General features: G+C 46.1%; 1 protein-coding gene across 1 annotated transcript; it reads left to right on the top strand.

Annotated features, from left to right (window-relative positions):
- The first annotated feature begins 33,856 nt into the window (after positions 1-33,856).
- OVOL2 (ovo like zinc finger 2) lies at positions 33,857-58,339 on the top strand. The gene is made up of 4 exons (XM_052650815.1): positions 33,857-33,956; positions 34,640-34,860; positions 45,070-45,259; positions 58,026-58,339. The coding sequence occupies exons 1-4, from the start codon at positions 33,857-33,859 to the stop codon at positions 58,337-58,339; spliced, it is 825 nt and encodes a 274-aa protein (XP_052506775.1).
- Positions 58,340-58,766: the final 427 nt, after the last annotated feature.

Below are 58,766 nucleotides of genomic sequence, written 5' to 3'. Positions count from 1 at the left end.
CTTGTAGCCAGGTAACCCTTGGGACATCCCGTCTACACCGGTTTCCGCGTTCAGGTGCCCGCGTTACTCAGTTCAGTTCAGTCGCTCAGTCGTGTCCGATTCTTTGCGACCCCATGGACTGCAGCACGCCAGAGTTCCCTGTCCATCACCAACTCCCGGAGTTTACTCAAACTGATGTCCACTGAGTCGGTGATGCCATCCAACCATCTCATCCTCTGTCGTCCCCCTCTCCTCCTGTCTTCAATCTTTCCCAGCATTAGGGTCTTTTCAAATGAGTCAGTTCTTCGCATCAGGTGGCCAGAGTATTGGAGTTTCAGCTTTAGCATCAGTCCTTCCCTAGTGGCTCAGACGGGAAAGCGTCTGTCTGCAATGCAGGAGACCCGGCCTCGATCCCTGTGTTGGGAAGATCCCCTGGAGAAGGAAATGGCAGCCCACTCCAGTATTCTTGCCTGGAAAATCCCATGGACCGCGGAGCCTGGTAGGCTACCGTCCATGGGGTCACAAAGAGTCGGACACGACTGAGCGATTTCACTTTTACTCTTCCAGTGAATATTCAGGGTCTGGTTTTTCTTGACGTCGTCGGGAAACCTTCTGGCTGCAGAGCAAGCTTTCCAGGCAGCGGTTCCTCTTCTGCTGGTACGAAAGACGCTGTCACCTTGTCTCCAGGTAGCCCTTGAGACATCCCCTCTGCACTGGTTTCCGGGTTCAGTTGCCCGCGTTACTAGGGTCAGAAATGATGGAGCGAAGTGGAGAACAGAGAAGCCCAGAAGATACTATGCCCAGCTCACGCAGATGATGTGCTTTCCAAGCAAGAGAGGTATTATGATCAAGAAATGGTTGGATGGCATCACCGACCCAGTGGACATGAGTTTGAGCAGACTTCAGGAGATAGTGAAGGACAGGGAAGTCTGGCATGCTACCGTCTATGGAATTGCAAAGAGTCCGACGCAACTTAGCGACTGAACAACAATATTTTTTCCCACTGGAATTCCCAAAGGACAGATTTCCTCCTGTGCAAACAGCTGTGGACACTGTTGATTTGGGCTGAGTCTCACCCTGAGGTTTCTTCCACCTGGATCACTGTAGTGCTTTGCTATTCCAGGGTCTGTTGTGCAGTGTCAGTTGCTTGAAGTGAATGCTGCTCTCCAGAAGTGTAATGAGATCAAAGTAACTTTTAAAGTGAAAATAACGTTTTCAAATATTTTGTCTGCAGCATTTTTCTCTGCAGAAGAGGAAGTACCACTGAGTTGGAGAATAGTGTCCCTGTGTTGACCTTGAGATAGAAGCAATTTAATTCAGGGCATATTGGCTTTTTCTCTCAAGAAAAAAAAAAAAAAAAGGTGGAGAAGGAAATGGCAACCGACTCCAGTATTCTTGCCTGGAGAATCCCATGGACAGAGGAGCCTGGCGGGCTGCAGTCCATGGGGTCACATGACTGAGCATGTGTGCATGAGGGTGGATGGTGATGGGTTGGTAGCAATAAACTGGTAGGACTGAAAAAACAAAAACAAAAAAAAGTAGACTAGTTTTTACTTGTGGTAGACTCCAGATATTTTCTCCCTCTTAGTGAGCCTTCAGTAAAGCTACATGTCTTTAGAATGTATGTCAGAGTGAGATCATGGAAACGCCAAGAGAGTTCCAGAAAAATATCTATTTCTGCTTTATTGACTATGCCAAAGCCTTTGACTGTGTGGATCACAATAAACTGTGGAAAATTCTTAAAGAGATGGGAATACCAGACCACCTGACCTGCCTCTTGAGAAATCTATATGCAGGTCAGGAAGCAACAGTTAGAACTGGACATGGAACAACAGACTGGTTCCAAATAGGAAAAGGAGTACGTCAAGGCTGTATATTGTCACCCTGCTTATTTAACTTATATGCAGAGTACGTCATGAGAAACGCTAGGCTGGAAGAAGCACAAGCTGGAATCAAGATTGCCAGGAGAAATATCAATAACCTCAGATATGCAGATGACACCACCCTTATGGCAGAAAGTGAAGAAGAACTAAAGAGCCTCTTGATGGAAGTGAAAGAGGAGAGTGAAAAAGTGGGCTTAAAGCTCAACATTCAGAAAATGAAGATGATGGCATCCGGTCCCATCACTTCATGGCAAATAGATGGGGAAATAGTGGAAACAGTGTCAGACTTTATTTTTTTGGGCTCCAAAATCACTGCAGATGGTGATTGCAGCCATGAAACTAAAAGCCACTTACTCCTTGGAAGGAAAGTTATGACCAACCTAGATAGCATATTCAAAAGCAGAGATATTACTTTGCCAAGGAAGGTCCGTCTAGTCAAGGCTATGGTTTTTCCAGTAGTCATGTATGGATGTGAGAGTTGGACTGTGAAGAAAGCTGAGTGCCGAAGAATTGATGCTTTTGAACTGTGGTGTTGGAGAAGACTCTTGAGAGTCCCTTGGACTTCAAGGAGATCCAACCAGTCCATTCTGAAGGAGATCAGTCCCAGGTGTTCTTTGGAAGGAATGCTGCTAAAGCTGAAACTCCAGTACTTTGGCCACCTCATGCGAAGAGTTGACTCATTGGAAAAGACCCTGATGCTGGGAGAGACTGGGGGCAGGAGAAGGGGACAACAGAGGATGAGAAGGCTGGATGGCATCACTGACTCGATGGACGTGAATTTGAGTGAACTCCGGGAGTTGGTGATGGACAGGGAGGCCTGGCGTGCTGCGATTCATGGGGTCGCAAAGAGTTGGACACGACTGAGCGACTGAACTGAACAGAGTGAGATGGTCTTTCATTCTACCATGACTGATTTTTCAACTTGTCTTTTTGAAATGGATTGTTATTCTGCTTTTCAAAAGTCCCTCATGGGGATTCACTGGCCTTTCAGGAGTTAGGACTCTGTGCTTTCACTTCCATGTCCCAATTCCTTAACATCCCTCAAGCCTTAAGGTGTGGCCTCCCCCTCACAAAATATACCTTATGAGTTAACAGTGTCAAATTCAGAAATGGATTATCTGTTTGTTTATATATTTATTTATCTGCAACTAAGACCCAACATAGCCAAATAAATAAATAAAAATACTAAAAAATCATCCCCATTTAAAAAAAGAGGGGATATATTTTAAGGTATGCTAATTATGAAAGGAAAGTTATGACCAACCTAGACAGCATATTAAAAAACAGAAACATTACTTTGTCAACAAAAGTCCGTCTAGTCCAGGCTATGGTTTTTCCAGTTGTCATGTATGGATGTGAGAGTTGGACTGTAAAGAAAGCTGAGTGCTGAAGAATTGATGCTTTTGAACTGTGGTGTTGGAGAAGACTCTTGAGAGTCCCTTGGACTGCAAGGAGAGCCAACCAGTCCGTCTTAAAGGAGATTAGTCCTGGGTGTTCATTGGAAGGACTGATGTTGAAGCTGAAACTCCAATACTTTGGCCACCTGATGCGAAGAACTGACTCATTTGAAAAGACCCTGATGCTGGGAAAGAATGAGGGCAGGAGGAGAAGGGGACGACAGAGGATGAGATGGTTGGATGGCATCACCGACTCAATGGACATCAGTTTGAGTAAACTCTGGGAGTTGGTGATGGACAAGGAGGCCTGGCGTGCTGCAGTTCATGGGGTCGCAAAGAGTCGGACACGACTGAGCTACTGAACTGAACTGAATTATGATTTCAATAAAGTTATTAAAAGAAGGCAAAAAATAAAGCTGTTTGTATATATCAACTCATTTCATTTGCACAATAGGTGCTATTATTATGCCCATTTTACAAAGGAGGAAGGTAACTTGCCCAGAGTCCACCACCTGAAAGTTACAGAGCAACATAATTGGTTTTTAGTTTTGTTTTCAAAAGACATAAAAGATTAAACTCACCTGGTTTAAAAGTGAACTCACTTGATTTAACAGAGAACTTTTAACTTGAGGTAGTCAACAAGGAAAATGTGTATATGTAGACTCTTGCAATTCTGTATTTCAGGTACTTACAGAATGGGAGGAGTGGAAAGAAAGGGAGGCAGTTAAGGCTAGACACGCAGGTGAGAGAAGAGAGAGAAAGAAGCAGAAGAGAACAGGAAAGCAATGGACTGCCCATAGGTTCTGAGGTCAGAGCATTGGCCTCTCAGGATGCTCATTTGGCCTCTGACAGCTACACCCCGTTCACATGGGCCTCGAGTTCAGTTTTCGAGTATCCCATTCCTCCCTTTGTGGGAGCCTTGCTGCCCTCTGGCAGGATGTTGTTCTCAGAAAGTGGCCTCGGTGAGTGAAGCTCTACGACAAAGGGCTTCTGGCTTCACTGGGGACAGTCCCTGACCTCCGGGGGCCTCAGTTTCCCCCTCTGTACTGTGGGGACAGTGATATGTCTGCTGCCCCCTGGGCATGCTGGTTGAGATGACGAATTAGCAGCGTGACTGCACCAAGTCAGGCATGTGGCAGTAATGCGTGTCATGCTGTGGCCAGTGAGTCTTCAGGGGTCCCCTAGGAGTGGTGAGATGGGGACCCCCTCGGCCCTGAGGGGAGGGGTAATCCTTGTCTTCACAGCCTTGGGAGAAGTCTGTTCATTTGCAGCTCAGAGGGCCTTTCAGCAACATCCCAGCTGGAGGCAGCGCAAGCGTTCTCTCTGCACTTGCCCCAACCGTGATTCAAAATTCTTGGTGTGGCTGGCTGAGTTCCTTTGGATTCAAAATCCAGTCACGTTGTCAGAGAAAAATGTCAACCTTACCAGTTGTTAAAGGAAGAAAGGAGCTATTAGATCCTTTAAAGACAGGCAATTTCGACTGCCGTAAATTTATGAATCATTGTGAAAAAAATAATGGCTTTAACTGACAATGCCACGAGTTAGTAAAGACGTAGAACAGTTGGAACGCGCTGTGCTCTGAGTGGGAGTGTCTCCTGGAACCACTTCAGCTGAATCTACTGGAGCTGAACTGGTTTAAATCCTGTGACCCAGAACCTTCAACCCCAAATGGAGGCCCCACAGAACTGCATACGTGTGTGCACCCAAAACATGTGCAAGTGTATCTGTGTATATCCCACTCGCAGAAATCTGCAGGTGCTTACCTTACTGGGGGTGGGGGCAGAGTGGGAGAGTATTTCCTGAAAGAACAGAGTGTGAGTGGGTCTTCTGGGATGCTGATGTCATCCTATTTCCCAATCTTTTTTTTTCCCCTTTAATATTTATTTATTTGGCTGTGCCGGTTCCTAGTTGTGGCATGCGAAATCTTGGTTGCAACAAGTGGGATCTAGTTCCCTGGCCAAGGATCAAACCCAGGCCCTCTGCAGTGGGAGCTCAGAATCTTAACCACTGGACCACCAGGGAAGTCCCCTGTTTCCTAATCTTGATGCTGCTACTGGGTATTCGTGAGCATGAATCAAGTGGTAATAGATTTTGTGCTCATATTGATATGCATGGCCTATACATATATACAAAATCCTATATAAGGGACATCCTTGGCAGTTGAGCAATTAAGACTTCATGCTTTTACTACTGAGAGCTCCGGTTCAATCCCTGGTTGGGAAACAAGCTGTGGGGCAAGGCAAAAAAAAAAAAAATCTTACGTAAAATTATGAACTGAAAAAAAAAAATGGCTTCACATTTTATCATTGCCTCTTGCACCAAGAAAGTTTTTTCTCCATGATGACTATCAAGAATTGAGGTCTTATTAAGTGAAGTCAGATAAACACAAATACATGATCTGACTTATATGTAGAATTTTAAAAAAATGTTACAAACGAACTTATTCACAAAACAGAAATAGACTCATATACATAAAAAAAAAACTTGTGGTTTCCAAAAGGAATGGGGGAATAAATTAGGAGCATGGGATTAACATATACATGCTGCTGCTGCTGCTAAATCGCTTCAGTCGTGTCTGACTCTGTGTGACCCCATAGACGGCAGCCCACCAGACTCCCCCGTCCCTGGGATTCTCCAGGCAAGAACACTGGAGTGGGTTGCCACTTCCTTCTCCAATGCATGAAAGTGAAAAGTGAAAGTGAAGTTGCTCAGTCATGTCTGACTCTCAGCAACCCCATGGACTGCAGCCTCCCAGGCTCCTCCGTCCATGGGATTGTCCAGGCAAGAGTACTAGAGTGGGGTGCCATTGCCTTCTCCAATATACACGCTACTATATACTATATAATATAGGTAAAGAACAAGAACCTACAGTATAGCACAGATAACTATACTCAGTATCCTGTAGTGGAAAAGAATTTGAAAAAGCATACACACACACACATACACACATATATATGTATTTGCTATTGTTTAGTAGCTAAGTCATGTAAGACTTGCAGCTCCATGCACTGTAGCCTGCCAGGCTACGAGAATGCTGGAGTAGGTTGCCATTTCCTTCTTCAGGGGATCTGCCCAACCCAGGGATCAAACCCAAGTCTCCTGTGTCTCCTGCATCGGCAAGTGAATTCTTTACCACTGAGCCACCTGGGAAGCCCCTGGTGCGTGATACTTCTTCCTAAGTAAAACCACTGGGAGACCTAAACACTGCCATCAGATTGAACATACCATTTAAGACAAAAATATGAATCTGACCTTCTCAAAAACCTCCCAATGGCTCCCCATTCCTTAGGATAAAGCTCCAAACTGCTTAGAACAGCAAACTACCCTTTGCCCTTCCCTGCAGTCCCTGCAAAGTAAAAGTGAAAGTCGCTCTGTCATCTCCGACTCTTTGCGACCCTATGGACTGTATGTCCACGGAATTCTCCAGGTCAAAATACTGGAGTGGGTAGCCTTTCCCTCCTCCAGAGGATCTCCCCAACCCAGGGATCGAACCCAGGTCTCCCACATTGCAGGTGGTTTCTTTACTGGCTGAGCCACAAAGTCAAAAACAAGTGCAGCTGGAGATCAGCAGCTTGGAGAAGAACCAAGCAATGGAAATGAAGTGGAGGAAGTACAGCCCCCTCCACATGTTTGAACACGGTGGTCATCAGCACTGGTTCCACCTGCACTCATGCAAGGGTGGGATTTGAAAAAATGCCTTCACCACTGAGTGTAATGTGGCTTCTGTCCTGCAGGTTTGAATCGGGGCCAGGTCCTCGAAGCTATTGTGGGTTTCCAAGTCTCTGGTAATATTAATCATCTACTCTTATCTAGTAGGTATCCATAGGCAAGCATAGGTTCAAGGTGGAATAAATGGTGGGCAGGAGTGCGCAGGTGAGGGCGGAGGCATAGTGAACTTGAAGGTCATGTGAGGCAGGGCTGAGGAAGAAAGAGGAGGCAGAGAGGCCACTGTTTGTTTAGGAAGAAGGTGAAGGGCATCGCTGAAGTGGCGCCAGCGATCATCTTTTATGCACATGTTCCAATCTCAGCACCAAATGGTTTGGAAACATCACACCATGTGGCACCCCAGATGGCACCATTGCTGCTGCTGCTAAGTCGATTCAGTTGTGTCCGATTCTGTGAGACCCCAGCCCACCAGGCTCCGCCATCCCTGGGATTCTCCAGGCAAGAACACTGGAATGGGTTGCCATTTCCTTCTCCAATGCATGAAAGTGAAAAGTGAAAGTGAAGTCGCTCAGTCATGTCTGACTCTCAGCAACCCCATGGACTGCAGCCTTCCAGGCTCCTCCATCCATGGGATTTTCTAGGCAAGAGTATTGGAGTGGGGTGCCATTGCTTTCTCCGATGGCACCATTGCTACTGCTGCTGCTAAGTCACTTCAGTCGTGTCCAAGACCCCATAGATGGCAGCCCACTAGGTTCCTCTGTCCCTGAGATTCTCCAGGCAAGAATACTGGAGTGGGTTGCCATTTCCTTCTCCAATGCATGAAAGTGAAAAGTGAAAGTGAAGTTGCTCAGTCAAGCCCGACTCTTAGCGACCCCATGGACTGCAGCCTACCAGGCTCCTCTTTCCATTGGATTTAGGACTGTTTAAAAAGCAAATGTAGGGCCCTGCCTCAAGTATGGCCCTGTGTGGGCCCTAGCAGATAGTTAAGCAATAGGATCCCATCTTCCTTGAGCTTAGCTTCTCATTTCAGCCATCCATAGTCCAAACTGTCCTTGAAGGAAGGTGGCCTGTTGGAGAAAATTGACTTTCTCTCAGTAGGTCCAAGACAGTCTTCCCTCTAGTGCTAGAATTGATCAATGGAAATGGATCAATGGGAATTCAACAGAGGAACTATATAATTCTACATTGGAGGTGTGTCTCTTCTCTCCCACTCAGGAAATTATTCAATCATTTATTTATATCAATTTGGACTCGTAATACGTGTACAATTTTTTACTTTTCCTTTTTTTTTTTAGTCACACTGTGAGGCTTCCGGGAAGTTTTTTGACTAAGGATTGAACCCAGGCCCTTAGGAATAAGAGCACGGAATCCTAACCACTGGACCACCAGCAAAGTGCAGAAGATGACCTCTTCTTGAATGGATGTTTGCTTGGTTGCTGCTAACCTTTGCTTGTTTTCTGGAGCTCCTACAATGTTGACTCAGACAGCTTCTAGTTGTTTTCTCAGTATTTCTATGGTGAGCAAGATTCTTGAAATAAAAAAGTAAAATTCCTAAAGCAAGGCTTCAAAGTTCACAATTTTACTGATACCACTTCCTTCTTCCTTTTGTTGTCTCTTTACACTTTCCTTAATCTCTTGTAGCTCTAATTTATGTTCTTATTTTATAAAGCAGATTTGTTCATTGAGTTTTAGGAGTCATGAGAGAGGCAAAAAGCAAAGGAGAAAAGGAAAGATATAAGCATCTGAATGCAGAGTTCCAAAGAATAGCAAGAAGAAATAAGAAAGCCTTCTTCAGTGATCAATGCAAAGAAATAGAGGAAAACAACAGAACGGGAAAGACTAGAGATCTCTTCAAGAAAATTAGAGATACCAAGGGAACATTTCATGCAAAGATGGGCTCGATAAAGGACAGAAATGGTCTGGACCTAACAGACGCAGAAGATATTAAGAAGAGGTGGCAAGAATACACGGAAGAACTGTACAAAAAAGATCTTCATGACCCAGATAATCATGATGATATGATCACTAATCTAGAGCCAGACATCTTGGAATGTGAAGTCAAGCGGGCCTTAGAAAGCATCACTACAAACAAAGCTAGTGGAGGTGATGGAATTCCAGTTGAGCTCTTTCAAATCCTGAAAGATGATGCTGTGAAAGTGCTGTGCTCAATATGCCAGCAAGTTTAGAAAACTTAGCAGTGGCCACAGGACTGGAAAAGGTCAGTTTTCATTCCAATCCCAAAGAAAGGCAATGCCAAAGAATGCTCAAACTACCGCACAATTGCACTCATCTCACATGCTAGTAAAGTAATGCTCAAAATTCTCCAAGCCAGGCTTCAGCAATACGTGAACTGTGAACTCCCTGATGTTCAAGCTGGTTTTAGAAAAGGCAGAGGAACCAGAGATCAAATTGCCAACATCTGCTGGATCATGGAAAAAGCAAGAGAGTTCCAGAAAAACATCTATTTCTGCTTTATTGACTATGCCAAAGCCTTTGACTGTGTGGATCACAATAAACTGTGGAAAATTCTGAAAGAGGTGGGAATACCAGACCACCTAACCTGCCTCTTGAGAAATCTGTATGCAGGTCAGGAAGCAACAGTTAGAACTGGAGATGGAACAACAGACTGGTTCCAAATAGGAAAAGGAGTATGTCAAGGCTGTATATTGTCACCCTGCTTGTTTAACTTATATGCAGAGTACATCATGAGAAATGCTGGACTGGAAGAAACACAAGCTGGAATCAAGATTGCTGGGAGAAATATCAATAACCTCAGATATGCAGATGACACCACCCTTATGGCAGAAAGTGAAGAGGAGCTAAAAAGCCTCTTAATGAAAGTGAAAGAGGAGAGTGAAAAAGTTGGCTTAAAGCTCAACATTCAGAAAACGAAGATCATGGCATCCGGTCCCATCACTTCATGGCAAATAGATGGGGAAACAGTGGAAAGTGTCAGACTTTATTTTTGGGGGCTCCAAAATCACTGCAGATGGTGATTGCAGCCATGAAATTAAAAGACGCTTACTCCTTGGAAGAAAAGTTATGACCAACATGGATAGTACATTCAAAAGCAGAGACATTACTTTGCCAACTAAGGTCTGTCTAGTCAAGGCTATGGTTTTTCCAGTAGTCATGTATGAATGTGAGAGTTGGACTGTGAAGAAGGCTGAGCGCCGAAGAATTGATGCTTTTGAACTGTGGTGTTGGAGAAGACTCTTGAGAGTCCCTTGGACTGCAAGGAGAGCCAACCAGTCCATTCTGAAGGAGATCAGCCCTGGGATTTCTTTGGAAGGAATGATGCTAAAGCTGAAGCTCCAGTACTTTGGACACCTCATGCGAAGAGTTGACTCATTGGAAAAGACTCTGATGCTGGGAGGGATTGGGGGCAGGAGGAGAAGGGGACGACCCAGGATGAGATGGCTGAGTCTAAGGGAACTCCGGGAGATGGTGATGGACAGGGAGGCCTGGTTCATGGGGTCGCAAAGAGTCAGACACGACTGAGCGACTGAACTGAACTGAACTGACCATATGTATGGTCAGATTCTCATGTGCTCTTGGGTAACATTTTTCCAGGGAGGGGTCTTCATCTATCTTTTCTTTTTTCTGTTATTTTCCTCAGCTTTTTTTCTTGCGAATAAATTTATAAATTTAATATTTCATCTTTTATTATCATTGTTTTAATTTTTATTATTCCTCTTTGAATGAAGTGAGTTCTTTGTGGTACTATTTGTCACAGAAATGTATGGATGAATCATCAGGACATAATATAGGACTTCCAGGAATTGGAATTCCTTGTCAGGAATTCCACTTACGACATAAAGTTCATAGTTAGTGAATTATTTTAGTCTTTATCTCACCTCAACCAACCAGGATTGACATTGCTCATCCCCTCATTGTCTCCAGCCTCATTGATGGATTGATTCCATAAATAAGAATTCTCTGGTGATTTCTCATTCAGCCTTGTCTCCATTCTTCATTTGTTCATACATTCAACAAATGCTTATTTGTTGCCTAACATGTACCAGATACTGTTTTAGGTACTTGCGATATATATATATCTGTTTATATATATAAACAGACAAAAGACTTGCCTTTAAGTATCCTCATGAAGAAAACAGATTAAGTGAATAGATATAAATATATCACTGGTCTTGTGTGTTAGAAAGTAATAAGAACAGCAGAGCAGAATAGGAGGGTTAGGAGTGCCAGTAGTGAGAGGAAGTCAGATTACAATAAAAATATGATGATCAGAGTGAGCCTCACTGACCATGCAACAAATGAGCAGGGATGGGAGGGAGCTGAGGGCAGAGACATGTGGATTTCCCAGGCAAGAATACTGAAGTGGTTGCCATTTCCTTCTCCAGGGGATCTTCCCGACCCAGGGATCGAACCCATGTCTCCTGCCTTGCAGGTGACTTCTTTACTGTTGAGCCACCAGAGTAGCTTTTCCAGTATTCTGATGCAAAAAAAAAAAAAAAAAAGCTTATTTTTTAAAGCCCCTTGCTTTTATCCACCACCCTATCCCCAACACGGTATTTGAGACGAGTTTGATCTACCAAGCCTCTTCCTGCTTGCGCTTGTCTGTCTACTTTCCATCTTTAAAAACAGTGCTGATGTCTCTTTTTTGCTTGTGGTCACTTCTGTCGTCTGTGCCCTAATAGGGTTTGTATGGCTTTTTAAATCTGTATGTGGTTATTTTAGTGAACTCTGGGATGAGTGGAGATAAATACATGTGTTCAGGCCACACGTTAAATCCATGGTTTCCCCTCTCTACTTGAGTAGAACTCAAGGTGATTTAATCTTTTTCTGAATTCTTGCAACATCCTGCGATTTAATTTTGTGGCAAGAAATAGATATGAACTTCAGATAGTTTATACATGAATCTATGAAGTATTGTGATGTTTTCAGATAATTGAAGGAAGAGATGAATGACCAAGACATGGGAAGGAAATAAGCTGGAAAATCTTCACTGAGTGTTCAAAGGTCTCTCTTTTGTCCAGCAGTGCCATCCAGGAGATAGGACATGAGCCACAGGTGTCATCTTATATCTTCTTGTACCATATCAAAAACAAGAAAAGAAAAACAGAAATGAAAAAATAAACAGATGAAATGAACTTTTATATATTTTATTTGACCCAATATATCTGAACTGTCCTTCTAACATGTAATCAATATAAAAATTTATCAATGAGATATTTCACATTTTGTTTTGGTACCTAGTCTTCAAACTGTAATTTACAACTTACATATGGTAAGCAGTAAACACTCTTTCCCCATTTGTCCAGATCTTCCCTCCTGCCTTAGGATAACTTCTGTCTTCATTTTGCATGAATCTTCCCAGAGTTTAAATATATGGAAGCAAATACAAATATTTTCCCTCATTTTTACCAAAAAAGGCAGTAAAACGTACCCACTAAAATAGGTTTTAATCACCTCACATCTAATGATGTCATTTTTCCTATCCTGATATCTTTGTAGAAATTTTTCAAAATTCTTATATAGTCAGATGTAGTTTATCTAATTCTTGTATTATTATTATTTAATCTGCCACACCCGAAGATCTCTTCATTCCTGTCATATTTTGAACTCCTGGAGGCAAAAGCTGTATCTTGTTTGTTTCTGACAGCACTTTACCTATTACTGCACTTCCCACATGATCAGTAAAAGTGAGCTAAAGTGCGAAAGAAGATGAACAGATCTTTGTGGAATAAATGAGTTAATATTAGGAAAATGTATGCAACTGTGATCCTTTTCCAGTAGCAGCCAATTTCATAACCAGGTACTTTTAAGATCATTAAAAACTTATATAGTTGTCTCAGTTTCTTTCTCTTTCGAATGGTTTTTGCTTGTTTGCATTTTAAGGATAAGTTGATAGCATTTGGGAACTTGGAGAAAGAGAAGTACAACAATCGCATCAGAATGTCATTCAAACCTAGCATACGTAAATAACCCCCTCAAAAAAATGAGTTAAGGTTTAGTATTTTTCTTACAAGGGACAGACTAACATTCTTATTTGGGAACTCTCTGTGAGGAACATGAAGACCTCAGGCAAAGAGTGCACAAATCAAACCAACATGGGGACAGAAGAAAGAACGAGATGTGCCCAGGAAGTCTATCAGCAGCTAAATGGCACACAGAGCTCCACGGTCATTCCAGCATGCATTCTGATCTGTGCTCTTCACTGTCCACGGCAAAATCGCTCTTCAGGAGTGGTCTGCAATGTGGAAGGTCTAATCCCCTTCTATGCCAGGACAGGATTATATGTCCTTTGAAAAACCTTTTTGCTCTTGAAGAAAATGATCACTTTTCTTCTCATGCAGCTGTATTTTCACCAAGCAGGACAAAACGTAATCCTGAATTTGGTGGATTCCAAACACATGCTCCCCTTTGTTAGCAACAGTATTTTGTCTAGGGAGGGACCACGTCTTTGCTTGGTGTCCCTGGAGCCTAGCACAGTGTCCTGTGTTTGTCAGGCTCAGACAAGAAGCCTGCTCCCAAGAAAGTAACAGTGGAGAGTGAATCTTAGCTCCTTGTACACCACCACCTAGTACACAAATCAGATTAAAATAACTTTAAAATCTTAAGCATTTTAAAACACTGAGGTATTACACAAGTAAAAGTGCAAATCTTTTTTTTTTGGTTGTTGCTGTGAACTATTTTTAAAGAACTGAATTTGTTATAATATTGCTTCTGCTGTATATTTTAGCTTTTTGGCCATGAGGCACGTGGATCTTTGCTCCCAAAATTTTATCAATAGTTAATAAAGATTAATTAATTTGGTAATTAATTTGGTTATTAATTGAGCAAAAATTTATTAATGCGACCCCATGGACTCTTCAGTCCATGGAATTCTCCAGGCCAGAATACTGGAGTGGGTAGCCTTTCCCTTCTCCAAGGAATCTTCCCAACCCAGGGATTGAACCCAGGTCTCCTGCATTGTAGGCAGATTCTTTACCAGCTGAGCCACAGGGAAGCCGTTATTAACCAATAATTAAGTTAATTTCATTAAACTTTTCACAACATCCATCTAGCTATTTCTCTCCATAGGAAGTGATTATAAAGAAATTTACCCGTGCTTGACATTCAGTAAGTCCTCAGTTAAATTAGTGTTTATGGAGGGCCTGATCCAGGCTCTGAACTGGATGGGGGGGTTGTTTTACAAATATGAGTAATACTTGGGCCTCTCTTCTAAAGACCTGCATGCATGCATACGTTTTTCACTCTAGTGTGATTGTTGGTTTGCTGGTTTATCTTGTCCATTAGATTATAGGCTTTTTAAAAATATTTATTTATTTATTTTTGGCTGTGCTGGGTATTTGTTGCTGCACAGGCTTCCTCCAGTTGCAGTGCACAGGCTTCTGATCTTGGTGACTTCTTTTGCTGTGGAGCACAGGCTCTAGGGGTACGAGCTTCAGTAGTTGCAGCACCTGGGCTTCAGTAGCTGTGACTCACGGGCTTTGTTGCTCTGAAGCAGGTGGAATCTTCCCAGACCGTGGGATCGAACCCATGTCCTCCACATTGGCAGGCAGAGTCTTATCCACTGTACCACCAGGAAAGTCCCATAAGTTTGTTTTCTATATGTGTGAGTCTGTTTCTGTTTTGTTAATAAGTTGATTTGTATCATATTTTAGATTTCACATATAAGTGAAATCATATAGTATTTGTCTTTCTCTGACTTACTTCAGTTAGTATGATAATCTCTAGATCTATCCATCCATCCATGTTGCTGCAAGTGACATTATTTCATTCTTTCTTTTTCCTATTATTATATATTTTACATAATATAAACAAAATCACTAATATAGCTAAATATCTGGTAGTTTAAACTACAATGAACTACAGAACAGGTGGAAAATGGGTTTACTTACTGGCAGCAAATAAAGATTCTTTCTTATGGCTAAGTAGTATACTGTTTGTGTGTGTGTGTGTGTGTGTGTGTGTGTGTGTGTGTACCACATCTTTCTTATCCATTCGTCTGTTGATGGACATTTATGTTGCTTCTGTGTCCTAGCTATTGTAAATAGTGCTGCTGTGAACTTTGGGATACACATATCTTTTCGAATTAGAGTTTTCTCTAGAGAATTAGTTTTCTCTAGATACATACCCCCAGAGAAGGCAATGGCAACCCACTCTGGTACTCTTGCCTGGAAAATCCCATGGATGGAGGAGCTGGTAGGCTGCAGTCCATGGGGTCGCTAAGAGTCAGACACGACTGTGTGACATCACTTTCACTTTTCACTTTCATGCACTGGAGAAGGAAATGGCATCCCACTCCAGTGTTCTTGCCTGGAGAATCCCAGGGATGGGGGACCCTGGTGAGCTGCCGTCTCTGGGGTCTCACAGAGTCGGACACGACTGAAGTGACTTAGCAGCAGCAGCAACAGATACATGCCCAGGAGTGGAATTGCTGGGTGCTGGGTCATGTGATAATTCTATTTTTAGTTTTTAAAGGAACCTCCATACTATTCTCCATAGTGGCTGCATCAATTTACATTTCTACCAACAATATAAGAGGGTTCCCTTTTCTCCACATCCTCTCCAGCATTTAGTGTTTGTAGACCACATCTGAGGTTTTTCTCGTGAAGAGGCTGGGGTTATGTGTGTTTGGGAGGCAAAGCACCATTTTCATCATGTCTCATCAAGAGTGCGTATTAGACACACGACTAATCATGGTTGAGGTCCCTCTTGATTATCTAGCTGAGAGAGTATTTATTGGGTTTTTCCACTAAAATTACTTTTGTTTTCCTTTCTGTACTGTCCTCTTTGAAAAAATCAGTCACTGTGCGACCCACATTTGAAAATGGAGAGTCCACATGTTAGTCTCCAGACTTGGCGATATGTCTCACAGCAAAGAGGAATGAAGGATGAGGAGGGGTAGTGAGAAGAAGGAAGAATTGGGATGATTATTAGGCTTCCTTTGGGGGCTTCTCTGGTGGCTCAGACGGTAAAGAATCCCATTGCCATGCAGGAGACCTGGGTTTGATTCCTGGGTTGGGAAGATCTCCTGGAGAAGGGAACAGCTACCCACTCCAGTATTCTGGCCTGGAGAATTCCTTGGTCGTACAGTCCATGGGGTCGCACAGAGTCAGACACAACTGAGCAGCTTTCACTTTTTACTTTAGGTTTCCTCTGGGGCTGCTGAATGAATGCTACTTACTGATGGGGAAGTCTGGGGGCAGGGACAGGGGAAGGAGAGATTTTGAGGAAAACTTCAGGACTTTTTCAGACTTACTGGGATGGTTTACAGAGACTCAGAATGGAGACACCAAAGAAGCAATTGATCCAGGGGAATCTGAAACTCTAAGGAAGGTGTGGTTTGCACCTATGACTTTGAAGGAATTGAAATTTAACAATAAGAAATGGGTGAGATCTGCTTGGGAAAGAACAAAGGTAGGGAAGATGAAAGGAGCCAGCATCCAGCTCTGAGGACGAGCTGAGAACAACAGTTCAGCTGAAGCAGGAAGAGAGAACAGAAAGTGATGTAGGTACATATTATAGAGCATGTAGTGTGCTTCTCAAACCCCAGTGCTTACCAGAATCACCAGAATCTGGGTAAAGCCCAGATTCCTGGGCACAGAAGTCAAGGACAGTGCCTGGGTTTGCATTTCTAACAAATTTCCAGGTCAGGCTGATGCTACTACCCTGAGGACCACAGTTCGAGACCTGCTGGCAGAATGAACGCTTTTGGCTTGAATAGGCATCAGAAAACTGGGGCGGGGTGAGGGGGAGGGGAGAGGGCCCGGGGGATAAAGGAAGGATTTTCAAAGACTGAAGATGAAGGTATTTGCTTGCAGATGGGAGCGACTGATAGAGTGAGGGAGCTAGACCACACAGAAGGGGCAAAGTCCTTGATGATGAAAAAGGGGCTGGATTTGAAGCCTCATGGGGGCTTTGGCCTCTGGTGGAAGCTGGGCATTAACCCCATGCTAGCAAGTGTGCATAGATTTTGTGGATTAGAGGCAGGAGACTGAGGAAGCTTGTACCAGGGAGCTTCTATATATTCCACAAAGAATGAAGAGTTGGGACTTCCCTGGTGATCCAGTGGTTAAGAATCCAGCTTGCAATGCAGGGGGCACGGTCTGATCTCTGGTCAGATACTAAGATCCTACATGCTGTATCGCAAGTGAGCCTGTGCACCGCAACTACCGAGCCTGAGCCTGAATGAAGATCCCATATGCTGCAACTAAGTCCTGATGCAGCCAAATAAATAATAATAAAGAATGAAGGATTTATCTGGAAGATTCTACACTCTGTATTCTCAGGGAAGAATGAAAGCAGAGTGGAGAAAATGATAGAGGAGTTTTGAGGCAAGGGGGCAATGTATGAACTCGACATCTTGGGGAATGGAAAATCAGTTTTCTAGACGAGCCGAATAGAACTTTTTCCCTGAAATCAGAAAAATGTTCTATAATCTGTGCTGTCCGATATGGTAGCCACTAGCCACATGAGACCAGTTGTCTTTAATGTAAATAAGAGTAGACATTTATTTCTTTAGACTCACTAGGCACATCTCATGCCTCAGTGGAGAAACAGAGTGGGCTCCAGGTTTGTGAAAGCAGCTGGCCCTGGTTGGTCATTTTTCTTCAGTAAGGCTCCCCAGCTCAGGGACAGGCCCAGAGGAAGGCAGGTGGTACAAGCCTTTCAGCATGGGATTTTTTTCAGATGTGTGCAGCAAAGGAAGAAAGAATCAGAGAATTGAGGGTATTGGGGATGGAGGAGTTACCAGGCAGGTCTATAGAATGTCTGGTGCAGAACACTGAACAAGAGCATTGAAGATAAGAGGACCCTCAAATGTGTCCCCACTGTTGAGATGACCCTTCTAGAACAGGCATTGATCTAACTTTATCTGTAAATTGTATCTCAAAGGTAAATTGTTGACAAGAAGCATCTCTTTATAGAACACTCCAGCTAATACAGAAGAAATGATAGGGCTTCCCTGGTGGATCAATGGTAAAGAATCTGCCTTCTAATGCGGGAGACACAGATTCTATCCCTGGTCCAGGAAGACCGCATGTGCTATGGAGCAACTAATCCCATGAGCCAAAAGAAAAAATATGCAAATCACAGCCACAGGAAGATATCTCCTTGCACCTGTCAGAATGATAATCATCGAAAAGTCTACAAATAACAAATGAAGATGAGAATGTGGAAAAAGGGGACCCTTGAGCACTGTTGGTAAGAATGTAAATTGGTGCAGCTGCTATGGAGACAGTATGGAGATTCCTCAAAAAACTAAAAATAGAGCTACCATATAATCCAGCAATTCCACCCCTGGGCATAAGTCCAAAGAAAATGAAAAAAATAAAATTAAAGAAGGGAAGATAGAATTAGAGCATCCACAGTCTATTAATATAAATCCCTAGAGAAATATGGACATAGGTAATACATATCAATGGTGCTAAACCGCACAAACGAGGGACAAGATATTTTACGTCGCCTGTTGGAAGAACTCAACACCAACTGATGCATTCTTGCCAAAAAAACCCATTCTGAGTCTGATCGAGCTTCTAGATCCAGCAACCCCCTTGCAGAACACGTTAGTATGGGGGCCAAGCAGGGGAAGGGGGATGGAATCAGCACTTCAGAATTGTGGGACATCCCACCAGACACACAACTTGGCTTCTTCGACAAATTAATCGCAAGAGGTGGGGGGAAGAGATGGAGAGAAATCTAAAAGAATCTAAAATTCCACATATAGGGACTTACCTAGTGATCTACTGGTTAAGATCCTGTGCTTCCACTGCACAGGGCAAGGGTTCAATCCCTGGTCAGGGCACTAAGATCCCACATGCAACCTGGCATGGTCCGAAAGAAGAATAAATAAATAAAAGGAAATTTTAACTCAGCCATAAAAAATGAAATTCTGCTATTTGCAACAATGTGAGTAAACATGAAGGGTATTATACTAAGTGAAATAAGTCAGACAAAGACAAACACTATACGATCTATAGTGTCACTATAGCACAGGGAATTACAGCCATTCTCTTGGAATAATTTATAATGGAATATACTCTGTAAAATTACTGAATCATCATGTTGTACATCTGACATTAATATGATATTATAAATCAACTATACTTCAATTTCAAAAATTAAATAAATAAAATCACATCATCTAATAAAATATAAAAATTGATAAATCAATAAATAGGACATTTCACATCACTACTAGAAAGAGAAAGCCAGTATCACTTTCTTTAATCAGTGGTGAAAATATAGGTCGCAATATGTGGTGCTAGTGGTAAAGAATCCGCCAACCAATGCAGGAGACGGAGACACAGCTCTGATCCCTGAGTTGGAAAGATCCCCTGGAGGAGGAAATGGCACTCCCCTATTCTTGCCAAGAGAATCCCATAGACAGAGGAGCCTGGTGGGCTTCAGGCTGTGGGGTCGCAAAGAGTTAGAGGCGACTGAGCATCTGAGCACATAGCCCAACAGAATGAGGTTGTTAAAGTTTAACCATTTACCACTGGCGTGCCTGACAGAAGATCAAAGCCTGAGGTTGGCTTGCTACTTAAAGGGAATCTAGCCAGTATTAGCAAGGTGTTGAAGACTGATTAGCACCAAGCTGAGATTTTCTCCAGGACCTAGTCAGAAGGGTCTCAATTAAAAGAGAACCACCTTCTCACCTGGGGCATTCCATGTTAATATTTGCCAGAGAGCAGTAAATACACTCCAAACAGCCACAGAGCCTTGCCTGGTTGACAAACAACAATGGTGAGTTCATTATTGGGCAGTCTCGTGGTAGGAAAATTACTGAGATATTTGTGTTCTGTTCAAACAATAATTTTTCTTCCATTCGTACCAACCAGGTAGATGTTCCTTCACGCTTTCTAGTCTTCAGGGAGGTCTGGGTTGAAAATCAAGGGCTTTTGAGGGCATCTCTCTTGCAGTCTATAAAGAAAACCTAAACTCATGAGTTGGGGGGCAGTGGGGTGTGGATGCAGGGAGAGCCGGGAGGTTGCTCAGGCTGGGGAGGGAGGCGGAGGCCCATGATCCAGAAGCAGTGAGGAGATGGGGAGGTGGAAGAGGTGGCTCCATGGCAAACTCACCATTGGGATGGAAGCGTGGAGTCAGGTTAAAGAAGATACAATCTTGTGACGTGGTCCCCATACCTGAGTGTGTGGATCTGGATTCATACACAACTGTAAGTCTCTTATGGTGATTAGATCAGTAACTCATAATGATAATCAACTCACTCCCAAGCTTTATATATATATATCTTACATTTCCAACAAGCTTTGTTGTAGACATTGACAAGCTGATTCCAAAATTCATATGGAAATGCAAAGGCCCTAGAAGGGTCAAAATAGCTATGAAAAAGAAGAACAAAACTGAATGATTTACAGAACTTGATTCCAAGATTCATGAAGCCACAGTAATAAAGACAGTGTGGCACTAAAATACACAAATAAATCAACAGAATAGAATAGGGTCCAGCGATTGACCCACATGTACACAGACGACTGATTTTCCACAAAGGTAACAAAGGTGATTCAGTAGTCCTTTCAACAAATGGTACCAGAACAATTGTATATTCATATGCAAAAGCTCGAACTTCAATCCACATCTTGTACCATACACAAAAATTAACTCAAAACAGATCATAGACCTAAACTCAAGGCCGTTAAACTACAAAATTTCTAGAAGAAATTTCTGGGAGAAAATGTTCCTAAAATTTTAAGAAAGTCTCAAAATCGAAGAAATTTTTCTTAGATACATATAATACTATAATTCCAAAAGAACAATGGATAAACTGGACTACATCAAAATTAAAAACTGCTCTTCAAAGACATAGCTAAGAGGATGGAAAGACAAGCACCAGACTAGGGAAAAAATATATATATCTGATGACTTTTCATATTCAGGGAATTCTCACTAGTCCATAATAAGCAAACAACACCCACAGATAGTCAAAATATCTGAAAAGACACTTAACCATAATGAAACATAATTTGTCAAGTCTCCCCTGGTGGCTCAGATGGTAAAGAATCTGCCTGCAATGCAGGAGACCTGGATTCCATCCCTGGGTTGGGAAGATCCTCTGGAGAAGGAAATGGCAAGCCACCCCAGTATTCTTGCCTGGAGAATCCCATGGACAGAAGAGCCTGGCAGGCTACCTAGTTCATGGGGTTACAAAGAGTCAAAAGACATGACTGAGTGACTAACACACTGACATACATATATACTCATAAATACATTTTTAACCTGGTGGTGAAAAAAGCTCAGGCAATTAGGCAAATGTACATTAAAGCCACAATAAAATACCACTCCTCCTATTAGAAGGGCTGAAATTGGCAAACACACACAAGACAAGCATGTGGAGCAAGTAGGACCATCACTTGCTAGGTAATGCCACTTCTAGGTATTTACCTGGGAGAAATAAAAACATATATCCATACAAAGCTTTTGCAGAAATGTTCATAGCAGCTTATCTATTTATATTTACATGTTTATTAAAAGATAGAAATTAGTTGCTTCCTATGTTCATACTTAGTTTATAGAACCACACCTTCTGTTTCATAGGAGTAAGTGAAAAAGTCATTGCGGGGACTTCCCTGGTGGTCTAGTGTCTAAGTCTCCTCCCTCCCAACTCAGCGGCCCTGGGTTCAATTCCTGGTTAGGGAACTAGATTCCGCATGCCTCAACTGAAGATCCTATGTGCCACAACTAAGACCCAGCTAAGTCAAATAAACAAATAATTGAAAAAAAAAAAAAACCATTGTGTCCTGCTGGTCTTTGGAGACCCAGTTTGTGGTTCATGGGTAAGGGATACACTGTCTTTTCTATGACTCACCGGAGAGCAGAGAAACAAACAAGCATCATTTTCATTAGGTATTTAGGTGAAACTCTCGGTAGAAAATGACAAAGCACCACTCCCACTGGCTTGAGCAAGAGGGAGAGAGAATTTATTCAGGAGTCCCAGGGGTAGACTTGCTTCAGGCTGGGCTGGATCCAGAACCATCCTGAGCACGCAGGCTGGCTCTCTCCGTCTCTTGGCATCGCCTTCCTCCATGTTGCCGACATTCTCGGGCAGCTGCTGGTTGCCTGCCCTGGGCTTGTGTCATATCCTCCCTCCCCCTCCAGCTGTCCTGGCAACAGCTCCTCCCCAGTGCTGGTTCAGTTTGGATCTCTGCCCCGGAAGCAATCACAGTGGCCAAATCAAAGGGTCTAATTAGCCAGGTTAAGTGCCCACCTGCCCCAGAGGGTAGAGTCAGCCCACCCAGAACTGCATGTTCAGTTACTAGAAGATGGGGAATGGATGCCGGAGGGCAGGTGGAAACACCAGGTGGCCTCCGCAGGTAGAGGTGTCCCTGCCCCAGACACAGGTGCACCCAGGGGCATGGAGAGCTCATTAGTGTAGAAGAGACACTGAGATCTTGTTCTTGGAAGATTTTGAGTGTGTTTACAGACTGAGTAATCCTCAGGCGAAGGGGGGTCCCCCCATAACACATCTCGGGCCAGCTGGGGTCCCTGATGGATACACTGCTCGTTTCTGCTGAGTGCAGGATGGATGCTCTTGGCAGCCGGTGCTTCCCTAAGAGCAGTGGTCCTTAATCTTTTAAACCTTTGGTTTCCTCACTTGTGAAATGAGTACAAAAAGTTTTTCTCTCCTACAGATGGTTGTTTGGTGAAACAACGTGGCTAGTGCAGGTGACCCAGTGTCTAGATTAGAGAAGGCAATTCAATTAACATTGGTCATTGGTATTTAAACAATAGGAAATGCTTCCAATACGCACGTTCACAAATATGGTCCATTTGATTTTCAGTAACTGTGTGAAGTAGGTAAGAGACACGTTATCATCCCACGTTATGGATAAAGACGCTGTGGCTCAGAGAATTTAAATGACTTTGCATGTCCCTGGAGCATGTCAATGGCAGAGCCATGGTACAAAGCCAAGTCCTTGGTCTTCAACGTGGCCTCCCTGTCAACTACCCCCCCAGGTCGCCCCAAATCACAGTATTGACCAGAAATGTGAGGATGGCAAAGAACAGCCTTCTAGAACTGCACAGGCTCCCCTTGCTGGTCATCAATAGTCTAGACCAGCACTGTCAGATAAAATTATAACTCAAATAACAGAGTAGTGTTAAATTTTCTGAAAATTTAAAAAGCAAAAAACAAAACCAAAACCCTTGAACTATATCTTAATATTTCATTTTATTTGACCCAATATATTCAAACTATTGGGCTTCCCAAGTGGCTTTAGTGGTTAAGAACCTGCCTACCAATGCAGGAGATGTAAGAGACATGGGTTCGATCCCTGGGTAGGGATTACCTGGAGGAGGGCATGGCAATCCACTCCAGTATTCTTGCCTGGAAAATCTTATGGACAGAGGAGCCTGGTGGGCTACAGTCCATAGGGTCACACAGAGTGGAACACGACTGAAGCGACTTAGCATGCATGCATTCAAAGTATTATCATTTCAACATATAAAATGATATACAAAAGTAGTAATGAAATATTTTGTAGTCTTTTTTTCATAGTGTCTTCAAAGTCCAGTGTGTTACACTTAAAGCACATCTCAGTTCAGACCAACCACCTTTCAGGTGCTCAGCAGCTACATGTGACCAGCTGGTGGTTCTCATTTGGGATAGTATGGGACTAGAGGCACACTAGGTGTCTATTTAGGGCAACAGAAAGGGGCTGAGAGAAGAAAGAGAGAGACTTCGCATCCACGAGTTTAACCAGAATCTTGCAAATTATTCTATAAAGGAGAGATTTTTAAAAAGGATACCTGTTTTGTGGTTTATTGTTTTTATTTTGAATTACAGTCATCTGAGGGTAATGTCCTTGATTGGAAGACAGCCTAATGAAGTCCTGGAGACAACCCCAGTTGCAGCATAGATGACCCAAGATGGCAACAGACTGCACTCTACCTTGTTTAATCAGGAAAATAATTTGTTAAAGATGTTAGGGAGCTCACGAAATCTCCAGGAGACCCTACAATCTGTCTAGGAAGGGAGCAGCAAGCAAAAGGATGCTCAGACTGCAGTTCCGAGCGTCTCCACTGGGGGCTTTGCCGCGGCCGTCCGGGTGGCCGGGATCCATCCTCGCTGAGCTCAGGACCCGCCTCCAGGACCCTAAAACCCAGGGGTAGATTTCGGGTCACAGGCTTGCACCCAGCCGCACAGGAGTCTGAGAAAGGAATCTCCTGGCTCCCTTGTGACTCTTAAGGGGAGATTACCCAAAAGTGAAGATGTGCACCACATCAGCCATTTGGTTTGTTAAATTTTAAAGAATATTGTCAAATATATTACAGTGACAAGACAGTTTTTAATATGAATACATGATTAAATAACAGCAGCAATTATTCTCGTTTTCCAGGTTGAGTAATACAATATTGCCAGGACTTCGGAACCCCCACCCCTACACCTGTTTGTGTGCTGTGCTTAGTTGCTCAGTGGTGTCCAATTCTTTGCTACCCCGTGGACTGTAGCCCAGCAGGCTCCTCTGTCCATGAGATTCTCCAGGCCAGAATACTAGAGTGGGTTGCCATACCCTCCTCCAGGGGATCTTCCCAAGCCAGGGATCAAATCCAGGTCTCCTGCACTGCAGGCAGTTTCCTTACAGACTGAAACACCTGGGCACCCCCTGTTTATCTCTGCCTAATTTTACACCTGCCTCCTGGAAACATGTATGAAGGTTAAGAAGCAACAGATAGAACCAGATATGTAACAGTGGACTAGTTCCAAATTGGGAAAGGAGTATGTCAAGGCTGTATATTGTCACACTGCTTATTTAGCTTATATGCAGAGTACATCATATGAAATGCCAGGCTGGATGAAACACAAGCTGGAATGAAGATCACTGGGAGAAAGATCAATCAGCTCAGATATACTGATGACACCGTCCTTATGGGAGAAAGTGAAGAGGAACTAAAGACCTCTTGATGAAGATGAAAGAGGCTGGCTTAAAACTCAACATCCGAAAAACTAAGATCATGGCATTCAGTCCCACCACTTCATGGCAAATGGATGGGGGAAAAAATGGAAACTGACAGACTTTATTTTCTTGGGCTCCACAATTACTCAGGACAGTGACTGCAGCCATGCAATTAAAAAATGCTTGTTCCTTGGAGGAAAAGCTATGACAAACCTAGACAGTGTGTTAAAAAGCAGAGATATCACTTTGCTGACAAAGGTCCATCTAGTCAAAGCTATGGTTTTTCCAGTAGTCATGTATGGATGTGAGAGTTGGACCGTAGAGAAGCCTGAGGGCCCAAGAATTGATGCTTTCAAACTGTGGTGTTGGAGAAGATTCTTGAGAGTCCCTTGGACTGCAAGGAGATCAAACCAGTCAGTCCTAAAGGAAATCAATCCTGAATATTCTTTGGAAAGACTGATGCTAAAGCTGAAGCTCCAATACTTTGGCCACCTGATGTAAAGAACACATTGGAAAAGACCCTGATGCTGGGAAAGACTGAGGGCAGGAGGAGAAGCCGGTGACAGAGGATGAGATGGTTGGGTGGCATCATCGACTTAACGGACATGAGTTTGAGCAAACTCCAGGAGATGGTGAAGGACAGGGAAGCCTGGCGTGCTGCAATCCATGGGGTCATAAAAGAGTTGTAAAGAGTCATCAAGAGACATGACTGAGCCGCTGAACAACAACAACAATTTTACACCTGCTCTTCTTTCCAAGGGAACAACATTCTGGTGACTTTGTATTGATCATTTTTTTGCTTTGCCTAGTGTTTGGTTTTTTTTTAATTGTGATATAATTGACATATAACATTCAATCTGTTTTAGGTGTACAATGCAATGATTTGATACATATATGTGTTGCAAAATGATTACCACAATAAATTTAGTTAATATTCATCACAGCACACAATTTTTTTCCTTGTGATGAAAACTTTGAAGATGAACTCTATTGCTGGGCTTCCCTTGTGGCTCAGCTGGTAAAGAATCCACCTGCAATGTGGGAGACCTGGGTTGGGAAGATCCCCTGAAGAAGGGAAAGGCTACCCACTCCAGTATTCTGGCCTGGAGAATTCAGAGTAGGACACTTTAATTTTGAGATAATACAGTTTCACATGCAGTTGTTTTCCTTTATCCAGTTTCCCCCAATGGTAAGTCATAGAGAACAAGTGAAGTATATTATCAGCAGAATATCGGCATTGAGACAACCCACAGGTCTTTTCCAGACCTACACTGTTTTACTTGTACTCACTGGTGTGTGAGTGGTGGTGGTGGTGGTGTGTGTGTGTTCATTTTATTTTATTTTTTCTCTCTTTTTTTTTCATTTTATTTTTTTTAAGTGTTTTTTTTGGGGGGGAGTGGGATGTGGACCATTAATTTTTTGAGTCTTTATTGAATTTGTTACAATATTGCTTCTATGTTTTGGTTTTTTGGCCTGAAGGCATGTGGGATCTTAGCTTGGAATCCACACCCCCGGCATTGGAAAGTGAAATCATAACCACTGGACCACCAGGTAAGCCCCTGTGTGTGTGTTCGTGTGCATGAATGCTAAGTTGCTTCAGTTGTGTCTGTCCCTTTTCGATCCTATGGACTGTAGCCCACCAGGCTTCTGTGTCCGTGGAATTTTCCAGGCAAGAATACTGGAGGGGGTGACCATGCCCTACTCCAGAGGATCTTCCTGACCCAGGGATCGAACCCATATCTCTTATGTCTCTCGAATCGGTAGGGAGGTTCTTTACCACTGGCCCCACGTGGGAAGCCTCTGTGTGAGTGTGTGTGTTTAATTCTATAAAACTGTATCATATATGCATGTTGGACTATTAGCTACTACAGGTATGGAGCAGTTCCATCACACAAGAATCCCTCAGGTTACCTATTTACAAATCCTTAACTCTTTGAGAACCACTGATCTTTTCTCCATTTTTATGATTGTGTCATTTCAAGAATGGGAGACCTGGGTTCAATCCCTGGGTTGGGAAGATCCCCTGGCACAGGGAACGGCTACCCACTCCAGTATTCTGGCCTGGAGAATTTCATGGACAGAGGAGCCTGGCGGGCTACAGTCCATGGGGTCTCAAAGAGTCAGATACGACTGAGCGTTACACTTTATGTAGCCCTAGAAAACTAATACAAAACGTAAAACGAATATGAAGGTAGAAAGTTAATTTTTTTAAAAATATAAATTTATTTATTTTAATTGGAGGTTAATTACTTTACTATATTGTATTGGTTTTGCCATACATCAACATGAATCTGCCGCAGGTATACACGTGTTCCCCATCCTGAACCCTCCTCCCTCCTCCCTCCCCGTACCATCCCTCTGGGTCGTCTCAGTGCACCAGCCCCAAGCATCCAGTATCATGCATCGAACCTGGACTGGCTATTCGTTTCATATATGATATTATACACGTTTCAATGCCATTCTCCCAAATCAAGAAAGTTAATTTTTTAAAAAAGGAAATGACTAATTTTAGTGGGATCAGAGACTGAAGTATGCCCTGAGTCCTCATTTTCCCACATAAGATGTTAAAAGATAATGTACCAAACTCAAGTATACAGAAGTATCACTGTGAACATATTTAGTTTCTGAACTAAACAAGCAAAACTGGAAGAGACGTTGCTGCCTCTAAGAAACTGTCAAGGATTACAACAGTCATAGGCAGGGCCTTTTTCTTTTTTTAAGGGAATTTGGAAAGTATTTTGATTTTTTTAATACTAGTTTTATTTATTTGATCCTTACCCGTGGCATGCAGGCTCTAGTTCTCTGACCAGGGATGGAACCTGGGCTCCCTGCATTGAGAGTGTGGAGTCTTAGCCAATGGACCACCAGGAAAGTCATAGGGTCTGTCCTTCTGGTAAACCTACTATAACAATGGACAATCTACCTTCCTGTATATCTTTACTACAAATAGAAGTAGAATAAAATTTAAAAAAAATTAGCAATAAAAAGAATGTTATATACATTCTGGAATCATACAATAGGTAACCTTCGGTATTCGTTGTTTTAAATCAGCCTAGTCTCCAGAGACTCTTCCAAGTCATTGCTTGTTGACTAATGGTTTTAACACATGTCTGTATTCCTAAACAAGATATGGTTTACTTTGACCTGCTTTTTAAAGTAATTTGAATCTTATAGTACACTTCTTCTGTCACTTGCTTTTTTTCTTTCAACAATATGTTTTGAGACTTACTTTTGTTAATGTGTGTGGCTATGAGCTATTCCTTCTCACTGTACAGATTTATCACCATGTTTTAATCACATCAGTTATTGATGGTTGTTTGGATTGCATTGAGATTCTTATTTTTCTAAGTATAATAAATGCTGCTATGATGAGTATTCTCGTCTGTGACTCTTGGTACAAAAGTGCAAGACTTTTTCTAGATTTAGAACCTGAAGTGGAATATCTGTGTCATTTAGCATGTGTATGTCCAATTTGACTAGGTAAAGAAAAACTCTTTTCCAAAAAATTTTTAAAAAATACTTTTTTGGCTGTGCCAGGTCTTAGCTGCTGCACTGGGATCTTCAATCTTCAGTCTTCACATGTAGCATGCGGGAGTTTCTAGCTGTGGTATGTGGGATCAAGTTCCCTAAACAGGGACTGAACCCAGATGCACTGCATTGGGAGCACAGAGTCTTATTAGCCACTGGACTATCAGGGGAAAAAATAAAGGAAATTGAATAATGAAACTGGGAAGCCCCCAAAGTGCTTCCATGAATATACATACCTACTAGAAATATTTGACCAATTTCATTTGAGTATTGTCAGACTTAAACGTTTTGAAAGTTGGTAGTTTCTTCAGTCGTGTTTGATTATTCGCAATCCCATTGACTGTAGTTTACCAGGCTTCTCTGTCCCTGGACTTCTCCAGGCAAGAACAGTGGATTGGTCAGCCGTTCCCTTCCCCAGGGATCTTCTAGACCCAGAGACTGAGCCCAGATCTCCTGCATTGCAGGCAAATTCTTTACCATCTGAGCCATCTGAAATCATATTTCGTTGTCATTTTAATTTGTATTTTCCTATTTACTAATGAGGCTGAGTATCTTTATATATGTTGATGAACCATTCATGTTTTCTCTTCTGGGAGATGCTTGTCTAAGTCTTTTGCCATCTTTCTATTGTTTGTCTTTTTCACATTCATTCATGAGAGTTCTTTAGATAGTCTGGATTCTAATCATTTGTAAGATAAATGTGTTGCAAAAAGTTCTCTGCTGTTTAGCTTACCATTCTCTTGTGCCTCTTGATACATTTTTTTTTAGCTAGTTATTTTATTTTATTTTATTTTTATTTTTACTTTATTTTACTTTACATACTGTATTGGTTTTGCCATACATTGACATGAATCCGCCACGGGTGTACATGAGTTCCCAATCCTGAAGCCCCCTCCCACCTCCCACCCCATCTTGATACATTTTTAATTTTTCTGCAGTCAGCCTTATCAACTTTATGATCTATTTCAGCCTTATCAACTTTTGTGGTCTGTTTTTATTTCTTAAGAAATTCTTCTCTATGCTCTGATCATGAATACATTCTTCTACATTATCTATGTATATATATATATATATATGCATATTTCAATGTTTAATCCACTGAAAATTGTTCTGTGTGCACATTATTCAGTTTCCTTTACGTTTTCCCCAAATGGATAACCGGTATTCCAGTTTCACCTATTGAATGACATATCTTTCCCCACTGCTGTGCAGTGCCTTCTCTCATAAATCACACATGTGCATCTCTTTCTGGGTTCTCTGTTCTGTACTGGCAGTCAGCTTGTACACTAATGTCTACTTATGCACCAACGTCTGTCCCTCCACCAATGCCCAGCTGTGCACCAATGTCTCACACTATTTTAATTACCACTGATGTCTGATACTGTCTGCATACCTTGTTTTTCCTCAGGAGTGGGATGGTTATTCTTTCATATATACTTTACAATAATTTGAGCAGACCCCACAGGTGGCCCAGTGGTAAAGAATCTGCCTACCAATACAGGAGATGCAAGAGACACAAGTTGGATCCCTGGGTCAAGAAGGTCCCCTGGAGTAGGAAACAGCAACCCACTTTAGTATTCTTGCCTGGGAAATCCCACGGACAGAGGAACTTTGTGGGCTACAGTCCATGGGGTCTCAAATGAGTGGACACAACTGAACACACATGCACAGAAGTGTCTTTTTTTTTAAGTATTTTTAAGAATTGTATTAAATCTACAGATGAATTTGGAGATTTTTTACCTCTTTTTCATGTGGAGTCTAACAATCTGTTAGTATGGTAAATCTTTCCATTGATTAGCATATTCTTTAACACTTTCCAATAAAAGTTTTTGAATTTTATTCACAGGAAATTTGCACAATATTTTTAGAAAATTTATTTTAAGGCTATTTGTATTTTGGTTGCTGTTGTAAGTCACTTTTTAAATTAGGCTTTTAATTTTTCTGACTGTTTACTATGTAGAAATGCAATTGACACAATACATATACACAGATTTTCTATAAACAACTTTGCTAAACTTTCTTATTACTTTTAATAATTTATCTGAAGATTCTCTTGAGTTTTCCACCCAGGCAATCATACTGACTACAAATGATGGTTTGTTATTTCCTTTATAACCCTGTACCTTTATTTCTTCTTTTTTGTCTTATTGAACCTATAAGAAAGCTGGTCTATTGTTGAATAGAGCAAGTAGCTTTCTCTTGTTCTGGGGTGCTGATTCAAAGATGAATTCAGTTTGCAAAAACTTATGAAGCTGTGGACTTATAATTTGTGCATTTTTTTCTAACGCTACATTAAGTTGTTGTTCTCTACTAAGTCACCTCTGATTCTTATTTGACTCCATAGACTGTAACCCGCCAGGCTTCTCTGTCCATGGGATTTCCCAGGCAAGAACACCAGACTGGGTTGCCATTTCCTTCTCCAGGGGATCTTCTCAACCCAGGGATCAAACCCACCTCTCCTGTATTGGCAGGTGCATTTTTTTTTACCATTGAGCCACCAAGGAAGTCCAACTGTATGTTATATGCTTCAATAAAAAGTTAAAAAAAAAATCTAAGGAATATTTTTCCCAGCACCCTAACCTGTCCTCATAACTGTATGCTCTGAGGATGCCACTGAGCAGGTTTGTACCTGTCTATTGCAACTTGACCATACATTACCAGAGAAAAGGAGTCTTAGGAGAGGATAGGGGAGGTGTTTTTTCCCTGGTTTAGAACCAGGGGGAGGGGGTGCAGCAGACCCTGAGGACAGAATGGGGAGGGGAGGTAGAAATGCGGGGAAACAGATTTCCATAAAATGGAAGGAAAAGTTTTCTAACAGCAGTGTTGTCAAAATGGAACATGGGCTGCTATTTTGGAAAAATGAGCTTCACAGCTCTGGAGGTATTCAAGCAAGGCTGACTACACACCTAATGAGGAGGGCCACCTCCTCCCCCTAATACTGGGTGAGCTCTGGACCACTCTTCCAACTCCAAACTTTTGAGATTTTTAAAAGAATTGAGTTCATTTCTTTCTCTTTTTTTCATTTCTTATGCTACTTTGAGGTGATGCTCTATCAATACCTCTCACAAAACTTAGAATACTGACGTTACACAAGAGAGAAGTCAACAGAGGCAAAACTGATTCTTTGAAAATGTTAATAATACTGTTGATAAACCCATCTGGTCTGATCACACACAAAAGAAAGATAACATCAGAATTCCTTTCTTCCAAAGAGATATCCAGTAAATGTAAGATTAGGTGTGCATCCAACATGGTCAGATAAAAGTGTGATTAAACCTGTTATCCTCCCCCCTTAACGCCCTAAGTATTGAGCTACATTTTGAGATTTCTTGCCTTAGATCCTGTCATTCTACAGTGTTTTCAAATAATGAACAGAGTGGATCAGATACTCAGTGATTTGAAATCCACTGAAAGAAAAAAGAAAAAAAAAGCTCTGTTAATGGGTTTTTTGTTTTCTTTTTTTTTTTTGTAAAATAAGGAATTATGAAAAAAAGTGAAGTTTTTAAGGTTTTTATGAGATGGGGCATACTTCAATGATTTCACAGTTTTACTCTATTTTTACTTTCATTCAACCAAGCGTCTTCTTTCTAATCAGGCTCCAGTTCGTTGGTAGATAAAAATACACTCGCAGAGGCTCCCAGAAGCTGCGCCATCGGCCTCGGACGAGAAAGAAGCCTTGTCTCCTCGTGCCGCTATGGAGATGTCTTCCTCTTCCTCCCCCGGGTTCCCTCCGCTCCAAGTTTTTTTCCTTCTGCATTGATCGTTCGCAGAGAAAATCTGGGGTCCAGACAGGGATGAGCCCGGAGAGGGGTAGCCCTTGAGGGCAGCCCCGGAGGCGGGTGGCGTCTGTCCCCGGCAGGCGGGGCTGAGCTGCGCCCCTCTCCGAGCACCCGGAGTGTTGCCGCCGAGCCGAGAAATCCGTTACCAGGCTGCCGTGTCCCCAAGGGCCATTCCAGGGCGGAAGAGGACGAGGAAAACCGCTGTGTTGATTCTCCCGCCCTGTGGGCAGGTCGCACTGCGGGTCAGGTTACAGACAGGTGAGTCCCGCGGTTGGGCGAGTGGCTGGCGCCAGGGCACCCAGGGCCGGCCGCGCCCCCGCAGCCCCCGGAGCTGGAACGTGTCTGATCCCGAGGAAGGGGGTGACCCTGCGGCCGTGGAGGCGGTGCCCTGCACCCCTGGGCACGTTCGAGCAGGGGCGTGGGACCGGCGGCGGGCCCTCTATCCCCCAAAGCGGGTACAGCTGTTCTTAGAACTTGGCATCTTTTTCTTACCATCTCCCCTTCCTTCTCCCCTCCCCGCCATCCCTGGTATCAAGGAATAAAGGTATAAAGGTAGATTAAAACAAAAACAAAAACCCATACAGAACAAAACCCAAACCCCAAACCTAAATTAAACCCTAAGCTATCCAGCCAAGCTCCCAGTAGGGGCGGTAAGGGGAGGTAAACCCATCTTAACTGGCTTCCTGGAAAGTATTTCCCAGCCTCAGAATTTGGGGAGCAAACGGTTGGGGGAGCAATCATGGGAGTGCACGAGGATAAGAAAATTGTTTTGAAGCTGCGTTTGCATAACTAGCACTTGGTTTCTTTTTGCAGAGTGTTTATTTAGGGGTGAGAAGGTTCGCAGGATGGAAGGGGCTTGGGGAGGAAGCAAACGGACTGGTTTTTCTTAGATTGTATTGCCCAAAATAACGTGTTCTAAAGATGCTGAATTTTAAAAAAAAAATATATTTTTTTACTGTGTTTACTGGGGGAAGGGGGAGCTGTTGTAGATGAAGGGGAACCGAAGCCCCCAAGTTCCCTCTTTACCGGATCAGAATCCCGGGCGTCTCCCCGCGGCCTCCACAACCGAGACTTCAACAAACCCAGGAATAATCCACAAGGTCCAAAGGAGCTGAGCCATTTTCTGGCTTGCTTGTCGGAGACGAATCCACGGGTGGGGGGCGGGGGGCGGGCACTAGCGGGAGGCCCCAGCTCGATGCCCCGGGAAGCGCGCGCCGGGTTTCCTTCCAGGAGATCGCCCTGAAGTGCCTGTGGTGCGGCATGGGGCAGGGGGTTCAGAGAGAAGCGTCCTTCCCTTTTTACAAAGGGGAGGGGGGAGAATCAGACGTTAAATTCTTTTGCAAACATTCATGCCTAAGGAAGGGCTGGAACAGGCAGCCCCGGCCGCCGGAACCGGTCGGACAGGTAGCGAGCTTGTTGACACCGTTATGTTGCAGGGCGCATGCTCAATCCCAAGTTTCCTGGTGCCTTTTCTATTCCACCTTATGAAACTTTTTTCCTCGGCGTGGTCTCACCCGCGATTTCAGGCAGAGGTGTCGCTGAGCCCGGAGGCTGGAAGTCTCCCGGCGTGCGGGGGAGAGGCCCGGCCGCGCGGCGGCGGTGGGGGGCGGAAGGAAGGGGCAGGCGGGGCGGGAAGGTGGGCTCCGGCCGCGGGGAGCCGGGGACCAAGCCGCCGCCGCCGCCTTTAGCGGGGAGCAACCGGGACTAGGGGCCCGCAGTCCGGGGAGAGGGCCCCCACGATGCCCAAAGTCTTCCTGGTGAAGAGGAGGAGCCTGGGGGTCTCGGTCCGCAGCTGGGATGAGCTCCCGGACGAGGAGAGGGCAGACACCTACATCCCAGGTGAGCGCTGCGCGGGGGCCGGGCCTGGGCGCCGGGTTCCTGGGGTGGGGGCAGGGGTGGCCGGGTCTCCTCTACTCCACGACCCGGGCTGGACTCCCTCCGTCCCCCATGCCCCTCCTTTGGGGGAGGGGGGAGGAAGTTACTGGGGCGCGAGAGGACCGAGAGTTAGAGGCTGGGAACCCCAGACGCCCCGCACCCCCTCCCCCCTAGTGGACGCCTTTAATTGCCCGGCGGCGGGACCGTTGGCTGCTGCGGGCAGAGGTGGCCCAGGAGGGGGACTGGGGGCCACAAAGGGGCAACCTCAAACCCACGTTCTCGTGAGGTTGCACAGGGATGGGTCAACCTCTCTGGGGCTAGGTGGCTCGAGATCGGGTCCCCCCATCAGCGTCCCAGGGAGTGGAAATTTGGCGCGCGGTGTCCCCAGCCGCGCTTGGCCCTCGAACCTCGTGGGCACGGGAACTGGGAACGAGGAGCGGACGTCCCCTCACGCCACCCAGGACTCCGAGCTTGCTCGGGAGGCCGAGTCGGGGGCTCGCCTGCCCACCCCCGCGGCGTTGCCCACTTGGCGAGGTGCCCAGGTCCGGGGAGGGGCGGCGGCGGCACCGCCCGCAGGTCAAACTGCCGCGGGCGCCCGGGCCTGACGCCGCGTGTCTGTGTGTCGGGGCGCGGCCCTCGCTCCGCAGTGGGCCTGGGCCGTCTGCTCCACGATCCCCCAGAGGACTGCCGCAGCGACGGCGGCAGTAGCACCGGCGGCGGCAGCAGCAGCGCGGGGGAGCCGGGAGGCGCAGAGAGCAGCTCGTCCCCGCGCGGCCCGGAGCGCGAAACCCCAGAGCCCGGCGACGGCGAGGGCCCGGATGGACACCTGGCGGCGAAGCAGCGCCCGGTCGCCAGGTCGAAAATCAAGGTACGGAGTCGACTCTGCCCCCGCCGCCACCTGCACCACGCCCTGGCGTCGGGCTCCCGGGGCCGGCGCCCCTCCCTGCCGCGCCCGGCCGCGCGCCCGGGCACCGGTGCACCCTGCGCGCCCGCTGCGCCGCTCCTGCACCTGCCCTTGGGCCGCGGCCAGGGCGCCTCCGCGTGTCCTCCTGCTTGCGGGCTAGCAGGCCGCTGCGCCCGGAAGACCCGCTCGCGCGGGCACAGCCCTCCCGCGTGGCCTCTGGAGCTGCCCAAAGCGCTCAGGCACAGCCTCCTTCCCCCTTTCTGGGCATAGAGCCCCTGAAGCACAACCAGGTCGTTGGAGTTCTGAGGGTGGGAAAGGAGGGACCCCAGGCCCTCCTCTGGGGCGCAGTTCCCAGCGCTGTTTGAACTCGAAGGGAGTTCCGCCCGGTTCCTTGTGTTCCGGAGACAGTTGTGGGAGCTTGGCACACAGTAGGTCTTTCACAGTAACAACTATTCCCAGTGCCAATTATGAAGTGCCCATTAGACACGAGGTCTGTGCCGGGCACTTTTAAACTGGTGTTTATCAAATCTTCTTGAATCATATTCACGGATAATCGGATTCAACTGCAAATTGCCCCATGGCCCCGCCCGCACTGGCTTGCAATGTTTGTTTCCCTCTGTTCTCGCGATTTACTCCCCACCCTGCCACCCAGCCTCTTGGAATTGTAGGCCACAGTTTATCACGACGCCCATCTGCGCTTTCCTGGGTGGAACTTCCAAGACTGCCTGCTCAAAGGTATCCGCTACCTCCAAGATTAAGTCCCATTCCACTGACTCACAGCCAGTCGGAGCCAGGGAGTGGTGTTTTTAGGAATCATATGACCCCAGCTCCTAGCCAGGTGGGCCTTAATGAGAACTTTTGCGGGCTCCAGTCCCTCGGTGTAGGTGTTAATTCTCGGGCGCTCCTGGGCGGTCCCAACGCGCCCCCTGCCCAGGCCGGGGGATGGGGAGGAAGCCCTAGAACACTGTGGATTGGGAAAACTTCCGTTACTTTTGGTGGGAGGGGTCTTCCCTCCCCCGTGCATATTCCTGGCTCCTGGGGCTTGGCTCCCGGATGGGCTGGGGTGATTTGGTTATGAATTGAGGCTAGATGCTGGAGCTGGGAATCCTTAGGAAAGACGGCTTTAAAGGATGCTGCCGACTGGGTGTGGGCATCCTGCTTGGAAAGGTTCAAAGTCAGCTGGTGGGAGGCTTTTCTGGGCCTGGTGGGGTTAAGTGGGAGGGACAGTTTGCCTGAGGCTGCTACCTCTGCCCTCCAGGAAATTCTACAAAGTGTCCCACTTGCATATTTATCAGCCGGCTGCAAGGACAATTGAAACGTTGTTTTGGGGATGGTCCTTAGCTAGTTTAAACCTCTATCCCCCAACTGCCCACGTTGCCTGGAAAGAAAGTGGCAGGGGAAAATTATCCAGTCCCTTAACCACCGTTTTAGGAGATCTCTGATGCCCTGGGCCAACAGCTCCACTGGGGCCCTGGATTAAGGGAATGCAACTGATCTTATTCCCAGGATCCTTGTCTTTGTGCTGCCCCCAGGGCTGGGAGTGGAGTGTAGTTTGCTCCTCAACCGTTAACTAAATTTCCAGGGGAATTTTTGTTTGTTTACTGAGGCCGAAGTTCAGGTTCCTTCTGTCTGCTTCCACTCAAAACTAGGAGACATCTTGGTGTCAAGATGCTCCAAGATTATAGAATTATCAGCCATGGTATGGTCCATTTTCAAATGACTGGTCAAACCTCCCTTGCCTTAGCACGTGGTGTAACTTTAGAGTTCTGTGCAAAGTACAACAAACGGTCTAAGAGGGGGAAGCCACTTGAGCAAGATGCATTTTTTTCAATAACTGGAAGGCACTCATTAAACAGTTGGTTCTTAGAACCAGAGAAGGGCAGAGAGAAGCTCCATCCATAGCATTTAGTGCCTGCTGTACGTAAGGCAGCCAGGAGATAAAGTTGTGCCACCCTTGTGTTTCAGAACCATCTGACAGTAATGGTTAGGGTTCTATGCTCTGGCTTTTGCAAGGAAATGACAATCCACTCCAGCACTCTTGCCTGGAAAATCCCATGATCGGAGGAGCCTGATAGGCCACAGTCCATGGGGTCGCAAAGAGTCGGACATGACTGAGCGACTTCACTTTCACTTTCAAACCTTCCAGGCTTCAGTTTCCTCATCTGTAAAGTGGGAATATTAATAGTAATGACATTTGCCTCATAGAGTAGTGAGGATAAATGAGTCAATCAGAAAACATGGTAGGTGCCCAGTAACTCCAGCTAGGATTCTTTGGGTTGGTGGAGAGACACAAACACTATATTAATTATTAACACTATTACAGGAAAGTGAACGCTCAACCAGAAGCACGAGGAAAGATGCAATACATTCTTAGCAGAGGGAGGTTTCTTGGTGTGGATTCGAGGGCAGTGAGAGAGTGCGAAGAGGCAGGCTTTAGGGCTGAGCCTGAAGCTTGAGTAAGAACAGGACTCAGAGCTGAAGGGAGGATGGGAAACGGGCCTGGGGTCAGGGAGAGTCAGGGTGAGGAGCTGGAAATATAGCTGGGATAGGCTGAGATGGTAAAGGGGCCAAGCCAAGAAATGTGGATGCTCCCGTGGGGACAGATGCGGGGCCGTGGGAGAAGGAAAACCTCATTTAGGTCCATCTCACCAGCTGTGCTTGGAGATATGTTATCTGTTCTGAGCCTCAGTTCCCTGATCTGTAAAATGGAGAAATAATAGAATGGGCCTCTCAAGCATTGGGGTAGACAGTGGATACAAAATGCTAAGCGATTTTCTTAGTGTATAAACTGCCCAGTGGGTAGTTAGCCAATAGTGACCTGTGGCAGATTTTGTTAACATCCAATATTTTGTTGCCCCCAGCAAGGGCAAGGGACTTACCAACTGGATTGGCTGGATTTAAGCATTATTTGGAAAAAATACACCCATCTGATGTTTGGAAGGCAACATAAGCCTCATCCCTAACTCCTTGCCTGTTGACTTCAGTCTCCCAAGACAGAATTGGAAGCTCCAACCTTATAACTTACCATCTCCTTGGCTAACCAGACTCCTCTTCTTGACTCTAGAGCCACCAAAGGCAGGAACATTCCTAGTGGGCTCATATTTCCAGCAGCTGGTACAGTAATGCCTGACTCATAGGAGGACGTAAGTCAACATGGAAGAGAAACACAGGCAGGGAAGGAGGAGTCAACAGTTCCTAGATATAAGTGACAGTGTTTGGGGAAAAACAGGAAGGAAAAAGGGGAAAATACTTGGAATGGATACTTGAAAAAGCTTAAATTAATTTAAAGGGGGAAAAGGAGAAATAGGAGAACAACGTGTGAGCTGCAGATGATGGTTAATTATGGGGCATTTAATGGGGTAAGTCTTTCCTGGTGGCTCAGATGGTAAAGAATTTGCCTGCAATGCAGGAGACCTGGGTTTGATCCCTGGGTCAGGAGAAGGAAATGGCACCCCACTCCAGTATCCTTGCCTGGAGAATTCCATGGACAGAGGAGCCTGGGGGGCTATAGTCCATGGGGTTGCAAAGAGTCGGACACGACTGAGCGACTAACACTTCCTTTCAAACTGGGATAAAGAGAGACCAGGCTGAGCTCCCAGGAGTGACTCCCAGAGCCACACTGCAGAGCTGGGCTGCCCAGGGAGCTGCTGCGGTGGCCACTATGGCTGCTATTTGCCCATCATGATTCTTCTGCTAATGCAAGGTATAAAAAAATTGCTGCATACTTGCCTCGGCTCAGTTAACTCAGGCCCGCCTGAAGTCAAATCTCCAACAATGCATGTAACTGGTGGAACCCAGGTTACATCTAAAGACCACAGCTGCAAGGGATTCTGGGAAATGTTGCGTCGCGCTTTCTAGCCTCTCCTATGCAGGATGGTCCACCTCAGAGTGGGGACAGAGGCTGAGCCTGTCCACCCACAGGATCTACTCAAGGACCCAGATGTGGTCCAGTCTCCTCATATTTTTGGGGAGAAAGATAAAGCTAGAGAGGTTGTTTTGAGTCCCTCACAGGTGCTGGTGGCAAAGCCCAACCCAAGGCTCCTTATTCTTTAGTATATTGTTCTGTCGTTGTGGTGTGTAGTTGTGTTGTTGTGCTATCACCTTAGCCACTAGTGTGACATGAGGGAACCTGAAGCAGTTTCTACCACATGACAGGAAACAAAGCACAGGGTTATCCCTCCCGCTCCCACACGTCATGCCCAGACCCATGGGCCTGTCCCTGGGAACTGTAGGCACACATTTTGCAGACTGCAAGCCCCATCAAAATGTCAGTGTGGGCACCCGCAAGTGTTTTAGCCCCTGTTTCTTCTGGATGATAAGGATATGTTCCCTTCAGCATCTCTGCATTTGGGAAGACTGCATTCTGCCATGTAGTGGAATTGTGATGCTTAAGGATGCAGGAGGGGTATTTTTATCCCAAAGAAATTGGGGAATTACACTTACCATGTTTTGAGCACTTAGACATAAGCAGATGTGTCAGTGGTAATCTTGTCCACATGGCCATGGAAGGTAGCCTACTGCAGGAAATAGGTTCATTAATTTAAGGAATTTGTCTGGTGGAAGCATCCACAGAAAATAAAGGATTTTTTTTTTTCCTTTAGAAGTTGACAGGTAAGTGACCTTAGCCAGCTTTGAAGTTGGTCAGAGGGCCAGCCCAAGTCCCCACCTCCCCGGACGCTCCTGAAGTCTTCTGTAGCTCTGATACAATGATGGGTTTGTTTCTGCTGCAGAGGACTATTTTTCAAAAGAACTAGAAGGGAATTTTGTGTGTATTTTAAAACGAAAGCCGAGATCCTGAAGAAAACAGGACCGCGTAAGAAAGCGCCAAGCTGCAGGGTTGTGGAATTAACTGTCTCTCTTCATCTTTCTGGCCGTGAGTTAATCACCAATTAGTTAATGAATCTCCAGACTGATGTCACCTCCCACCCTCCATGGTAGCTTCCCCACTTCAGTGCTGAGCCTTTCGGAGAGTTAATTTTGGATTAAGGGTGAGACTATTAAACTTTTTCAGAAGATGACACTGTATCTGGAGCAGTACCCTGTAATTGCACAAATTAATAATTTCTATATCGAAGCATGAGTATTGACACCAGACGGTAGCTTCTGGTTTTGTTGCCAATGGAGATAAGAGAGAATGTTGGTTTTTGGAACTTTTTCGATTTCAGAATTGCAGATGAAGGACTAGGGTCTAGTGACCCACACTGAAGGTTAGTTCCCTTTTTCTTCCATCAGTGAGAGGAAAACTCAAAAGACAGGTGGAGAAACAAGAGGTTTTGTTACGTTTTATTTAGGATCACAGGACGCTGGAACTTGTCAAACTCTAAGAGTTAGGATTTACTGGGCAACTAGTATTCCTTAACAATCCCAAGAGGCAAGTATCTTATTGCCCACGCTTTATGGGGGGAGGGGTGTGAAATTACCCTTAGAGAGGTTGAGTAACTTGCCTACTTCCCAGACTGTGAGTGGTAGAGCAGGATTTGAATTTAAGAAAAGAGCTCATCTAATCCCATTTGGGGCTTCCCCTGGTGTCTCAGTGGTAAAGAATACGCCTGCAGTGCAGGAGCTCCGGGAGACAGGGGTTTGATCCCTAGGTCGGGATGACCTCCTTGGAAGAGGGCATGGCAACCCACTCCAGTATTCTTGCCTGGAGAATCCCATGGACAGAGGAGCCAGGTGGGCTACGGTCCATGGGGATGCAAAGAGCTGGACACGACTGAAGCGACTTAGCACTCACGAATATGGTGGTCTTAAGAGAATGTGATACATCTATTACCATTCCAGTGATCTGCTGCTGCTTCACAGACAACCCCAGATTTAGTAGCTTGGTATAGTGTGTTATGATATCTTCTAGTTCTGTGACTTGACTGTGCTCAGCTGGGTGGGTGTTGCCTGGGGTCTCTCTTGTGGGTGCAGTCGGATGCCAGTGGGACTGGAGTCTCCTGGAGGTTGACTGGGCGGGATATCCAGGAAGGCTTACTCAGGTGGCTGGTAGTCAGTCTTATGTCGTTTTTGCTAGCTGCTTTCGTTATATGATCCTACCATCTTTTTAAATTTTGTAACAAGTCCCTATTGATGGACATGTAGGTAGTTTTCCCACCTTTTGCTATCCAGACCAAATTTCCAGGCATATGTGAAGTGTGCTCTGTGGGATAAATTTCATCTTTAGAAATTTATCCTCCAAATGTTTTTCTGCAGAATTCTTGGGGGATTTTTCCTTTTTTTTTTTTTTAAATTGATGTATAGTTGATTTACAATATTATGTTAGTTTGACAGGTACAGCAAAGACATTCTGTTATACATATATATATATATTTTTTTTTTCTGATTCTTTTCCTTTATAGGTTACTACAAGATATTGAATATAGTTCCCTGGGCTATACTGTAAATCCTTGTTGGTTATCTGTTTTATATGTAGTAGTGTGTATCTGTTAATCCCATACTCCTAATTTACCCCTCTTCCCCTCCTTCTTTCCCCTTTGGTAACTATGTTTGTTTTCTATATCTGTGAGTCTATTTCTGTTTCATAAATAAGTTCATTTGTATTATTTTTTAGATTCTACATTTAAGTGATATCATGTAGTATTTATCTTTCTCTGACTTCACTTGTATGGTCATCTCTAGGTTTGTCTGTGTTGCTACAAATGGCAATATTTCATTCTTTCTTATGGCTGACTAATAAGGCATCTCTCTTTTCTTTCTGATGAAGGAATTTTTCCTTCCCCTTTGCCATTAAAAAAATTTTTTTTGGCCGTTCAGCATGTGGGATCTGATTTTACAACCAGGAATTGAATGCGCACCCCCTGCATTGGAGTTTGGAGTCTTAACCAGTGGACCGCCAGGAAAGTCCTATGCTTTCTTTCTGACAAGTGAACTAGTTTGGCAGAAGCTGGCTTTATCAGCCATGATCTTTTGCCTTTTAATTAAGCCTACATCTTTCAAAGAGAGACTCTCTTTAGAGGCTCTGGATACAATTCATCAGTGTCTGGGGCTGGACTGCTCAGGACACATTTACAGGCAGCAGGTCGTCCTTTCTGGGGATTCTCTGGATAAGCATTTAGCGGTAACTCCGTTTTCCATATTGTGAAATAGGGGTGCGCATAAATGTGGAGAAATGGGAACCCTTCCTTCGCTGAGGCTCATGGGAGAACTTTTCCTTTTGCTCTGGGAAGACCAGGGGGAAGCTCCCTGAGAATGAGGTGCCCTCCCTCTGGAGTCCCCTCACTCCTCTTTGCTTCCCAAGGTTAGAAAAAAAGCTGTCTATATCTTGCTCAGTCAGATGGCCCGCTGGCTCTGCACCACATTCAGTGGTTACTGACCCCCTCCCCTCTGCCCTCAGCCTTTTCTTCTTTTCAAACCAAAAAGTGCCACTGATATGAGATTTCCACCCTGGACAGTATACTGTCCCACCCTGGACAGATACTTCCAGTACAGGAAGTATCTATGTTGCATGCAGAGCATTTTTAAAATAGGAATTTACTGAGAGGATTACAGTAAGTAAGAGTCCAGGTTGGAGCTGTGGTCGGCACACTCCCTGGGCACGTTGATGCGGGGCTTTCAGAAGACAGCTCTCCCTTTCTTCACGTTTCTAATCAGAATGACCAGGGTCATTTGCCTGTGTTCTATTTTATTAGCTGTGTGACCTCTCAAATGACCTTCCTGTATAGACTTGGCTTTGAGAAGCTCCAAGTACCCTTTGCCAAGATTTGGGCTATATTTAGTCTTTTTCACATCCCTTCAGTGGAGGCAGTGACCAGAATGGGGACTTGGGCACTGTGGACGAGGAGGAGACCACTACCTGTCCTGGTGATGGGAGAGCCTTGGGCACAGCGGAGTTGCCCGCAGGCTCTGTCACATCCCACCACCTCGGCGGACACAGGGCAGAGGTGGGGTATGAGGCAGGAAGGTCTTTAGACTCAAGCCCCGTGGTCCTCTTGTATCTTCCAGTGTGCCCCACCTCCCACCTCCCACCTCCCTCTGACAGTCCAGTTCATCAGGGACCCCAGGTAGAGCCCTGCCCTTCTCCGCTTCTCTGCTTCCTCGGCTCTCTTCATCAGCTGCTCTCCAGGGCTCAGGCTAGCCAGGCTGGACCCAACACAGCTCCTGTTTCCCAGCCCTCTCCTGAATCTTCTTTGCCCTTCCCCCGTCTTCTTCCTCCTCTGTGGCTGAGACACTCAGTTCCCTAGAAGCATGTTATCTTGCACCAGGACATGCCCCACCCCCACCCCCGTCTGGGGTTAGGTGCCCCTCTGAGCAGCCTCTTGCACCCTGGACTTCCTGGATGGCAGCGGCCTGTGCCTAGACCAGCCTCTTCTTGGGGACAAGCCATCCTGGTGATGGGGCACCCTCCAGCTCAGAGCACAGGCTCTATCTGCGATTAGGCACACATTAATGTCGGCTGAGACTAAGATGGAACAGTTGAGAATGAACCACTGGAGGGGGCCGATTGAAAAGCCCTGCTCTGAGGTCTTCACATTCTGCCACCTGTGAGTCATCGCCCAGAAACTCTTTCTGACCTGCATGGTGCAGGGCTGCCATCTAGGCTTGGGGTATGGGGGCTGGAACCTGCACAAACACTTGCTGAGTTCCACCAGGCATTTAGTTGAGGAAAACAGGTGAACCCTGAGGAAATGCTTCTGTGTGATGGAAGCCTCTGGAATGAGTTGGAATAAAGTGCTAAACCATCTGAAGGCCAGTCCTTCATGTCTCAAGTGTGGTCTGTGGACTGCACGGTGGTGTCTCCTGGGAGCTGGCTAGAAATTCAGACCCCAGCAGACCTCCTGAATCAGAAGTTGCATTTTAACAAGACCCCCAGAGGATTCATGTGCACACTGGGGTTTGAGAGGCTCTGGTATTAGGGATATTGGGACCAGTTTGGGCAGGCATTGCAGAGCCTGGAGAAGCTTATCTGGGAGGGAACAGGTGAGTTGGGGCTTGGTGGAAGTGGTACCTCGGGTGGATGAAAGGAGGATGTTTGAGACATGGAAGGTGTTAAGCCAGGAAAGGACCAAGTCTTCTTGTGAATGACACTTGTCTGAAACAACTTTTTCACTGACTCGATGGATGTGAGTCTGAGTGAACTCCGGGAGTTGATGATGGATAGGGAGGCCTGGCGTGCTGCGATTCATGGGGTTGCAAAGAGTTGGACACGACTGAGCGACTGCACTGAACTGAACTGATGAATAGAATTTTGGCAGAACAATTAGATCCATCTTCTAAAGGATCTAGGAAACCTTTGATGAGCATAGCAGATCTGGTGTTTTTCATCACATAGAGATTCTGTTTTCTTCCTTTGAGGCAGCAAATGCAGTTGAAAGAATGGAGTGGACCATTCAGAAAGAATGGAGTGGACCTGGGATTGGATTATGGTTTTTCTGGTAATGAAGCTGTGGGATTCTGACCAAGTCCCTTCGGAAGCCAACTGTCATTTGTTCATGATTCTGGGTCAGGAGCTGGGGCATGGTTGGGCTAGACAGTTCTCCTCTAGGCCTGTTTGTTCACCCAGCTGGTGGTAGTCCTGGGTGGGCCGGAAGGTCCAGTGGCCACTTATCCACACCTGGCACCTCACTGCTCCTCTGCCGAGCTGCTTGGGCTTCCTTACAGCATGGTGTGCTCGGGCTTCTTGGTGGCCTCTGGCTTCCAAGAGGGAGGAGGGAGAAAAGCCGCTGCTAGGTCTCTTAAGATCTGGAAGTGACAGAGGCTCTGCCAGATCCAGGGGGGTGAGGAGACAGTCCATTTTGATGGATTCAACCTCGGTGCAGGCCCAGAAGGAAGGAATTGACTATGGCTGTCTCTGGGGGCTCTGGGACGTAATCAGACCTACACTCCTCTCTTTCTCCCTTCCATCTTCAGCACTCGCTTCCCCCTCAGGGTCCAAGGTGGCAGCTGGAGCTCTAGCAAGGAGGAAGGACTAAGGCCGGGAAGGGCACCATCCTCCCCGTTCCAGAGAGTGTATCCCACTAGGCTGGTGGTCCCACCCCCACTTGCTGGGGGCGGGGCGCCGCTGGAAATATGAGCATGGATGTAGGGGGAGCTGCCCTGTTCCACCTGGCTGCCCAAAGCCTACACATGTTGGGAATTTTTAGTGGGAGGCGGGGCAGCCCAAGCCAGGGCCAACCCCTCCCCTCCCCTCGCCCCCCCACTCTGCACTGGATCTCACGCCCCTCTCTGCCCCAGTTCACCACAGGCACCTGCGGCGATGCGGCCCTGCATAGCTGCGACCTGTGCGGCAAGGCCTTCCGTCTGCAGCGCATGCTCAACCGGCACCTCAAGTGCCACAGCCAGGTGAAGAGGCACCTGTGCAGCTTCTGCGGAAAGGGCTTCAACGACACCTTCGACCTCAAGCGGCATGTGCGCACGCACACAGGTGAGGGGCGCGGCGTGAGCTCCTGCGTCAAGAAGGAGGGAGCCCTGAGCAGAACCGTGTTTCTGGAAGGATAGCGGAGCGGGGGTGAGGGGAGCTGAGGGAGGGCCATTTGGAGCCAGGCCGCCTGCAGCAGTGCCCCCTGGGGCCCGCGACCACCCACCCCCGCCCCTTCCCCCCCCCCCCCCCCCGTCCCCGCCGCAGACTGGTCTCGTCCCCAGTGAGATGCGGTTGAAGGCAGGTCACTGGTTGGAAGTGCCCTGGGATGCCCACTCGGAGCATCTGGACGTCAGGTGCAGCCATTGGGCCAGGCTGACGCTGGAACGCGGTTCCTGTGGTCCCTCTGCAGATATTTTGTGCTTCTCTCTCGGGAAGTGATCCTGTCTCAAAATAGCATCACGTTGGTTCCTCCTAGGAGCTCAGAAAAAGAAAACACTCAGCAGACTTAGCACACTCCAAGCCTTCTGCAGGGGTTGGGAGGAAGGGTCCGGTGTGGCAGGTCAGGCTGGCGGGCCTGCCCTCCACAGCCTTCCTCAGCGCCCCCTTCTTGTGCAGCGGGTCTGTGTCCCCACCATCTCCTTCCACAGACAGCCCTAGGGGGTACTTGCTCACCGGTCTGCCAGCACCTCTGATTGCTGGTAGCCTCCGTAGTTTTGTGTAGGAGATATCTGGTCTGCAGGCTTCTTGAGGACCACACCTTTGCCAGAGAGATCCCTTGAGAATTCTAAGATGTCATTTCCCAGCTTAAAAAAAAAATCTCCAACTCTGGGCAGGATGAAATTCAAAGTCTCCATCTTGTTGGGTTCCATATAAAGCCCCTCTCGGTCTGGCTCCCATCTTCAAATCTGCTTCCTGTCCCAGCCCCTCGGAACCCTCACGCACCCCACTGGGCTCCATCCTTTCATCCCATCCTGACCAGTCAGTCTTATGCGGGTCCCTCTCTCTCTCCCTACAGTCCTTAGAATTTGTCATAGTCCTGCTGATCCCTCAGGCCCTTTCAGGGTTCAGGGTTTCCGCCCCCCCTGGCATTTTGGGGGTGGGGAAATGTCCACTCCTCTCTCTCAGTGGGGCTCCCAGCTCCCCAAGCCCCACACAGGGCCCTTCTCAGATCCTTGCTATTGAGATTTCCTTTATAGACTCTGTCACACATTTTGTTCTTAGGGTACTAGCTGTGAGCGCCTTCCTGGCCTCAGAAGGGTGTCCTTCACCCCAAAGAGTGGTCTGGCATGCTAAAAGTTTTTCTTTTTTCCTTTAAAAAAACTTTGCTAAAGTGAAATTTTCATTTAAAATTTCATTTAAAAGTAACAGTGCATCCAGAAGAGCACACATGTCATAAGAGCACAGTTTGAGAATGTAGGAGTTTCTACAGAGTGAACACACCCATCTAACCAGCTGGAGTATTGACAGACCCTGTGAGTCACTGCCCTGCCCCGAACCCCCTCTGGTCACTGTCAGTTTACCCCCGAGAGGCACTGTTAGCCTGACTTCTGGCAGCAGCACTGACTGTTGTCTGGCTTTGAATGTGATGAAAGTGGAATCAGTAGAGGATACTCTCTGGGGTCTAGCTTTAATACTTTCATTTCAGTCCTGAACATGAGAGAACCTGTAAAAGTTTCACCTCTGTGTGGCCTGCCTTGGGTTGAGGCAGGAAGAATGCTTAGGGAGTGGCCGGTGGTAGGATAATTGTGGAGGGTCCTAAATAGGGTGAAGGGTCCTATAGGTGGTGGGAGTCCGGTGTAATTGTGGAGGGTTCTAAATAGGGTGAAGGGTCCTGTAGGTGGTAGATGGTCCTATGAAAGTTGGAGGGGTTCTGTGGTTGATGGGGCAGCCCCAGCTATCAATGGACCCAACAAGTAGCTACAAAGCTGGTGTAACAGGCAACTAACCCAAGAGGTTAAGAAACTGGGGACCGGTTGCCCAGTCATTTGTCGTTGGTTGTCCTGGAGAGTTCCTCAGCTTTGCATCTTTTTCTGAAGATGTCGTAGAAGGCATGGCCTATTTCTTCTGCAGCTCCTTGCCTGGTGGGTTCTCTGGCCGCTCCCTGATCCTGGGGCCTGGCCTTTAAGACAAAGTGAAGGGGGCTCGGGGAGCACTGTGGGCTGCCGGTACGGTCAGTTGGAGTAAACATGGAGCTGCCTCATCTGTGACTGAGTTAATTCTCCGTTAGTAGAAATATGAGGGACTGACCACTCTCAGGGAAGAGTTTGCAAGTTGAATCAGTCACACAGTGGTTAAGAAATCCAGATCTGAGCTAGCTGTCTGTGCAGGCTTGTCCAAATTACTTTTTCTTTTTTGCTTTGGTTTGTCCATCTCTAAAGTGGGCATGGGGTTTAAATACCTATCACCTAAGTGAGGGCTGTGAGATTTCAGGGCAATAATGGTGTATAAAGTGCTTCGCGCTCTGTAAGCGCTTAGTAAATATGAGCTATTAGAGGTGGTAAACGTTGAAATAGTTGGCAGAGTTTTCCTGAGGCCTGAAGACTCACCTCTGTGCTTCCAGAGACCTCAGCCCACATAGGGAGAAAGAACCCAAACCCTGGACTCCCCAAGAAAGCCAGACAGAAGAGAAAGTGGCATCAGGGAGGCTTCTCGGAGGAGGTGTCCTCTTGGTTGAGCCCTGAAAGAGGAGCAAGAAAGACCTCTAGTGACTACTAAAGGAGAGGCCGAAAATCTCTGGGATCCCACAGGCTAGGTGGTACAGCCCTCCCACCAAAAAAAATGATGAACTATAAAACTACCAAGTGACTTGAATTTTTTTTTTTGCTGCACCATGCAGCATGTGGGATCTTAGTTCCCTGACCAGGGATTGAACCCTCACCCCCTGCAGTGGAAGAACAGAATCATAACCACAGGACCTCTGGGAAAGTCCAAGTGATTTGCATTTGAGTCTCTATTGGACAGTTCTTAGATCATTGAATCTATAGATAATGATTTTAATATTTTTAATCATAATTTTAACTCTTAAAGTGACTCCTCCTTAAGCTTCTTAAGGGGCCCAGAGCCAGTTCTAGACCTCTGGTCTTCTGATGCTCAGCCATGTCCAACTCTTTGTGACCCCATAGACTGTAGCCCGCCAGGCTCCTCTGTCCATGGGATTTCCCAGTTAAGAATACTGAAGTGGGTTGCTATTTCTGCCTCCAGATCTTCCTGACCCAGGGATCAAACACACATCTCCTGCATTGCAGGTAGATTCTTTATGGTGGTTAACAAAAAGTATTAAGGAAATGTCTTGAACCTGTTTTCCCTGCTCTGGTTTATTTTCTGATGGAGACTTGCCCCCAGGTAATGATGAACCAGAGAGAGGAGTCAAGGGCTTGTTGACAAATTAACTGCTGGCAGATCAACAAAAGGCCACCAGCTGCGGTGAGGCTGCTGAACAGGAGCTGGAGGGACAGACCTGGCCTCCTGGCTCTAGAGGCCTGCCCTGTAAGCTCTGAGCTCTACGCCAAAGGGATAATCGGTAAGAAGAGCAAAGTCTTGGGGGTCTTCTGACCTTGTAGCTCGTGTGAACCACCTCACTAGCTCCAAAGAGCTCACCAGAATTCTGTGAACTTGGCTTTGCCTTTGATTGAGACGCAGATGCTGGATTTTTGCTCTGGATAGTGACAGGTAAATGTTGTATTTGGACCAGAAGCAAAGATGTGGACTCTGTTTTCCCAAGTACAGTAGCTAGTTCAATGAAGGTTACGATTGCTCCCAGTCCAGTTGGGCCAGTCCATGATTAATGTAAAAACTTACCTAAGATCTCTGGACCCTTGTTTTGAGAATTGGAGAGACAGTGTTGAGAGGTGGTCAGAGCTAGGTGCGGCCCAAAAAGCAGGATGAATCCCCTCCCCCTCATCTCTTCCTCCACTCTGCAGCCCCGGAGAGAACAGAGCATCTAAGGAAAGACTCAGAACAGGAGGAAACATCTTGGAAAAGACCCAGGGAAACCGGAGCCTGGAAATGTCTGACCTTAATATCCAAGTAGATGAAAGAAAAGATTAGACTTCTCTTTTGGATATGACTTCACCAAAGAAAGAGTAGATCGGGGGTGTACTAGTGAGATGGAGGGTTGGGAGGAGTAGCCACATGACATCTGACTCCAGGTTGAAAGAAACTGGAATAGAAAGAAGCAGCTCTGTTACCATCTTGTGAAAATATATTGGCAAACGAGTGGCTATTTTCAATCCAGATGGTTTTAGGTTGGGTTCCCTACAAGCAGTTTCTGAGATGGTGATCCTTTTTCTTTTTTTTTTAAATAATTACTTTTATTTTTAGTTATTTGGCTGCGCCCGGTCTTAGTTGTGGCACGCGGGATCTTTAGTTCTCTGACCAATTGAACCCGGGCCCCCAGCATTGGGAGCGCATAGTCTCAGCCACTGGATGACCAGAGAAGTCCCTGAGATGGTGATTCTTATAAACCAATGTATTGAAGGGTGGCTCTTGGGAAAAGCCTGCGAGGCAGCGGGGAGCTGCACAGTGTAGCAGGGATGTGGCCTTAGCCTGATCCCACCGGGGTCTTGGGTGGGACTGGCTCTATAGGCCTGTCCTGCCCCAGGCAAGTGGGGGCCCACTCAAGGGGGTCCAGTTGGGGAACCAAGAACACTCACTGCACACAAAATAGAGGGATTTGCTCTGTTTGAGAGGAGGTGACAGGGTCACTGAGGCCAGCATCATGTCAAAATGAGACAGTGGATGGAGGGGGGGAGCGTGGGGGAGAGCTTTCAAGAAAGGAATGTATATTCAGTTCACAGCCCATGAAAAATGTCATGGGTCTGTTTTTAGAGAATATTCTTTTGGCTTTGTTTAAATCTTTTAGGTTGAACCAGCTGGCCATCCATGGAAGGAGATGGTTTGGTTTTTCGGTCGGGGGAGATCTATCATTTAGAGTAGAATGTAGCAACCAGCATGGGCCAGACTCGGTACTCACCGTCTCTGCCCTCGATGCCTGGGGACCCTGAGCACCGCTGGCGCCAGGGGGCGAGAGGAAACGCCGAGTCACGTCTGCGGAGGTGTCAGGTGTGTGGTCTGGGTGTTGTTCGTCACTGGGACCAGATGTGCCAGGCTCATCAGACAAATATGGCTTTAATTGAAAGCATTTTATTTTCCTTATTTGTACAAGTGACTACTTTTGTGTGAAAAACTTCAGTCAACATAGAAGCTATAAAGGAGAAAGCATAGCTGCTGCAACCAGCTGAAAAGGGCACACGTGTCTGGGGTCACCCGCTCAGTTAGTGGGAGGCTCCAGAGCTCGTAACCCATGTTGGTTATACCTTTACAACTCTGGCTAGAATAAAAGAGTCAGTTCGAGGTGCTTGTCTTTCCTGTGGAAGCTTCTGAGTTCCATGGGGGGAGACTGAGGAATTCAGGTTGGAGGTCACTTGCGGGAATGGGGGATGCTGTTGACCAGAGCAGTTGTGTCTGCCCTGCCCCGACCGCCACCCCAGCCCCCAAGGGGCCCTCTGGCCTTATCTTCCATCTGGGCCACATTGAGAAAAAAAGGCCAACAAATCCCGTCTTGATTGAAGAGGAGGAAACGATGGTGTTGTTTGTTTGGAGGCGAAAGGAAAGGAGTGGAGAGATTGGATTGGGAGAAGCACAGGCTGGGAGAGGCTTGAGTGGGGTGCTTGGGGGAACAATAGAGTTACCTCCACCCCTCCCAGCCCAGGGAGCTGAGGAGCAGAACACAGACTCCTTCACTCAACAAGCTCTCCCCTCTTTGATTTTCACTTACTTTTTAGCTACAAAAAATCATATGAAAGGGAAAGAATGAAAGAAAGAAAAAAAAAAAGAAGCCTCCTCTCCACACCAAGCCCTATTTCCACTCTTGAAAGCAAAGTGAAGTCGCTCAGTCATGTCCGACCCCATGGACCGTAGTCTGCCGCACTCCTCTGTCCGTGGGATTCCCCAGGCAAGAATACTGGAGTGGGTTGCCATTTCCTCCTCCAGGGGATCTTCCCAACCCAGGGATCGAACCCAGGTCTCCCACACTGCAGGCAGACTCCTGACCATCTTGAGCCACCAGGGAAGCCCCTCCTGAAAGCAAACTACCATTTAATTTTTTCCCCCAGAAACTTTTAGTACACACTGCGTTTTCATGTACTATCTCTCTGGGAGACTGTTTCCTACCTGCATTGGTGGAGGTGTCTCACTCTGTTGAATGGGTGTCAGAGCGTTTCTTATTGTGAGATGATGATGTAATTTCAAATATGGAGGCACCGTCATTTTTTTTTTTCTTGCTCCAGTTTTAACATTGTCTTTCATTTTCAGGGTTTTTTTTCCTTTCCTCCCTTCCCTATTTCTTTTGTTTCTCACCCTCTCTTCTAATTTTAGAGAACACAATCACAAATCTTATATATCCTTTGCCTACTTGTGTTAGTCTTCCTGCAAATAATCTCCCTGAAGCTGGCTGAAGGGTAGACCGCTTCTGATGTTTATTTATGGGCGTGGTCACATTGCCTCTTGCGGATGTTGCCCTAAATGTCCACTCCCACGAGGAGGCCTGCAGAGAGCTTTTCGAGGAAGCCCACTTTTGAATAAAGTTCAGTAAAGGAGATTTAGATACAGTAAGCAGAACAAAAACAGATATTGCTAGTAACAAAGACTTTTCTTTGGGGATATGTGAGATGAAGCTTGATTTGGCAGTAGAAATAGAACATTTGAAAAGAAGGAACCCTTTGTGATATCCCACACACAGTATTTTCTGGACCAGGTGATACAGGCCCACAGCACAGCACTGAACGTGGTTGGGGAAGGAAGTCTGTTCCTGCCTCTCTCCACCAGCTGCCTAGGGACCACATTTTATTATTATATATATATTGCCATGCCACGTGGCATACAGGATCTTTGTTCCCCAGCTAGGGATCGAACCCAAGCCCCATGCAGTGGAAACATGGAGTCCTAACCACTGCCAGCGAAGTCCCTAGGGACCACATTTTAAAATGTTATCCTTTTTTAAAAATTTTGATTTTTTATAACTGTTTCAATGCTTTCTAAAAAATTTCATCACATGTCTGTTCCATAATGCTTTTTAACAAATGCGTTTTTTTTTTTTTTCAGTCACTAACATGCTTTTATTTTTGTCATTGACAAATGATACTGTGATTGAATCATTGCTTTGGCTCCTTAAATATCACTTAGGTGTACATTAAAAATATATGTTTACATTTAAGAAATGTAACACATTAAAGAAGTCCTCTGTAAATATTGTTGTTGTTTTATCACTAAGTCGTGTCTGACTCTTTTGTGAGTAGGAAATTGCAATCCACTCCAGTATTCTTGCCTGGAAAATCCCACGGACAGAGGAGCCTGGCAGGCTACAGTCCATGGGGTCCCAAAAAAGACATGACTTACCAACTGAACAACAAGAAATTCTAGAGTGTCTTTGCGTTCTTTTGACCTGGATTGTAGGCACTTGAGACTGCGTCCCGTTGAGTTTTTACTGTGTGCTGGATCCTTGGCCCATGAGATCTCAGTTACTCCTCAGAGCAGCCTTACGAGGGGGTATTAATTATTGTCCCCATTTTACAGGTGAGGAAACTGAGGCATGGACTGGGTTGATGAGTGGCTGATGGGTAATGCCTGGGTTTCCAGTGGCCCTGGACTCTGTTACTGTCTAGGTGTCGGGGATGGTGTCTCTCAGTTCTGGAACCCCACTCCCAGCACAGACACGATTAGCCATTGTTCAAGAGCACTCGTGTCCAAGACAGGGAGACCCTGACATTGGTCTCCCTCACCTGGGCTCCTTCCTGGCCATCTTCTTTGCCGACCTCTGAGTCTGTAGGGGAAAGGAGGACTCCAGGAGGCAGGAACTTGTTCCCAGGCCCAGAGTCACCGAGAGGCAACTGCTATGTGACAGGGTCTGCTTGCTCCAGTGAGTGAGGGGTGAATGTGGTCATGGGGTGGGGGGAGCAGGTTTGCAGAAGGCAGGATTAACTGCAGTAACAAGGTGTGGGGGCCTTCAGTCTCCCCCTCCCCGCCTCTGTCATCCACACAACGCAGGGTTCCGATACCCTCTCGCCCTTGCCATCCACTCTGCACTGGGTGTGGCGCCCGTACGATTCAGCTGAGCAGCTGGATGAGAGAGGAAGGAGACATGACTCTGCCTGTGGACTTGTCCGAGGGGAAGGGCTCGGGACAAGCAGTGCAGCCCCGTCCACCCCCCTTCTCAGGCCACCATGGGGTGGGACCCTCCGGGAGCAGGGTGGGAAAAGCACCCACTTCCAGAATCCAGGAGTCATTGCTCCAGGTTAAAGCTGGTGGAAGTGTGCTGGTTTCCCCACCGGCTGAGTTTGGATGTTTTAAAATAGTCGTGGGCTGTTTCCGATCCCTCCTGAAAGGAGCAGCTGGTCTCTCGGTGAATTTGTCTTGATGAGCTTCAGGTTTGAAATCAGGGTGATTCTTGATTAGCCAGAGGTGGTAGAAGCCAGCTGCCATGTGGGCCCAGAGGCCTGGGTAGCACAAAGCCCCTTGTGGCCCAAACATGCAACCTACATGGTATATTCCTTTGGGGCAGGTCTCCTTATAGCCCCTACGTTTGTAGAAAACTGGCCCCCAAGATGTGACTGACCTCTCCTTTCCTGCGCCAGTAGGGCTCATTCATTCATTCATTGAAAGATGATTGACAGTGACAGTGTCTGTTGCTCAGTTGTGTCTGACTCTTAGCGACCCCATACTGTAGCCTGCCAGGCTCCACTGTCCATGGGATTCTCCAGGCAAGAATACAGGAGTGCGTTGCCGTTTCCTCCTCCAGGGGATCTTCCTTTCTTTTCCTGGGCCAGGAGGGTTCATTCATTCTTTCAAAAGTGATTTACTGAGCACCTATTATATGCCAAGTGCTGAGCATTATAATGAAGTTTCTTTTGGCAGTTTTTCTGGAACCAGCAGAATATAATACAGGCCTGCCTTCTGCTTGGCTGGGCTGGAGGAACACCCCACCACAACACTGAGCTGATAGGACTTTTTTCACACTGAGTGTAGAGGCAATGATGGAGGCTTCTGGATGTGGAAGAATAGTGGAAGCCATTCAATTTGTTCAGGTGGTTGAGTGAGGGTGAGGAGTGTTTTTTGTTTTTTTTTTTTTCCATTTTGACTTCCTTTATCATCTGTGTAACTTCATAAACAGGTATAGCTCTCCAGGAAGCACCAGTAAGGAACTGGGGACTTGGAACCTTGGGGAAAAGACTGGGGTGCATGTCTGCCTCAGACACCCCAAGCGCTGTCCTATGGCTTCATCTGGCATCGCTTCAGACCTCAGCATAAGTAGCCTCAGCATCGCCTGGGAACCAGCTAGAAAATACAGGTTCTTGGCCCCAGAACCAGGATTGCCAGTGAGGGTGGGGAGCCCAGAATCTGTGTTTTGACAAGCCCTCTATCTCGGTGATTCTGTTTTGGACTCAGATCTGAGAACCACTGCTTTCGCTTGAATCAGGAGGTCTAGGGTGGGGGCTCGAGGCTCTGCACTTCCAACAAGCTCTTAGGTGGTGTGATGTGGGGTGGACCACACCTTAGTACCAGGTTGCACAAGGCAGCGTGATGTGCCGCGAGAGTGTGGGCTGCAGCAGTGCTTCCTTAATCTCTATAGTCTTTAAAAGATGGGCTTTGGGTGCAGCTGAACAACAAAACACTGTGGTGCTGCTAAAAAGGGATGGAGTCAGGCTGTAAACACTACCATGGTAAACTCTCCAGGACTGTTTACTTATTTTTATTTTTTATTGAAGTATAGTTGTTTTATAACGTTGTATTAATTTCTGTTGTATAGCAAAGTGACTTAGTTATACATATATGTTCTTTTTTTTGGCTTCCCTGGTGGCTCAGATGGTAAAGAATCTGCCGGCAATGCAGGAGTCCTGGGTTCGATCCCTGGGTTGGGAAGATCCCCTGGGGAAGGAAATGGCAACCTACTCCAGTATTCTTGCCTAGAGAATCCCATGGACAGAGGAGCCTAGTGGGCTACAGTCCGTGGGGTTGCAAAGAGTCAGATACAACTGAGTGACTTTATATGTTCTTTTTAGATTCCACATATAAGTGATATCATATGATATTTGTCTTTGTCTGACTTATTTCACTTACTGTGAACATCTCTACTTGCATCCTTGTTGCTGCAAATGACATCCATTATTTCATTCTTTCTACCAGCTGAGTAGTATTCCGTTGTATATCTGCACCATATCTTTAGCCATTCATCTGTTGATGGACATTTAGGTTGCTTCCATATCTTGACAATTGTAAATAGTGCTGCTGTGAACATTGGTGTGCATACATTTTTCTGAATTATAGTTTTGTCTGAATATATGCCCGGGGGTGGGATTGCTGGGTCACATGGTAACTCTATTCTAGGTTTTTGAGGAACCTCCATACTGTTCTCCATAGTGGCTGCACCAATTTACATCCCCACTGTTAGTGTAGAAGGGTTCCCTTTTCTCCACACCCTCTGTAGCATTTATTTGTTGACTTTTTAATGATTGCCATTCTGGCTGGTACCCTAGGAATATTGTTAAGCAAAAAAAGTAGATTTTTGAAGATATCTTTTAATAGTTTGCTTCCATTAAAGCTAGGATAGTAAAATTGTAATAAATTTCATTGTTGTATAAGTCAAATAAGCACTTTAGAGTGTGAATTTTAATTTTCACTATTTTTTCAGCAACTCAAACAACTTTTGCTTTTTTTGGCTGCACCATGGGGCATGTAGGATCCTAGTTCCCCTACCTGAGATCAAACCCATGTCCCCTGTGGTGGAAGTGCAAGTCCTAACCACTGTACCAACCAGGAAGTCCTTGAAAATACTTATCTTGATTGATGGTTTTGCATACTCTTAAATTTTGAGCCTAAAGCTTTGGGGATTCCTGTGGGAAGTGGTCCTCCTGGCCACCAGGCCCTGAGATGGTCTAACTACTCACAGCCTCCTCTCTGCTCCATGGACCTCTCTGGACTTCTAGAAGCTCCATCTCACCCAGTGGGGTACACGTGGGGGCATGGGGGTGACTGTCATTTGATTGCTGAGCTTCTTGCTCTTTATGGTACCTGTGGCTTCTCCAGCCAGGAGGCAGGCCCCACTGATAGTAGACCAGATTTGAAGTCAGCATGAGATCTAGGTTGGAGATGCTTTCCTGACTGTAGCTAATGCCATCAGTGCCCTGCCCCTGCCCCTGTCCCTTGTCACTTCTGAGCATATCTGTCCACGTCGAAGCTGACCACTATGGGTGTTCTTGCTGGAGGCCCCCCACCCCCACCTCCGGGCAGGCGGGACCTGCTGGGGAGAGGGAGCCCCACCCACCAAGGGCACTCTCCAGGGTGCTGCCTGAGCAGAGGGACAAAGACCCCAGCTCCCAAGGGGCAGGGTGACTCGGAGGTGTGTGTTCTCCTCTGTCACCTACCTTGCTTGACCAGTTGAACTCTGGTTGCCCACTGACTGGATGACCTCCCCCTCAACCACCACCTTGTCATCTTCTCCCTGCTCTGAAGGTGGGAAGTCACCTCACACTGTTCCTGGGGTCTCCCTTCCTGGAGGCACCTTCCAAATACATCCTTTTCCAGGAAAACCCAGACTAAAATAAAAAGCACGGTTTACTCTGCCCACTCTGAAACCCAAACATTAAGGCAGGCAAGTGAGAAGATTAGAGTACCTCCTCTTAAAGCCAGGTGGTAGTTTTGCTGTTTGCATCTGTTTTTATCATGTTTGCTCTGTGGACAGTTTGTCTCCTGCCTTAACCATTTTCCTCATATTCTTCATCCTTGGTTATGGTGATTCTTTTTTTCTCCCTATTCCCCCAACCCGGGAGCCCCTGACAAGTGTGTTTCTCTTGTTTCTCGGGGGAGTTGGACTTTACTGCATCTAAGTGATGCCACACGCTATCTGTCTTCCGCTGTATGGCTCATCTCACTGAATATAATGTCCTCAAGTGCATCCGCATTGTTGCAAATGGCAGGATCTCCTCCTCTGTCCTGGCTGAATGAGTCTCCGTTGCAGATACGTGCCTCATCTCCTTTATCCATTCATTTGCTGAGGGGCACTTAGGCTGTTTCCATGTCTTGGCTGTTGTGAATAACGCTACGGTGAACATGGGTGCGGAGATAGCTTCCTGAGATCCTGTTTTCACTTTCTTTGGATAAATATGGATAGTGGGATTCCTGGATCATATGGAAGGTCTGTCTTTACGTTTTCAAGGAACCTCCAGCCTGTTCTCCACAATGGCTGCACCAATCTACATTCCCACCAACAGTGCATGAGGGTACCCTTTTCTCCACACGTTCTCCAGCATTTGTAACCTCTTGTCCTGTTGATAATAGAAATTCTGACAGGTGTGAGGTGATTTCTCCTACCTTGTTCAATTGCCGACTCATGTCTGACTCTTTGTGACCCCATGGACTGCAGCATGCCAGCCTCCTCTGTCCTCCACTATCTCCTAGAGTTTGCTTAAACTCATATCCTTTGAGTTGGTGATGCTATCTAACCATCTCATCCTCTGCTACCCTCTTCTCCTTTTGCCTTCAATTTTTCCCAGCATCAGGGTCTTTTCCAATGAGTTGGCTCTCCTACCTGTGTGGTGGCAATTTGTACTTTTCTGATGATTGGTGTTGCTGGGCATCTTCCCTTGTGTCTCTGAGCCCTTTGTATGTCTTCTTTGGAAAAATGCCTATTCAGTTCCTTTGCATGTTTTTTGAATCGGATCATTTGGGGGGCTTTTTGCCATTGGGTTGTATGGGATGACTTTTAATGGCCTCATAGGTGGGAGGCTCTGGCTTGGCCTTGACCCACTGGTTCTGTGTCTGCCCCTCGCCCCTGCAGGCATTCGCCCCTACAAGTGTGACGTCTGCCACAAAGCCTTCACCCAGCGCTGCTCCTTGGAGTCCCACCTGAAGAAGATCCATGGGGTGCAGCAGCAGTACGCCTATAAGCAGCGCCGGGATAAGCTATACGTCTGCGAGGACTGCGGCTACACGGGCCCCACCCAGGAGGACCTGTACCTGCACGTGAACGGTGCCCACCCCGGCAGTGCGTTCCTCAAAAAGACATCCAAGAAACTGGCAGCTCTCTTGCAAAACAAGATGACATCCTCGCTCCAGGGAAACACCAACCTGAGCGAGGAGGAGGAGAAGTAGGAGAGGGGCGTGGATGCCAACTCTGCCACGTGTCCACGGATTCCTGGTCTTGTAGGTCCCCTGCCCCACATGCTTTTCCAGAGTCCAAGTGGTCCGTTCATTTCTCTGTCCTGGGGGCCTCAATGGGGGCTCCGTGCCAATACTGTCATTGATAACAGTGGCATTAGGCCCCTGCTGGAACTGGCTGCTGGGCCCTCAGGAACGCTATCACACTAATGGAAGCTTGTGGAGGGCTGTGATCACCGTCTGGGTCTAGTTTTTGTTTTTGTTTTGTTTTTAGGATTTTCACACATGGAGGCAGGGGTGTTCTGAGAGAAACACCCTTGGAGAGATTGATATGGTGCCTTGAAATAAAAGTACTTCCACTTGAAATGCTACTCCAGCAAGGAAAACGAATTCTGTTATTCTGAAAGCATTGGCCGGAATT

Source organism: Budorcas taxicolor, chromosome 13 (assembly GCF_023091745.1).
Source record: "Budorcas taxicolor isolate Tak-1 chromosome 13, Takin1.1, whole genome shotgun sequence".
In the NCBI taxonomy this organism is placed as follows: domain Eukaryota; kingdom Metazoa; phylum Chordata; class Mammalia; order Artiodactyla; family Bovidae; genus Budorcas; species Budorcas taxicolor.
Note: the sequence above shows the minus strand (reverse complement) of the source record. Positions and strands in the feature narration are given on the sequence as shown.

Bases quoted from the DNA above. Each gene is read 5' to 3' on its own strand.
- OVOL2 (XM_052650815.1), top strand. From the start codon at position 33,857: ATGCCCAAAGTCTTCCTGGTGAAGAGGAGGAGCCTGGGGGTCTCGGTC. The intron at 33,957-34,639 runs GTGAGCGCTGCG...CTCGCTCCGCAG, and splicing joins GGCAGACACCTACATCCCAG to TGGGCCTGGGCCGTCTGCTC. The intron at 34,861-45,069 runs GTACGGAGTCGA...TCTCTGCCCCAG, and splicing joins TCGCCAGGTCGAAAATCAAG to TTCACCACAGGCACCTGCGG.